At 44.0% G+C, this 71,004-nt stretch overlaps 3 protein-coding genes across 4 annotated transcripts; 2 read left to right on the top strand and 1 right to left on the bottom strand.

Moving 5' to 3' along the window:
- The first annotated feature begins 18,529 nt into the window (after positions 1-18,529).
- Positions 18,530-21,291, top strand: SP9 (Sp9 transcription factor). The gene is made up of 2 exons (XM_033167878.1): positions 18,530-18,803; positions 19,735-21,291. The coding sequence occupies exons 1-2, from the start codon at positions 18,783-18,785 to the stop codon at positions 21,085-21,087; spliced, it is 1,374 nt and encodes a 457-aa protein (XP_033023769.1). The 5' UTR covers positions 18,530-18,782; the 3' UTR covers positions 21,088-21,291.
- An 11,879-nt stretch (positions 21,292-33,170) lies between these two features.
- CIR1 (corepressor interacting with RBPJ, CIR1) lies at positions 33,171-55,865 on the bottom strand. The gene is made up of 10 exons (XM_033167844.1): positions 55,709-55,865; positions 51,818-51,912; positions 50,485-50,558; positions 50,029-50,039; positions 49,881-49,936; positions 48,892-48,940; positions 48,616-48,733; positions 37,770-37,876; positions 35,639-35,724; positions 33,171-34,071 (listed from the first exon to the last, which is right to left on the bottom strand). Exons 1-10 carry the CDS (start codon positions 55,778-55,780, stop codon positions 33,399-33,401), a joined length of 1,341 nt encoding a protein of 446 aa, XP_033023735.1. The 5' UTR covers positions 55,781-55,865; the 3' UTR covers positions 33,171-33,398.
- Positions 55,866-56,028: 163 nt separating this feature from the next.
- On the top strand, positions 56,029-69,814 carry SCRN3 (secernin 3). 2 transcript variants are annotated; one of them, XM_033167856.1, is made up of 9 exons: positions 56,029-56,128; positions 57,774-57,945; positions 58,949-59,130; positions 59,972-60,171; positions 61,559-61,771; positions 65,770-65,932; positions 66,948-67,128; positions 69,050-69,201; positions 69,442-69,814. In XM_033167856.1, exons 2-9 carry the CDS (start codon positions 57,775-57,777, stop codon positions 69,470-69,472), a joined length of 1,293 nt encoding a protein of 430 aa, XP_033023747.1. In that variant the 5' UTR covers positions 56,029-56,128; position 57,774; the 3' UTR covers positions 69,473-69,814. The 2 variants fall into 2 exon arrangements, with proteins under 2 accessions (XP_033023747.1, XP_033023756.1); XM_033167865.1 differs by having other exon boundaries at positions 56,030-56,128; positions 69,050-69,215; positions 69,441-69,814.
- The last annotated feature ends 1,190 nt before the right edge of the window (positions 69,815-71,004 follow it).

The following is a 71,004-nucleotide window of genomic DNA, read 5'->3' as shown; positions in this document are numbered from 1 at the left end:
GAAAAGGAGAATTCCGTGATTGGTTCTTTTATAGTTATTTTTAAAAAGAGCATGAGTGAAACATATGGATTTAATCAAAGCAATATTGAGATGGTATTCTTACAAAAGGAATCATTCTGGGTATTTATGTACACTAAATTTGGTTCAACCCTATGGTCTGAATGAAAGACTGGCTTCAATTATTTTGTGGAACTTGTAATTAATACTTTCGGTGTTAGATCACCCTTAATCCTGCAAAGTTTTCCCTTGCAGTTTTTGGCCAGCATAACTTGGGACAATCCTGAGTTTTATCATTGCTTTATTTCATTATTACATTTTTAATCCACCTTTATTTCATGATGAAATTCAAAGGTGGCATGTATGGGGCATCTGAGAGGCAGGCGCAGTCAGAATCCTTCACATCTTAGCCTTGCCACCATACAATAATAGCTGTGATTAGGATTGTTTCCCCCTACAAATCAAGGACAACATTTTGATATAAAGATAGACAGTTAGGTTTGGTAAGCAGGTAGATCAATCTCTGCACACAGACACATAGAAGTTTGCCAACTATTTTTTAAACAAACTTGTCCCGGCCAAACTATTTCCATCCTCAGTTTTAAGGATGGGCTGTTCCCCGATTGGTTAGAAACCTGTGGCCCTCCCAATGTTGTCGGCTCCAGCTCCCATCCGCTGCAGCCAGCAAGGTCAAAGTTCAGGGATGACGGGACTTAGAATCCCAGAAAACAACATCTGGAAGTCTATTGGTTCCTCATCCCTGAGTCAGAGAGCCTTCAAAGTGAGACTAAAGCAGGTGGTTTTAGTATTATTTCGTTATCATGCATAAATGTATTGTTAGAAATGTTTATTCACTCAAAACCTTCATTTTACAGTCCCTGTAGCCCTGTGAAGTAGGTTATGTTGAGAATGGTGGTGGTGATTTATTTATACCCTGCCCATCTGGCTGGGTTTCCCCAGCCACTCTGGGCGGCTCCCAACAAAATATTAATAATAAAAGCGATGAAAGATCAAACATTAAAAACTTCCCTAAACAGGGCTGCTTTCAGATGTCTTATAAAAGTCAGATAGTTGTTTATCTCCTTGACATCTGGTGGGAGGGAGTTCCACAGGGTTCCCTGTAACCTCACTCCTTGCAATGAGGGAAACGTCAGAAGGCCCTTGGAGCTGGACCTCAGTGTCCGGGCTGAATGATGGGGGTGGAGACGCTCCTTCAGGTATACAGGGCCAAGGCTGTTTACCTTGATTGGCCCAAGGTAAAGTTTGTGAGGGAGTGGGGTTCTATACCAGGGCCTCTCTGTTTCCAAACTGTGATACTTAAAACTTAAAGGTAAAGGGACCCCTGACCATTAGGTCCAGTCGTGTCCGACTCTGGGGTTGCGGTGCTCATCTCGTGTTACTGGCCGAGGGAGCTGGCGTACAGCTTCCAGGTCATGTGGCCAGCATGACTAAGCCGCTTCTGGTGAACCAGAGCAGCGCACGGAAACACTGTTTACCTTCCCGCCAGAGGGGTACCTATTTATCTACTTGCACTTTGATGTGCTTTCGAACTGCTAGGTGGGCAGGAGCTGGGACCGAGCAACGGGAGCTCACCTCATCACGGGGATTCAAACCGCCGACCTTCTGATCAGCAAGCCCTAGGCTCTGTGGTTTAACCCACAGCGCCACCCATGTCCCTTAAAACTTAGATGACCTTAAAAGAGGGTTAGACACATACATGGAGGATAAAACTACCACAGATGGAGGTGGTTTGCTTCTGAATATCAGTTGGTGGGAATCACAAAGTGAAGAGCACTGTTGTACGCAGGTCTCACTTGAGAACAGGATGCTAGACTAGATGGGCCACCTGCCTGATCTAGCTGCAATAAAACATGTCTCTCCTGTATTGGTCTCTACAGCCACAGCAGGCACTCCCCAGCAGTTTGGCTTCACCTTCAAAGGAGCACTCTTCCATCATCTCCCAAGGCAGATGGATGCCAACAATTATTCACTGTTCAAAAGGAATTTCCATTGGGTGCTGCAGGGCATGCTCCCAGATAGATGTGTCTCAGACTGCAATCCTATGCTCGCCTTGGAGTAAGTCCCATTGAACTCAGTGGCCCTTAAGGAATAATCTCCTAATGATGTATATACTATTTTCTAAGCTAAAAGTCTGCCTTCTGGGATCCGATTGTGAACAGATGATATCTTGTAAGTAAACTCTTTATATGCTTTTATAGAAGACTGTGTCATGTCTTATTTTAAGAGGGATTAAAGGGGAAAATACCAGGACATTTATTATAGAGACTCTAGTGAGTCTGAGCAAGCTATCCGCTGTGTGTGATTAAAAAGGGGAATGTAAAACTCTGCTAAGTTCCGGGACTTGTTAACACAAGTTGGAATAGGATATAATAAACAATATATCCTCTCTTGCATCCCTAAACATTCCCAAACCGATCTCCTTGGAGAAAGTGCATTTGGAATGGGTCAGCAGATCAGTGTCCTGTTGGAGTTAAGAATAACTTTGAAGTAGTTTGAAATTAACAGCTGCCGTCTTCAGAGAGATCTGGCGCTTTGTTTTAATAACAAATACTGAGTCTTGGAGAAGAGTTTCCTCTTAAAAAATCATTTCCAAGAAGAAAGAAAGAAAGAAATAGTATTGCATATTGTAATTACTAACAGAAGATAATGTGTTTTGCATATTTTTCTTTTTGGAAAAATATATGTAGATAAAAATATATGTAAGATCTATTGGCAACTTGGGAGTTTTTTCTATATACATCCATCATAATATTACCGTTTCTGCTTAGTCTATTTTCCATAAGCTGAGGAAAGGCTTTGATAAATGTTGCTACATTTGTTCTGATTTGCATATGAAATAAAATCATACCACACTATGTAAAAATCAAATATTTTAACTTTGCCTTTAGCTAATTTACGTTGGTATGTCAATTTTACTGCTTGAGCTTGCTTACTTACTTTGCCGAACCTTTATTAGGCCATCATAAAACATCCATATATAACATTTTTAAATATATACAAATAAACAGCCATGTAAAAATACGTAATAACGAGGATTTTCATTGGGGCTTCTTCCTGCTAAATAGTGCCCTTGACCACTCTAAGAGATACTATTGATAAAAACTCAGCCACCCTTGCAGTTACTTCCAGATTAATGTCAGAATCTGATAGCTGGTTGTACAATGGACAGCAGAAAAGAGTATGTTCTACTGTGCCCAGCACATTCAAAGAACATCTGCAATGTCTATCACTTCTGGGGATGTATTAAATAACTGCCCTTGACAAAAGCTGAGGTGAAAACATAAAAGCATTGGACTGGAATTATTAATTTTGAAATATAAGAGACCCTGTTATCTGTTATATTTAAGCCATAGAACTTGAGGGAGTCAATGTCCAAAGTTCTGCAGTTTCAAAAAAAAAAAAAATTCAGTTATTACTCTACGAGCTGAGATATCACTTTCTCATTTTATTCCTCCCAATTTGTTAAAAGAGCTAATGCTGATGTACCGGGTATATTGACAGTTTTATATGTAATGTCTTCCAATTCTGCAAACATCATATTCCAGAACTGTGATAAAATAGGACGTAGCCACCACATGTGAACATACACACCTTTCTGATTACAATTTCTCCAACATTTCGTATTATTTGTATCTGTTATACTTACCAGACATGCTGGTGTAACATAGTAATGATGTAATAGTTGTAAAGAGTTGCTGCAACTTTTGACCACTGCATAACGTTCCTATGAAATTGTGAAGGTGGAGACTTAAAATCTCATCCATTGCATGAACTGTACAAAAATCACAGTATATTGGAGACATTGTATAATATTTTCTATTATTTTATTTATATAAGCCATGATTTCAGGGGGAGGGAATAGGAAGAAGAAAATGAGTCACTATTTCTATCACTGCTACAGTTGCAAAAGTACCTTTGGTTAGCATCGTTTTGATTTAACGAGGTTATCCTTTTCTCTCTCTGTGGAATGTAAATAAGTCCACCTCACTCCATCCCACCTGTTTTCTTTGCCCATTTCTGTACCCCACAAAAGTCTGTGTCAAGTCAGTAATGCCAGTTGCAGGTTTCTCTTTCAGCAACACTGAACAACATCTGCTGTGTATCCTCCTGTCCTCTAGGGGGCACAAGCCATGGAGAACTAGCATAAAAGAGAGAAGCAATGTGTATCTGAAATGCACAGAGACACACTGCCTGCAGCCAAAGGCAGAGAACTAGCCACACTCTTAAACCTTGCCCCCAAAGAACCTTCCTGTTACCGCTTGCTCAGCCCCACTTCCTGTTACAGTTCTCCAGAAATACCACATTCCTCTTCCCCTAATAGCTTCCAAAAACCCCACACCCCTCTTTCAATTACAGCTAACCAAACCACCACCACTGCAGTATTGGCTGGTGGGGTGAGGTGGGTAGGGCTCTGTTGCTCTCCTGGCTTGCCAACATTGCAGGTCATTGCCACTTACCAAGAAGGGCAAGTGTGAGGCATGAGGAGTGTAGCATGTAGCAGTAGAGCCAGTCTGATACTCCTGCTGCCATGCACTGCACCGAGCTCCTCGCCCCTCACCCCTCTCCCTCTCAATTAGCAGCACTGACCTGCGGTGTTGGGAAGCCAGAAGAACAGCTGAGTTCCACCCGTGCCTCCTTACTGGGCATTATTGCACAGCTTGCCCCCCAAAATCCCTCAGCTTACCTGAGCCACCACTTTTCTCCTCCTCACCCTCCGCCACTGAGGGGTTTGGAGATGGGGAGACAATTACATCATGCTGTATTTCATAGAGCCACCTGTTGGCAGCTGCGTGAACTGCAGCGTGACGACATTCTTAGATGTTTATTATATGCGTAAGATACACACATATATATTAAAACTTCAAAGGGAAATGGCAAACCAAATAAACACTTGGAAGTTAGCCATAGTTTCTCAGCCTAACCAACCTTTCACAGAGTTGATTTGATGCTAAGATATGGAGAGGGGAGCCATCGATCATGTTTTGAACTCCGTGGAAGTAGGGCAAAATAATGAATTATTATCATCGTCTGCTTAAAACCAGAGGCCTAGATTTTAAGATTATTCAACTTGCAGAAGTTCATGGAAAGAACATTATCTGTCCTCCCACCGCCACCTCAAACCACCTGACACTTCTCTGGTGTGTTGGGGAGACAGCCCTCTTAAATGATGTGCTGTGAACAGCTGCTGGGAGAAAGGGAACACATGTACTCTGCTTGCACCAAGACCTTTTTCCCCGACGCTGCTAATTTAATTGGAAAGGTGCAAGGTCTGATGCACCAGCAATTGGTGGGTTAGCCGAGAGCGTTACTGCCTGCCTCTGAAAATAGTTCACTAACAGATGTAACAGATTCCAAAGGATCAGCCCTGTTGGTCTGTTAGGGCAAATACCAGAAAGAGATATCCTTATGGCAGCTCAGAAATGAGCATATTTATTGTAGTATATGGGGTGTGCTGGTGGGCCATGTGGGGGATCCCCCCCAAATGCACACGCCTTGTGTTTGACGCCCCTGATTTAAGAGTATCAAGCAAAAAGCGGAGTTCTGGGGGTGGGGAGAAACAAAAACCCCAAGGTTGTCTCTTAAGGTGTGCCTCTCAGGTCCAGCCACAGAAACTGTGCAAAGATGCCTGCCAGCAAATCCTACCCGTGACTAATATCTTTGTGTAGCTGTCAAATCTGCCTTTTCTAGGTCAGAAGGGGCCAAAATCATTTCCAGGTCTATTTTTCTCAAAAAGCCATTTCCCTTTAATCTGTCTTTTTCCAAATGGCAAGTTTAATGAGAACTTCAGGCATATATATATCTCAAGCGAAAATGTGTCGGCGGCTTCACCCACCCCCACCCCACCAACTTTCCTCCCTCCCCCTTTTTCCGTTTTTCTTCCTTTCTATTCCACTTCCCTCCCCCCCCCCCGCCACCACGCTTTAAGCCTCAGTGTCTATGTATTCAATTCAAATGTATTTCAAATAAGCAACAAACCTGGACACTATTGAAACACTCTTGGAGTGCCGCTGAAATAATAGGTGTATTCGCCAAGGAAACCTGTTTTTCTTTTCAAGTGACTGTATGCATTATTGCAGCTTCTCCTGATAATGGCTCATTTAACGGCAGGGCCAAGATGCAATCAATCTTCTCTCTCTCTCTCTCTCTCTCTCCCTCCTTGGTGGATTGCTGTGCTTGGTTGCAAGTACCTAGCAGGCTTGGAGCTGCTAAAGTTCACCAGAGGTGGAGTGGCTGCTACTTCTTGACCTCTGTTCGTTCTCTCTCTCTCTCTCTCTCTCTCTCTCTCTCTCTCTGTGTGTGTGTGTGTGTGTGTGTGTTTTCTAAAAGAAAAAGAGGGGAGTTTGCAACAGAGAGAGATCCTGGGTGATGCTAAAGTGAGCAGTTTTGCCTTCCTCTGTAATTAGACCCTCCCTGAACTTTTTACAGTTGACTTAAGTTACGGTACTCAGAGCTTCTCCGCTGTGGCTGCCTGATTGGCTCCCCAATCCATTGATGAAATACTGCATCTATTCCACCACCACTACCACCCCCCCAAAAAAAAATAAAGGGAGGGGGGGCAGAGATTAGTAAAAGTTAACTTGATCACAATGAGACGGTTGATCATTAAAGTGCAATGCAAGCCAGATGTAACAGAAATGTCTGAGAGGAAGCCGGCAAGCACACGAAAGCTCATACCAAGAACAAACTTAGTTGGTCTCTAAGGTGCTACTGGAAGGAATTTATTATTATTTATTATTTTGTTTTAGCTGCAGTAGGGGACATCTTCCAGTCTTAAGGAGGCTGGGCATAGGGTTTCCACCTATCATGTATAATACAGGATTGCCCTGTGTTTCAATGTAAAATGCTATGTCCTGTATTGACACAGTTTGCCCTGTATTTCAGATCTTCTCTTTCTCCCTAGCTCTCTGTCAAATGCATGTGTTTAAATACATGAAAGGTCATGTATTTAAGCTCTAGGTAGCCAAGCACAGACAGATTTACAAGCGTGTGTGTGTGTGTGTGAGAGAGAGAGAGAGAGAGAGAGAGAGAGAGAGAGAGAGAGAGAAATTCCAGAAGGACCACCCTGTTGGGCTTAAATTGATTGTAATGGATTGCTTTGAAGTCACTTCAGCCCTGTCCTGTATTTTGAAGCTGAACAATATAACACAACACAATGGTCAATAACAATGGCACTAAACACTATTTATAGACTAATACAAATGATCAGAAATTACAACCAAAGTCTCTAAATTTTCTTCACCAGTCACGGTAGAATAATTCAAAAGCTTGATATATACATAATCTGTCACCAAATATCGCCGGAACAGAGTTTCTGGATAACCAATCTGTTTCGTTCAATGCTTCATCAGCCAATCTTGATCAATTCTTCATCGGCCAGACTTGTAAGAATGAATATGAGAAGGATGCAGTTCAATTCCTTAACAAGCCAATCTTACATGTAAGCAAATATAAACGCTATAGAAAATGTGCTCTGGATGAGTGCTCATATGATACTGTAGTTTGCCAGAAAAAGGTGGCAACCCTAGCTGGGCAACATTTTGCCCGATGAAATATGAAGTGGAGGAAACACAGGAAATACACTAGCAAGACTTTAAAGGAGCTTTTCTTCTGACCTGGGGGAGGATCTGTGGCTTCAATGGCACCTGGCCCTGTAACTCAAGAATGGAGAGCTTGTGCAGTCCTCCAGATGTAACTGAACTACAACTCCCATGGTCCCTGGTTCTTGGGCCATACTGGCACGGACTAGTGGGAGTTGAAGTCCAATCACACCTGAAGCCAGTGCTATTTTTCTAGGTGGGAGGAGGCACTGGAACTCACCATGAATGGCAATGGTGGCCACCTGAGAAGTGCCAGAACTATATTCCAGCTGGGGGAAAAAAAGCTCAGCCTGAACTGTTACAGGGAAAAGCTTAAAATGCTTAAAATGTTGACCAAAAGAGGGGAAAGGAAGACAGGGTCACCTCAACCTGGGTTTACACAGAAGGGAAGATAAGGGTTTCCCCACCCCTCCCATGAGCATAGAAGCTGGCTGAGAATTACAGGCTGGATGGATCTAAAATTGGCTGAAATCAACCACAAGATAGTGATCAGTTTGCAATCAGTGTAGAGTGCATAGCCTTACCTAACAGTAATGGACCAGTCTCTCTCTCTCTCTCCTAACCTGGAAGAAAAGGTGGATTATAACTATAATAAACACATTCTCGAGGTATGAACTGAGGGCACCTGAGGCTGCTATCGTAACTGAAACAACATGTCACGGGTTCCATCACGGAAGAACGGTGAGAGATAAGTTCCTGTATGTAATTCTTTCTCTCGTGATTTTACATGTAAATGCCTAATAAAGGTTTGATAAGTAAGTTTCCGAAATAAATAAGCAAAACATGCAAGCCATACCACTACAGCATCTATACTAAAAGGGAACTGGAGGCAGATCTGTAAATTGGCTGAACATAAAGTGTCTAAAAGGAGATTGGGCAAGCCATCACAGTCAGTGTGCAGAGGCTGTTTTACACACGATGCACAGCAGCAAAGCCCTGTTTGCCACTGGATGTACTACACTCAGCAAGGAGGGTAGTTGAAGTCAACCCTGTCCAAGACAAGCCTCTGCAAACGCAGGCTTCTCACATTCACCTGACAACCTTCAGGAAAGTGCAGTTCTCACAAAAGGCAGGTGAAGGGATAAAACCTGCATAGGGGCTTCAGATTGCAAGGAGCAGGAGTCCTCGCAAAAAAAGAGAAAGAAATACAGTTAAACACACACACACACACACACACCCCTTGCACACTGAAAAATAGCTGGGGGGAGGCTTGTAGCTTAGCTGTCTCCCTAACATGCTCCTTTTCTGTGTGGAAGGATTAACACACACACACACACACACACACACACACACATATGTGGGTGCTGAGTTCCAATTTGAAACAACACAATCCAGAACCAAATTGACCATTTCACCCCCTGTTTGTGATTCCTGAATTCCAAGGCAGTGGAAGCGAAATGTAAGCAACAACAACAACAACAACAACAAAAATGCGTGGAGAGGTTGAGAGATGGTGAAGGTAAAGGGACCCCTGACCGTTAGGTCCAGTCGCGGAGGTCTCTGAGGTTGCGGTGCTCATCTCACTTTACTGGCCGAGGGAGCTGGCATACAGCTTCAGGGTCATGTGGCCAGCATGACTAAGCCGCTTCTGGCGAAACCAGAGCAGGACATGGAAATGCAGTTTACCTTCCCACCAGAGCGGTACCTATTTATCTACTTGCACTTTGATGTGCTTTCGAACTGCTAGGTTGGCAGGAGCAGGGACCGAGCAACGGGAGCTCACTCCTTTGAGGGGATTTGAACCACCGACCTTCTGATCTCCAATCCCTAGGCTCAGTGGTTTAGACCACAGTGCCACCAGCGTTCCTGGTGATGGTAGTGCCCTGTAAAAAGGTCCATGCACCACCTTCCTCCCCAAGAGGTCCAGTCTGGATGGAAAAGCAAACTGGTTTACTTCCACATAGATGGTGCTGTTATAAGCTTTGCTGCTTCTGGTATCATATGTAGGCTACACACAGAGAGCTCTGTTTGGACTTTGTGTTGAAATCTCGACCCAAAATAAAAATGAATATTGGCACACGAATTAGGGCATATTCCTGTATAGGTATAGTGAAAATGCTTAACCCCTTGTATTCAAGGGTGCTTACTTCCAGGTAAGGAAGGACTGCAGGAAGGACAGTATACATTTTCCCCCCATTTATGGCTTTCCATTCCACAGAACTCCCCACCGCTCGAAGGAACGGCTGTTGCCAACTCGGAGCGCGCTGTTGTGGCGTCCCCATCCGTTTCCACTTTAGAGAGTTGAAAGCGCGGTTACTTGCGTGTTTGCTTGTTTGTTTGTTTCTCTCCCGCTCCCCCTGCTGAGAGCGTCTTCGGAAACTTGGCTGCCAGTCCAGGGGATTCGCTTTGAAACTCGTCGGCCGGTCTCCCTGCTCCCTCGTTAGCTTTCGGAGAGCGCCCACGAGCCTGCGCCTTCAGGGCAGAAGAAGTCCAGGGATACACACCCCATCCTACTGAGCAGAAGGGCCCCCAAACGCCGCAAGAGGGAGGGAGTTTGGAAGCGAAAACAAGGGCCTTGCCAAAAGAAAGAGGGCAAACGTCGCAAGGCCAGTCTCCAAGGCGCTAAGTGCGCGCCCGCCAAGCGTGCGCTTTTACGCAAAATGCCCTGTATTTGGAATCTCAGGGCAGAACTTTAGGCACAACAGAGGTATAGCTCAGTTGGTTAGAGTGTGGCTCTAATAACCCCAAGGTTGCAGGTTTGATCCCCAAATGAGACAGCTGCATATCCCTGCATCTCAGGGAGTTGACGAGATGATCCTCAGCGTCCCTTCCCTTCCAACTCTACAGTTCTATGATGAATTTCTACTACTCCTTCGTGAGTTTTTGGATTGCAGTCTAAAGGGAAGTTTGGTCTCAATACCACACTGAAATGTTCGCGCCACACATTTAAAGCACCCCCCTAAAGAATTCTGTGAACTGTAGTTTCTTAAGAGTGCTGGGAATTGTAGCTCTGTGAGGAGGTTCTCCGGATTCTTGGGGGTGGTGATGTGCTTTCAATGTCTGGTGTGTGTAAGCAGCGTCAGAGGAAAGAAACCCAGTCCATCTCTTGCCCTCAAACGTCCTTGGTTCCCCTTCCTCTATAGAGAGGAATCCGTTTTATCTGCGAGCATATGGGGGTTGCAGACACAAAGCGAACTGCACCGGCAGCCGTAGCAGATTCTGCAAAGGACTGGAACGTTTCTTTTGTCGGGAGGAGAGGTTCGACGTTTCCTTTCAACAGCTCCAAAATAGGCTACGCGGGGCCGCCTCCGAAGCATCTGCGATGCCTTTGAGCGTGTGAACACAAGTACACGTGGGCTCTGTATCCCTCTAAAATGTACTTTCTACGTGTCTACTGCAAAGTAGTTTCTATTGAGCTCTATGGAATTCACTCCCTGGTGACTGGTTCTAGGAGAATTAGGGTGTTAGCCAACGTGAGTCCTACTCAGAGTAGTCCCACTGAAAACAGCGGGTACAATTAAGTTAGGCCCATCAGTTTCAAGCAGTCTATTTAGTTGAATACGACCCCTAGTCATGTGTAGAAGAACTTTATCTCTCTCTATCTCCCCATATATATATATATTCCTTGGCTAATAGACCACGCCCATACACCCCAGAAGAGTTAACGTTGAAGCCGCCTCCTGATTGGTTGTAAGTGAGAAGGCAGCCTGTGGTTGGTTGGGAACTGCACCATTCGCCCTGATAGGTCAGCTTCCCTCCTTTTATCAGATGGGAAACCTAGTTTCCTTCGTTCCCAAGCCCACCATTCCGTCTAAAGGGAGCTGGTACAGAAAGATCCCGGAGTTGCAGCGGTTAACACGAGATTACCCTCGTATTCCTTCCATAGGAGGTTTTTAAGCAGAGGTTGGATGGCCCTCTGCCGTGGCTGCTTGAGATTCCTGCATTGCGGGGGGTTGGACTAGATGACTCTGGAGGTCCCTTCCAACTCCAAAATTCAGTGATTCCAAAGCTCTGGTATCTTGCAAGATGAACAATCTGGAGAGGCAGATGATTCCCCCGCCCCTCATCATCTCTTCCCCCGGTTCCTTCCTTGCAAGTTTTCTAAACAGCCTTCTGTTGTGCAAAGCTTGATGGATGGTGTCTCTCTCTCGCTCCCCCCCCCCCCTGCTCTGGGGTGGTTTCGGGAATATTACAAAGGGTGTAAGGCGGGGGAATTGGGCAGGGAGAGAGAGGGAGGGAGAGAGAAAGAAAGGGACTCCTGGCCGTATAAATCATGCACATTGTTTAAGGTACATTGATCAATCTAATGGCTTGTAATAGACTCCTAATTATCAAGAGGAAAACGCTTCTGCAAACGTCCCCACCGACGGCGCAACGCTTCGTGATCGGAGGTGAAATTCACCTTAAGAAGACGGCCAAGCCTAGGCAACACGGAGATGGGAGCAAAAAATGGGCGAGGAAGGAAGATCTGGTGTCAAGAGACAAGGTCTTCCTCATTGCTGCAGCTCATCCCACTGAGTCCTGGGGCAAATGCCGCGGTGGTCCCCTGGGGTGAGCTGCGATGCTCAGCAGGTAACCATTGCTGTCAACTTTTCTCTTTTCTTGCGAGGAATCCTATTCGGAATAAGGGAATTTCCCTTTAAAAAAGGGAAAAGTTGACAGCTATGGGCAACCCCAAGCGACTACCCCCCACCCAGCATGAAGGGTGCGGGAAGAGAGTTTCCTAACTCTCATCTCAACCTTCTGGGCAGTTTAATTTAAGTAAAGACCAGGACAAAAACCTGAAATAGCGCAGCAAAACCGAGGGTAATCACAGCCCCCTCCCCCCCTATCTTGGGGTCTCTATCTCGGGTTTTGAGTCCTCCGTGAAGAGAAATCTGAGAGCAAGCGGAAGGGCCAATATAACTCCTGGAACCGGTGGGAAGCAGAAGGCTCTAACCATTGTGCCACACGGCATCGCCTCGCCGCCGAGGCGGGAGCAGGAGCCCCAAAGCTCCGCCTCTGTTCCTCTGCCAGGGAAGGCCCAGAGGATTGGGCCCTTTGCATGCTTACTTGGGAGTAAGCCTCATTGAAACCGCCGGAGCTCCCTTCGAAGAAACCATGCCCAGGGTTCAAATTCCTAACAGCGCAATCCTAGCTACGTCTACTTGGAAGTAAGTCCTAAGGACATTCGGCGAGGTCGGTGGGGTTCAGGTTGCAGCCTGGATCAGCCTTAGGCATGCCCTAAACTCAGGTTTGTTTGGGTGGATTATCGATTTGAATACTGGGGCTTGTTCATTTCTCCTGTGGGGTGCAGATTGGCTTTCCCACGCTTCAGGGTTGGAAAAGACTGCTTCTTCTCCACCCCTTCAGAGAAGGCGAATAATTGCAGGCCCTTTTGTGACCATTCCCCCTGCGCTTGGGCCGAGGCTCCACATCTGCCTTCTTCAGAGTGCTCCACCTATAAAATGTGGCCCGGATTTATTAAATTATACACATGCGCGCACTGTTCCTCCAAGGAGCTCTTGGCAGCGTTTTTCTCCCCTCTTAAAAAAATGCCCCCCCCCAAGAACCTTGCGAGGTAGGCTAGGCTGGGAGGGAAGGATGGAGGAAGTGCAAGCGTGTGTGGCCTTGGTCCCAAGATCAGTTAGTGAGCAGCCGGATTCGAACCCGTGGCCTTCTCGCTCCTCTGGACGACACCATAAAGTCCCGGCGCGCAGTTCTGGAGACTGCATAGGTGGGCGGACGTCCGTCGCAGGTGGTGCTGGGTCTCGATCCGCTTCCGGCCTGTGCTACTGAAAATGGATTAAACCTCGCCGTCGGCGTCCTGAAGCCAGCAAGTCGGTTAGACTCCCCAAGGAGCTACTAATATAGTCTTAATTCTCTGCTTCTGTTACTTGGCCGCGAGTGTGGAAACAGAAGCAGCCACGACGGGCTGCTTCTTACCGGTATACTGTTCGGAGGCGATCCGGAGTGACTCCGGAGCAAGCGACTCCGAGACCCGAGGTCCTCCTCCAGCGTTTGCCGCTCTCCTTGGCGCAGAGGTAGCAGTCGGTCAAGTGCCTGGAGATCGGGGCCCTTCCGCCTTTGCTCCCGGGGCCCACGCCGGCCAGGTGGCGCTGCAGCCTCGACGGCGAATCTTTATTTTTCTTCTTTTCCTTCGCCAACGGGGTTTAAACAACCCCTTTCAGGCGATGGTCCCTTCGACGTCCTTCTCCTGGCGCTGTAAACAAGCCTAAAGACGTTTTGTTGAATAATCCCCCGTAATTGTAGTAATTAAAATCATCATCCAGTCACCTTCCTTTGACACAACAGTGTCTTCCCTTTTAATTGTTCACGTGCCTTCTGCGAAAGAGGGGAGAGGAGGAGGAGGAGGAGAGACAGACAGACAGTAAGAAAGAGGGGGGCGTCGGGGGCCACCCCATCCTCCACACAAGTTGAGAGGGGGGAAACGAGGAGCTCGTGGGTGGGTGGGTGGGTAGGGCGGCTTTCGAGGGGGCGCACATTTGGAGAGGCACTTCAGAGAGAGAGCGGATCCGTCTGCTTTCCCCTCCGGAGTCGTCCGAGCGGCGCCTCCTGACTGCTGCTGCCGCTTCCCTCACCAGGCAGAGATGAAAGCCCCGTCCATCAAATGCTCCTGCATTAGAGGAGCTTTATTTGCAGGGGTGGCAGGGGAAATGAGGGAGGGGGGGGGCTGCGTTAACAAATAGAAAATGAAAGCTCAGGCCGGTGGGGGGGGGGTGTGTTGGAGGAGAGTCCCATGATTTCCTCTTTAATTTCCAGGATCCGTTTGATCCCCGGATTGCTGCTTCTTCCTGCCACCCCCCCCCCGCCCCGTCTGGTCCTTGTTCTTTTGAGTAAGCAAAAAAGAAAAAAAAAGCCACGCGTCCTTCGCCTCTTCCAAACAACAAACCCAACGAAAGGGATTAGGCTGCCAAAGACTCTGTGCTAGGTGAACCTGCTCCTCCTGCCCTCTTTCTCCCCCCCCCCGCCCAACCCCACTCATGCAGGCTCCCTCCCCACTTTTTTTTTGTATCAAGATTAGGAGAAGCCTTTTCTTAATCGAAGTTCCTAATTCGTGCCCCCTCGGAGCGTCTCTGGTAAAATTTGGTTCTGTATCATGTAAATGAAAGGGGTAATTGAGGCAGGCAGAGGAGGAGGGAGCGTTGTTGCTTTGGGGGGGGGGAGAGAGAGGGAGGAGGATGCAATTATTTGAACAAATGTTTTGGGGGCAGGCTGTGTTTTCCCCTTCTGAAAAAGAAGTCCCCCTGCAGTCCTTTTTGCGCCCAGACCAGGACGAACCCAGCAGTCGGGCAAACCCGGTCTCTGGTTCGCAGGCAATTGCTCTTCAGTCGATGGATTTAGAATTGCTTAAAAATAAATAAATAAAAGGGCCGTCGGTGCAAAAGCGCCATTTCATCGGAAGGCTCTTGACTGTGAACCCGCGAAGCCCCCCCCCCCTCTTTCCAAATCATCTCTAATGAACCAATTGTTTGGCGCTTCTACCTCCCGAAGACTTGCAACTTTCGGAGTTGGTGCGGATCAAAGGGGCCCTTGGAAACGCGGGGAACCTCTGGGAAACTGAATTTGCTGGAAGGAAGGAGGGCTGTCGCCTTTAATTAGCCCATTCTTCTTTATTAGTATTCATATTGAGATTTAAGGGGGGGAAGGAGGGAAGAGAGGAGAGGGAGAGATGCATGTTGATTTAAGCCCCCCGTGTATTTACCATGTAAATATATTCCGAGACAAAAAAAACGTCACGGATCAATTGTAAAGGACCCGGATACATAATTTTAAAAAATCAGTTTCAGTTTATATGAGGTTCTCACCCCACTTTCGCTTCTTAGTCGGATTTGTTTATGCAGAATCGACATTTAATAGTGCTAATTGCACTCCAGTTAAATTGCCCTGATTGCAGAAAGGGAAGCAATTTTCGTGCTCTCTGTCTGGGTTTGGAAGAAATTGTTTTATATTCACCTCTTTATAAAGAAGTAGAGATAAGGCACCGAGCCTCTGCACAAATTGCACTTATGGGCTGACTGGCAGCATTCAGGCGCTATAATAGAGCATTATTTGGCCGTTTTGAATAATGTAAAGCGGTTGCTGAAAGCCATTCTCCTGAAAATTGCTTTAACTTTTAAAAGGGTGATGATTCACTCCAAACCAGGGCCCTTTGTTACATTGTCATTATCCACCCCAAATGTTTTAACAGTCAGCTCAACACTTCGGCATAACACGCTGATCTTTGTTTAAAAACTAGGGTTTTTGGAGTATGAAGAAATCTGACAGAAAACGCTTGACCCCCTCTCAAGATTTGGGAGCAGGGATTTCTCCTGCTCCTCCAAGCGCTGGGTTGATTCCCTTCCTTTCAGGCGCGCACCGTCGTCGTCCTTCCCAGTCAAAATCCCACTTTACTTTTATTTATTTACTTGCAAAGACGCGGTGGATTAAGACGGGCAGCAGGAGTAGACGACGCCCCTGCGCGTTTCAAAACAAGACCCGGGGAGCAATCAGCTGGGGGGGGGATATGTGCGTGTTGCGTGTTTTGCTTGTTTAGGAGGCACTGGGGAAAGCGGACTGGGTGGGGGAATCTGTTGTGGGTGTCCACAGACGTCATCTAAGATGAGTGATTAAAACAAAAGAAAACACACGCGCGCACCCCTGCTCTGTCAGTTGGCATCAATTGGGGGGGGGGTTTGAGGGAAGAGAGAGGGAGAATTATTATATTTATCCTTTCGTCATCCTTCCTTAAAGAGAGGGTGGGAGAAAGACTCTCCCTTTCTCCTCCCCGAACTGCCCCCTGGCTGGCCAGAAACGCCTCGGCGCCACTTAGCAATCACCTCTATTAGTTAATGCAACGGCGGCTTTTTTCCCTATAAATAAACAGGAGAGCTCTCCTCCCTCCCTCCAGATACGGGTGCAGGAGGCTGTGTCACCTGTTGGGTGAAGGATTCTGGCGGCGTGGCCCTCTGGGGCTTCCCCCCACCAACACCAACCCCCGCTCCAGCTTTGCTGGGAAGCTGGAATTTCCATCCCATGTGCACACACGCAAGATAGTTTTTCAATAGCTGCCCACCTCTAGCACTTAACACACGCACGCCTCTTTGGCAGTCTTGGGATGAGCTTCACTGGCGCACCTTTTTGCTGTGCGGGCACTTCGTCCTCCCTCCCAGTTCCTCTGCGCCCCAAAAATCTGGGGGCAGCAGTCGTGGGCACAGATTCCCCCCCCCCTTTCCACAATTATAGACTTTTGTGGACTCCGTTGCCCCACTCCAGCCAAAGCAAAACAGCACTGGCTGTAAAGCATAGTAGTAGCAGTAGTAGTAGTAGTAGTAGTAGTAATAATAATAATAATAATAATAATAATAATAATAATAATATATTGGAGCTCCACTGAAGCCAGCTTGTTGATTGCTTTGAAAGTGTATCATGACACAAAACGGGGTGGTTCTTTTAATGCAGGGGTGTGTGTGTGTGTGTGTGTGTGTGTGTGTGTGTTGTTTCTCCTTTCTTCTTTAAATGGTGATAGAAGGAAAGCTGTGTGTGTGTGTGTGTGTGTGGCGAGAGTGGGGGGAGAAGGAAATCGTGATTCCCCCCCCCTCCTTGCCTTTGAACCACGTGTATTCTGCATCTGCGAACTGACGAGGTTCGGAGGTAGCAGATGTTGGCAGAAAGGAAGATTTAAGCAGGAGGAAGAAACCTAAGTTTTTTACCTCTCTGCGTCTCCCCCCTCCCCATCTCCGTCTCTCCAAACCGCAGCGAGGATTAGACGGGCAGACCAAAAAAAAAAACCACGATGGGATAATCACAGCGTTGCAGAGAGAACATCTGGAGGGTTTGGAGACGTGTGCGCGCGTGTGCTTTCTTTTTCAAAAAGTTGATCTTTCGCCCAGCCACGGGGGAAAAGGGTGAGTTTGACGCAATTTCTTGAAGGTCCTCCGTCATCCTTCACAATGACCGTCCAAGAGCTGCTGGTTGACGAAGTTCCCCGTGTTTGTCACATTCAGGGAGGGGATAGAAAAGTCTCTGTAACTCCTAGGTACGTGTGGAAGGGGTGGGGGGGGGGAGAGAGAATCTGTCCAAGAATGCTTCTTACTTACAGACGCACGCGCGCAGGAATTCCTGGGGACTAGAAAAAGGTCCAGCGCAGACTCTGCAAACTTGGTCTCGTCTTTCTTTATCCACACCTTTAGGGTGTGCTTGCACTTCTCTGGCAGAGGAGCACTAGGAAACCACCCAGATGTCTGGGAACTAGGATAATAAAATACTTTCCCCCCTCCCCTCCCCTCTCCAATGTTATATAATCCAAATATTGCATTTTAAAAAAAATATTTAAATGTTTTATTCCAAACGAATCTAGCAAATGTATAAAAAGCATTGGCAATGACTGAGGGGTGTGCGGTGGGTTGGTGGTTTTTTTTTATGTGAACAGGCTTTTTATCGTTTAGTGTTCTCTGCAAACGCTTTTCTTGGAACCCGTACGATGCTAGACTTCCCTGCGCCCTGCAGAGACCAGGGTGACAGTGGAGGCCTGTAGGGGTGAAAAGTCTGCCTCTTTATGTGGCACAGCGTGACACACCTATTTCGGTTTAATGAACGAGGGGAATTAATGAGCTGTGTAATGTTCGGGATAGAAAGGGGGGATCGAAAAGCGACGGGGGGGGAGTCCTGAATTGAAAAAAAAAAAAGCAGTTTGCATTCTCCCATTCTTCGCTGCCCTTTACGCCCCTACCCCCGAAATGGGAGAGGAAGTGTCATGTTACAACCTTGACAACGTTTAAACCTAGGCTTTTTTATTTTTTTATTTTTTTTAAGTTAATTGCAATATAATGTTTTTAAAAGACCCCCAAAGCACGCTGGTGCGATTTCTTAAACGCGCGCTGTCGGCGCCCCCCCCCCCACCCCACCCCATCCCATCCATGCCATAAGCCCGCCCGCACCTTATGCCTTTGACTGGCACGCGCCCAGAGCCCTGGCTCTTACATCTCCAAGTTTCCTGATTGGCTGCGGAGCAACTCCTGCTCGCTCTTTCTCCACCCTCATTGGGCGAGAGTCTCAGCCAGCGGTACTTCAAAGCAGGCGCTCCCCACACTTAGGCTGAGTTTAGCCGTCCAGAGACAGGAGTGTACTTAGCGCCAAGTGGGGAAATACAGCGGGGAGCGCCGAGGACGCTCGCGCACCCTCGCCAGCCTGCGCGCAAGGCAGAGCCCCCCTTCGGATCCCGCCGCCCAGCCGGGAGACTTGGCTATGGCTACGTCTATACTTGGGGTAAGTCGGGAGGCGCTTGCGTGCTTGAGGACCTCGGCTTTCGTTGTCTTTTTTTTTTTAATGGGCGAATGGACGACCTTAAAACTGTTGCTGTCGCCGCAGCGAGCAGTTTGCGGTTGCACGTCGGGAGAAAGAGGGGTAGAAGCACAAAGGTAAAATAAAGCTTGTCTTCTGGAGCCGGCTATTTAGATTCCAGTTGCTGTAAAGAAACAGCTCGTTTTTTTTGTTCGCCGATTTGATTTGCAGCCCCTGCCATGTTTTCCTAAAATTTCTGCGCGTTTCCCCCACGTAGGCTGCTCAGGTTTTCCCGGTTCGTAACCCACATCCCGCTCGACGTTTCTCTGCAGCGTAGTTTTAGACCTCGCCCTGCGTGGCTTTGGAGAGCGCATAGTTTTTGCTGTCGGGATTTTTACCATTAAGGCCGATTTGTTTGACCCACCACAAAGGGGAGGGGACAGGAGGAGATGAGAAAAAACGCATCGACTTAATCTTTTTTTAAAAGAAAAAAAAAAAGCAGACGCGCGATTTATTTCCGTTCCTTTTTTTTTTTTAAAGCATGGTTTTCTTTCTGCTTCTGTCGTGACTGCTCCCTGGACCCTTGTCATTAAAATAAAAATAAAAAATCGGCTCCCATCGTTTCCTGCTGGATCGCGGTGAAAAGCATGCCCAAATAATAAGAACGACAACAATAATGAACCCAGCTAGGCGGGATGCAATGACACGGGAGTCTTATTGGTTTCGTTTTGTTTTAAAGGTCGAGTAAATTGCGCGGAACTTTTCGCCAGGACGCCGTCGTCGTGGCTTTTGGGGCCTCCTCGGAGAGGAAGCCGGGCCGCGCCTGTTGAGCGCGCGTTTTTCCCGTGGCGGCGGATCCGGGGCTTGGGCGCGAGAGGCTGACCGGCTCGTTTTTGTGTCTCCCTCCCCTCCACAGGAAGAGCCACGCTTCGGGACCACGCCTTTGGCCATGCTGGCCGCCACCTGCAACAAGATCGGCAACACCAGCCCGCTGACCACCTTGCCGGAGTCGAGCGCCTTCGCCAAGGGCAGCTTCCACCCGTGGAAGCGCTCCACTTCCAGCTGCAACCTGGGCTCCAGCCTGTCCGGCTTCACGGTGGCCACGAGCCGCGGCTCGAGCGGGTTGGCCAGCGGCAGCGGCACGGCCAACAGCGCCTTCTGCCTGGCCTCCACGTCGCCCACGTCGTCGGCCTTCAGCAGCGACTACAGCGGCCTCTTCTCCAACTCGGCGGCGGCGGCGGCAGCGGCGGCCGGCGTTTCCCCCCAGGAGGCCGGCGGGCAGTCGGCGTTCATCTCCAAAGTGCACAGCTCGGCGGCCGACAGCCTGTATCCTCGCGTGGGCATGGCGCACCCCTACGAGTCGTGGTACAAGTCCGGCTTCCACTCGACGCTGGCGGCGGGCGAGGTGGCCAACGGCGCGGCGTCGTCGTGGTGGGACGTGCACACCAACCCGGGCTCGTGGCTCGAGGTGCAGAACCCGGCCGGCGGCCTGCAGAGCCCGCTGCACTCGGGCGCCCCCCAGGCCTCCCTGCACTCGCAGCTGGGCACCTACAACCCGGCCGACTTCAGCTCCCTCACGCACTCGGCGTTCAGCTCCACGGGCCTGGGCTCGACGGCGGCGTCGCACCTGCTCTCCACTAGCCAGCACCTGCTCACGCAGGAGGGCTTCAAGCCCGTGCTCCCCTCGTACACGGACTCCAGCGCCGCGGTGGCGGCCGCCAGCGCCATGATTTCCGGCGCCGCGGCGGCCGCGGCAGCTGGGGGAGGCTCGGCGCGCTCCGCCCGGCGCTACTCGGGCAGGGCCACCTGCGACTGCCCCAACTGCCAGGAGGCCGAGCGTCTGGGGCCGGCGGGGGCGAGCCTGAGGCGCAAGGGCCTGCACAGCTGCCACATCCCCGGCTGCGGGAAGGTGTACGGCAAGACGTCGCACCTCAAGGCGCACCTGCGCTGGCACACGGGCGAGCGGCCGTTCGTGTGCAACTGGCTCTTCTGCGGCAAGCGCTTCACGCGCTCCGACGAGCTGCAGAGGCACCTGCGGACTCACACGGGCGAGAAGCGCTTCGCGTGCCCGGTCTGCAACAAGCGCTTCATGCGCAGCGACCACCTCAGCAAACACATTAAGACGCACAACGGCGGAGGAGGGGGCAAAAAGGGCAGCGACAGCGACACGGACGCCAGCAACCTGGAGACGCCGCGCTCCGAGTCGCCCGACCTCATCCTGCACGAGGCGCGGGGCAAGGACTCCACAGCGGGGCCCAACGACTCGTAGTAGGGGCTGAGGGAGGGCGGCGGCGGCGGCGGCGGGAGAAGTTTTGGCGGGACAGGTTTTGGCGGGAGAAGTTTTGGCGGGACACGGACGCGCCAAGGAAGAGGCCGGAGGAGAGGAGAGAGAAAGCGCGAGGAGAGGAAGCGGCGCGCGCGGAAAGGGAGGGGAGGGGGACGCCAAAGGCAACCCCAGAAGCAGCAGCAGCAGCAGCAGCACCGCCACTTTGGCTCCACTCTTCCAGGAGCTTTCGAAAGGCGGTGGGAGGGGTGGGAGTGGGCGATAAAGGTGAAGCAGAGGGCGCGCTTTTTAGACTTTTTAAAAATAAATATATAAAAAGACTTGTTGGAGAGACTTGAACCCGGCCGGAAAGGGCAGAGACGCAGACAAAACAACCATTCAGAAATCAATAAACCACGACCTTATCTTCCTGGCGAACAGCAATAGAAGCGGCTGGAAATCACGCGCAGGCTCCCCTCTCCGAAAAGAAAAGGGAAAATCAGACTAAACCAAGCAAAATTTAAAGAGGGGCAAAAAACAAACAAACAAAAACCAACAAACAAACCATGAAGCAAACAAAACGACAACCCGCCACCCAGGACCCCATCAAGCAGCCCTTTGGAGTGGATTATTATAATATAGCTATACGTATATTACTACTGCAGACTAAAGCAAGTCGTAATCGACAAAGCAATCTACCACGACGCTTTTTCTATTTAAATATTGGAAAAGGAGAAATCGTCCTTTACACACACACACACACACTCAGACAGACACACAAACACACACAAAGGCTTAAGGTGAGAAATTAAACTGGAAAACGGTTGAGACAGTTTATCTCTGTATCATCAAACAAATGTATAAATAGGGTTTCAAAACACACACACACACACACAAAGGATTGCGTTCTCTCTTTTCCCCTTGTAAATGTCAATTCTAATAGGGATTTTTTTTTGGGAGGGGGTAATTCCTGAAATTCAGGGGAATTGTGTTTTTTTAAAAAGAAATTATTATGATTATTATTATTTCTGATGCACTTTGTGGAGGTCAGTATATATGTAAGAGATATTTAACATGTTGAGTTAACATTTCACTCACACCAGTAAGTTAAGGTTGTTTAAAGGAATTAAATGCGTTTATCTGTATTGAGGGGGGAGGGGACGACGACACTTGGCATAATATTTTCATTTTGGTATTATTAAAGAACTCTGAACAATGCGCTCTGGGGTTTCATTTCCACCCCACCCCCTGCCTCAGTCAAAGGACTTTCTCTTACTTAGATCGTTTTATCTCCAGGTACATGGGCTCGGATTAGGCTTTCAATTCTATACACACTAACTAAGGCACCAGGGGCCCATTGAATTCCATAGGATTTCCTTCTGAGTAAACACTCTTCCGGGTTGTGAGTTCCATGTGTTCAGGTCGAATGAAAATGTTGAATGCTATGAATGCTAAGGATCTGGTGTCAGCCAGGACCCCCTCAAGGACAATAGATAATCTGAATAAACCAAGTCCCCTTATTTAGGATTGCAGTTCGTATCCTTGTTGAAATCTCAGCAACAAAAATCGCCCGTTGATTTGGATGGGCTGCGATCCTAGAGCTCCTGGCGCAGCCGAGAGTGAAAATCCAACTTGTTAAGGCGACTTGACAGACATCGCTTCCCCAGAAAGGAATAAGAGACCCATCTTCAAACCCCATATCCGATCTTGAGGGGAGATTTTCATACGTGAATTGCCTCTTATAAGGAGTTTATAAAGATTAAACCCTGGGCCGACCAAGTATTTATTAAAAAACGAAGCCTGCAATGCCTCCGACAAGGTTGCTCAGGTTAGAGAGGAAGGCAGCCTCGGGGGAATAAATAGCTAGAGTCAATACTCCGGAAAAGACATTTCATGCCTAAATGAAAATCTTGTTAAATGTTATTAATTTTGACTTGGAGCACAGAGCAGCCCCTTGTGCCTTGTATTCCCTTATTAGAGATTCATGTCTTATCAAATATCTAATTAATCTCCTAGACATCATTTGTTCTGGCCAACTTTATCTCAGCTGGTCCGCGGGGAAAACCCTCAGAATATTCTCGGTGACAAAGCTTCCCTTGAAGATCCTTTTAATTGTCTAAATTAACTGCGCCGAATTTGCATGTCAAACGTGCTAAGGGCAACCTGAGATAAAATGTAAACGTTTTAAAAAGCCTCCCCCCAAACCAAGCACTTGATTTGATAACTGGTCCTTTTTTAATGTTAGGGAAGACAACTGGCTCCTTTCCCTTTTCAAAAGACAGTTGATCTATGCAAATAGTGAATTGGAAATGCTTGTGTGTCCCCCCCCCCCATGCAGTCAAATGGTCCTCGCCTGTTATTTGAATATCAGTGGCTCTGCTATTGAAAAGGTTCAAGGATGCTCTCTGACTTCTTTGTGATTACGCAGTGCAGCGTCTTATTCTAAAGGGGGGGAAAAAAACCTCAGGAATAATTAAAGCCTGGGATAAGGCCTGGGAACACATTTGGGACAGGAATCTCATTTAGACGGGCTCTTTCAAAATAAGGCACAGTTAAATTGACCAGAAGGCAATTATTGAAATGAAAATTATTTTCACTCCTTTTGTCTTCTGACCACCAACTTAACAGTCGCAGGATATCTTTTTTTTTTTTTAAGGGAAAATCGTTCCAATGAGATAATTGAGCTACTTTAAGGGGAAAGAGAGAGAGAGACTGCGATGGAGCAGAGAGAAAGAGGTTACATTGGAGGAGGGGGGAGGGGAGAAAGTTAATTTAGATTGCACGTTTCCAGAAAGAAAGGCGAAAATATATGTGAAGCCCCCTTTTTTTATTTCACGAAATTGGGCATGCAAATTCATGCAACCCAGCCGATCCTATCCTATCCTATACACCGGGTTTGCTGGCAAAAGAATCCCTGAATAAAAACATCTGTTGTGTCTAGCAGGGCTCGTATTTAGCTTCCCTCGGTAATTGTGCTGAAATGCACAGCCGCTGAAACCGGGGCTAGATTATAATGTCTCGAGCAGTATTGTGAACCGGAGTCTTTCAATGCAAAGCCGAGAAAGGGCTGCCAGAAGCTTATCTGCAGGAAAGGGGCAATTTTTAGTTTGAGCTGTTTATCTGTCTACCGGTGTTGGTGGTAATAATATGATTCTTATTTATTTTGTTTATTTGTTTCGCCCGACACCGGGCGGTGTCGATAATGGCTCCAGTCTCTCCCCACTCTGGCAGCAAGCTTAATTTGGGGAGCGTGGGGAGAAAGCGCATGCTAAGTGTGTGAATCTCTCCATACCCAAAGTCTCCACAATACATTTGTGTTGTTTATATTGGGGTTTTGGAAGGAGGAGAGGGAAGACAACGGCAGCTGGGGGGGACGGGGGACAGGGGACACGCTTGAGGAGGGGCAAAGTAAACAGAAAGCTTTATGAGCTACACAGGATGCAGCTTCCATCCCTCCCCAGTCAGTTGTGCGGTTGTTGTGTGGGGCTTGCCTAAGGAATGCGTCCTCGCTGGCTTGTTGGGCAGCAGGCAGCTTTGTTTGCGGTCTGTAATAAAATAAATAAAGGCAGATCAAAGGGCTCCCCGTCCAGGTCCACTTTTTGCCAGGCCGGGGTTACAATTCTCAGCTCAATGATCAAGGACCTCTTTGCATTCCTTTTGCTCCTTCGAGGTCAGGAAACGTCCATCATTTACAGACTCCCCAGAAACGGAGAAGGGGGAAACTTCAGAAGAGAGCTGCAGAGCCTGGCCGAGAGGGGCATAAGAAGGAATGCTAACTTTTTTTTCCCCTCTCCCCCTCCGGAGGGGGATATTTATCCAATAAGTGGAAACAAAATCTGATCATTGGACACATTGTTAGAACTCTCAGATTTTCGCAGTCCCGTGCGTGCGCTTATATGCACACATGAGAAAGGACCGAGAGCAGAGGAAGACTCTCTCCTTCTTTTCCATTTGGCGCTTGTCTTAGTGGAGAGACACCCCCGCCCTCTTAAAAGGGGATTTGGAGAGCCTAGACAAGGCACCGGGAAGGGGAAAAAGAGGCTGGGGCGGTGTGTGTGTGTTTATGGCTGAGCGGGATTGTGGGGGAAGAGAAAACTGCTTTAACTGGATGGCACGTGAGGTTCACCCAAAATACTATTTTTACTTTCTCTCACCCCCCCTCACCCCGGTATTGAAACACACAAGTCAAAAGAGGGCTGGTTTCACCACGCGGTTTAGAGCGGGGGGCATATGAACGCGCACCCTCCGGGGCTGGAGCCCAAAATCTTGCTTCCCTAGGCGGAGGACTTGCTGCTAAACAAAAACAGCAGAGGATGGCTGCTTTAGGAAGCAGAGACTGAAGTGGGGAAGGATCGCGCACTGCTTACCAGGGAGGGAGGGAGGGTATCTGAAGCCGATCTGTTGTCCTATTCAACCGGATTTCGCCCCTTATTTCATGCATGCTCCTTGGGGTTTTCTGCTGAAATGCCTCTGTGTTTAATTTTGTTCTATGAAGTTTTTGTGTGTGTGTGTGTGTGTGTGTGTGCTCATCCTCGTATAACCGCGACAGCTGATTATTTTTCATATCCACCCACCCACCCACCCATACACGCAGCAAGTTTATCTTCTAATTGATTTGCAGCCGTTATCTGTATTCACCCAAGAATCTTTTTTTCCGCGCTTAAAAAAAAAAGCAGATGAGGAAAATGCTGCAGAAAAATCCGGCCTATTTGGGTAATTGGTATACTAAGTGTTTATTTTAAGTGAGAATAATTTAGCTACAAATTTCCTTAAGGAATAACATTCTTAACGTATTAAAAAAAAAACCTTAAAACTCTGATTTGCTTTTATGTTTGACAGTCACTTTTGAGTCCTTGGAGAAGAGGAGAGGAGGGGAAGGAACCGGTGGGAGGGAAGGATTCTGATAATTTCTGACTCTTTGGCGCCATCTAGAGCTCGTTGGGGGAAGAGATTCCTTTCCGATTCATTCCGAAAACCGTCTTGTGTTATATTCTCTGTAAGAGAATTGTGGTACAAACCTCCACTTTTTCCTCCTCCTTTTTTTTGGGGGGGGGGCAAGCTGGCATCTCTTAAATCTATCTGCAACGAAGCAGCTAGGACCGAATGTTCAACCGATGCTGCTTATTGAATTCGTGCATTTGTGAACACTAATAAAAGCACATAAACCGAAAGGAGAAAAAAAAAAACCCCATTCTGACTCTGGGAGTCAGGTCATTGTTCCGTTTTTCTTCTCCTCTCTTTATGCATTCCATATATTAGGGGCATCGATAGGAATATTTCCATGTTTCTTAAGACCCCGGCGCGCGATGGCTGCACTTAAGGCCATTTCCCAACAGGGACTAGGGTTGGACAAGCGCGGCGTGGCCAAAGGCTCTTTCGCCTCTGTGCGCCACGTGCCGAGCGGTGCATTTTATTTGCAGAACAGAGAGAGGTTGAAATTAAAGCTCCTTCCTTCTTCCTTTCGCTAAGGACGTGAGAGCGCGGCGTTGCAGATCGATTTAAGACCTCGCGCGCAAAAGCTACGGATTAAGGGAAAGAAAGTGACCGTATTTTGCTGCCGCTGCCGCCGCCGCCGCCTAGGTATGGTGACTCCAGCTCCGCCGCCTGCTGCCGCTCCTTAAGACCAATTCAGAGCCTGGCGGCGTTGGTGCTTAAAGCCATTTCTATCCGCTTCCGCTCTCACAGAAATAATGGGGTGCTAATTCCACCAGAGTAAGACAGCTGGAAACACAAGAGTTTTTTTGGAGAAACGCCGCCGTGGTGGAAAAGGGTTGCTTGGCTCGAGATCAGACCTTCTGCTTCCCCCCCAACTTTCCCACTGCGCCAAAAAATATAAATGTTTAAATTTCCCCGTTAAAATACTTCCAGTTCCTCGCTTTTAAGCTTGCATTAGACGTCGCAGGAGGCGCAAGAACCGCTTGCAGGCAGCTCTTTGCGGCGCACTGCAAATATAAGGCTCAAGGAAGGAGAGAGCAGCTTGGGAAGATCAGAGGAGGAGGCTGACTTTTCTTTCTTTCTTTCTTCCCCTCGCTCTGTCTCTCTCTTACCCCCCCCCCCTCACCCCGCTTCGCCCATTTGGAAAAAGCCAAGCGGACGGAAACCTTTGATTCCCCCGCCGCCTAGCCAAGAAGAAGGGGAGGCCCAGGCGTTTTGGTGCGGTCAGCTATGTAAACGTGGCTGCTCGGCTGCACAGCAGGCTCCGCCTCCCCGCCGCCATCCTCTCCCTCGGCGCAGCCCAATGAGTTTGGGCTTTTGCCTCGCTTGCTGCCGGCTTAATATCCGTCTCCCCGCGCTGCCTGTTTCCAAGATGTGCTAATTACTACTTGGATAGCAGGGGCCCAAAGTCCTTGTCCATTACCCTACTACAAAGTAGGGCCTTTTTGCTAGGGGAGGGGAAGTGGGGGGGGGGCGAGATTTATTTTTTTAATTATTAAAAAAAAATGCCTTTCAGCCTAAAGCTGCCTTACCTGAATGTCATAATTACAGTAATTATGTACATCCAAATTACATGCTAATTAAATTAGAATCAAATCGTTCTAAATCGAAATCAAATGAGGTAGCGGGAATTAATCAATGACAACATAAATAGAGAGCTTCCTTAGGGGATATTTATTGTAACGATCCAAGAGGGAATCTGAGCCGAAAAGTCACCTGTTTATTTACTTTTCAATTAGTAATAATTTATGCTTCTTCGCCGTCTAAATTTCGAAGCTGTCGGCTGATTCCGCGTGCCCCTCCCCCCCAGCTTCCATAAATCAAATAGAGCATCAGACTGGGATGGAACCGTCTAAGACTCCATCAGAACCTCTCTGAAATCTGGGGACACCCAGGCCAATAAAAGGGAGCCCTTCTCTCTCGTTGTCCCATTGAGCGTATGTAGGAGCTATAGAGGGCACCCTAGGTTTTTCTTTACCGTCCTATTAAGACTGAGCTGGAGAGTTGCGGAATGGAAACGCGCACTATTACGCGCCAAGCACACAGACACCTTTCCCCCTCTCCCTCCCACGTTCGCCAACGCATTCACACCTACTCCGTGCTGCAGAGACGAATCAAGCGGATTTCCATCCAAGAGCCCAATTCCACTGGGAACTGGTCAAACACACACACACATCCCGATTTTCTCGGCCAAGTACATGACTGAACGCCGCTAGTGTTTGCGCGCCTTGGGGCACGCTGCGATCGATCCACAAACCGTTTTTCAAGTCGTTAGCCGCCATCCACAGAAGTTGGACGGGGCGCAAGTGCACAGGACCCCGATCGTTCTCCAGCAGCTCTTCAGTGTAGGATGGTGTGTGTAAAATTGTTATGGGAATAGCGTACCCAAACTTGGGGTGCCTGGCTCGCACCCCCTTCCAGGTCCAGGCTTTTCACGTGGGGACACTTTTCCCTACCCCACGTTCTTTTTACCAGTCACCTCGGATCATCAATGACATAGACTCGATGGTGCAAACCTGGAATGGCGGGGTTTGCGAGAGATCCCAGTCCGTCCCCCACCGCCCCAATAATGTTTCCTCCTTGGGCCTTGGCATGCCCTAGGAGACGGCAGCATTGCAGTGCAATCCTATGCATGTCTACTCAGAAGTAAGCCCCCGTGAGGCACCAGTTGACTCGGAGACAGTCGTCGTTAGCTCAGGCTGCAGCCCCATACGTGCTTTCTTGAGCCTAAGTCCCCCTGAACTCAGTGGGAATGACCTACCTACGATTGCCCCTTCATGGATCACTGCCTTGTCGTGGCGAAGGGGCTTGTCGTGGAGGGCACAAGGAGAAGGGGAGGACAGAGGATGAGATGGTTGGACAGTGTTCTCGAAGCTACTAACATGAGTTTGGCCAAACTGCGAGAGGCAGTGAAGGATAGGCGTGCCTGGCGTGCTCTGGTCCATGGGGTCACGAAGAGTCGGACACGACTGAACGACTGAACAACAATAACAAACCTACGATTGCGCATAGGCTCTAAAACACCGGCCCTGTCCTTTTCTCGCTAAGCGCAGCAGCCAGCCAACTCTTCTTGCTTTCTGCTGCCCAGACGAGCTCAAATTGCCGCCGGGTCGTGTTTGACTGTGTGCAGCAAATGGAAGGACGGGTTGCTCTCCAGTCTCCTTGTCTTTTCTGCCGCCTTTCTCCACCTCGTTCTTCCTCTCCACTTGCTTAAGTATCTGACCCGCCTCCCCGGAGAGCAGCAGTGGGCAACTCGGCCCTCCTCTCGGGGGAAATGCCAAGTAGTGGTGGTAACGAACCATTGCTTGTTTATTTTATTTTTATTATTCCACTCCCTCCCCCCAAAAAATTATCCCTTCGAAGGCTGAGGCACAAGGCGCCTTTTATTTTACAAGGCAACAACAAAACAGCCGGGTGTGTGTGTTTCTTTTGGTGAAAACACACCACGCCGGGCTTTCACCGGCTGAAGCGAGTCTCCTCAGAGCAAGCGGTTCTGTCAGTGGCCTCCTGATAGTCCGCGGGCGCACACCTGTGGGAACAGGAATCTCCTGCGCGCGAAACCTATCGCTTCAGGCGAAATTTACGCCGGCCGAGGCGAGGGGATTCGCCACTCGGCCTGGCTACAGGGCTTTGGATGCTGCTGGCTTGAGGAGGAGAGTGCGAGGGCCCAGTTTCTCCCACCACGGGGGTAGCCTGTCAGGGGAACGGCGGGTCGAGTTTTTGCAGCAGCAGCAGCAGGCAGGCAGGCCTCCTCCCTCAGATCCTTGATTCTCCCGCAGAAAAGAGCGGGAAGTTCCTCACAGGAGGAGGTTTTTAATGGCGCAGTAGTTTGCAGCTGCCCCTTCTCTGCGCAACTCCGGAGCCCAGCTGCTGAGGATAAGGGAGGGATGCGCGCGCAAACGACGCTCAGAGTTCGAGAGGCGTCGCGGGGGTTTCGTTTGCTTTCAGCAAACGCTAGCGGCGGCGTCCGGGGCCATTTGCAAACCAACAGCACCTCCTGCAGGGTTCGCTTTGCCATCGCCCAAGGGAGGCAGCAAGACTCAGAAACCATTTGTAGAAGCAAGCCCTAAGGTTCATTTTTTTTACAACTTTCCAGACTTCCTTCTCCAAATTCACCACTAGACAAAACAGACTCGGTTAGGCACAACACTTTCTACAAGGGTGTTGTTTTTTTGTGTGGAGGGTAGGAGCTGCAGTCACAATTTTCTATATATATGGGTACATTCTTGCCATATCTGGTGCAGTTCCAGTGCTTTTTTAATGTTTAGGGGTACTCTCATTTTCCTACTCATATTGAAATACCGCCCCTCAATGAGGTCAAACATAGCTCACAAAATGTTTAGGGGTATGCATACCCCTGCATCCTCCCCCAGGGAAAAAAAGCACTGTGCAGTTCTAAAAAGGTAAATGTGTGAAAAGGCAGAGTGTTTGGTATAGTTACAGTAATGTGCTTTTCCAAACTCTCTTGCTATATGCTGTGGCTTTCAGGATTATTGGAGCTTCCCCTTCAGCAAAATTAAGCTGATCTTTATATATTGTGGAGCTCCCACGGGATGAGCAATGGCAGCAAGAAAGGTTTTCATCCTTAGCAGTTGCTTATATTACACTATTTCACAAGGGCAAAATTTTAGCCATGATTGCAAATCTTCTGCCTTAAGCCACCCAATTCTAGTAGCTTTTCAATTTTTTTTTGTAAAAAAACCTTTCTGTGAATAAGCCGAAAGCTTTCTGCTCATACTTCAAAATGGTATTCAAAAGTGTTTTAAGGGCAAAACAGCAAGATGCGCTTTAAACTTGCTCTCGACCGTTGCTCTGTCAGAACTAAGTTCCACAGGCTGATCTGGAGATACAGGTGCTTGCTCAATATGATCTCAAAATATACAATCACAGAAAGATTCACCATAAGCTTCCCAGCTGAATATTCTTCATGATTGCATTCGTCTGAGATACATTGCAAAGAGGCAATGAGCAGTATTACGGTCTGCTCTGCATTGCACGGGTCAGGTTTAGACAAATGAACAGAGACAGTTAAAGGCATTTCCATTCAACCAGAAACACAGGAGAAAATAAATAAATCAAGTCACATGTTTGTGGTTTACCTTGATGAACTGCCCTAACAGCAACCAAACTGGAGCACATAGAAATGCTTACTAAAAATAGAGGAGACAACACATTTCTCTCACACAGGAGGATTAAGTGTAGCAACAGCAGCAGCTGGGTGGCAAGCTGCCAGCACAGACAGGCTTGAACCAATGCCCCTTTTCTATGTGCGACAAAATAGGCCAGTTTTTTTTTTGTGGGGAGAGACTGCTCTTTTTAGAGAAAAAAAAGATGTCTTGTACTGCTTATGTTATTCTGAAGGTCCTTTCCAAGTGGGGTCACAAATTTGACTGGGCTGAAAGGCATTTTCAAATGCAGACTTTGTGCCAAAATTATGTCCTCTTTGCTTTGGTGTTCTCAAGCATAAACTCTGAAATTGTAAGCCCTGGGCACTTCATATTAAGTTCTTGCCCCGTGTCGGCTTAGAAACAGAACACAATGATGTTGGGATTTTGTGTCCAGGTACAGTATAAGAATATTGCTTCTCAGAGCATCTATTGCTTATGGCAGTGAAGACAGCGACATCTTATCGGGCAAACCAGCATAAGAGACTGCCTTTTCCTTTATGCTCCAATGTAATTTTTAAAATGAGTATCCTTGAAACAGTACCATCTATGGATCAAATATAAACAGAAAGCGTAAATACAGAAGCATTATTGATGAGCACTTTATCACTGTAGAAGGCACTTTCAGTACTCTCTCTAAAGCTTAAGTCAGAAGTGCTGTAAAACCTGTGTGTTTTAGCTTCTGACATATGGGGTTAAAGTGCTTCGTAGGGTAGCAAGATGGTAAAACTATTGTGCTAAACTGAAATAGCCATTTTGTTTACATCATTTCCCCGTTAGCCATATGGAACTTTTAACCTAGAGCCAGCTGGAAATGTAAGCACAATTTTGGAATGACAAAGCTGCTAGGTGTGCTAGATTTACCATTATTCAGGGGTTATCCTGCAATCATTCCTTTTTTTAACCACTCAATCCTATGTGCATTTTTTAGGAAGGGCCATTGAATTTAATGGGTCTTATCTCAAAGTAAGAATTCATGGGATTTCAGCCCTGGTGCCATTTAGTTTATTTCTTCTAGTGACAGCATTAACAAGCTAATGCAGTGTACAGTCATGCCTACATTTAGCATTTGATACTTCCATTATCTTTTAATCTCTTACGATAACACTCATACAAAGGTGTGAGTTACATCAAAGGCCAAGCTTTGAAAGGCAAGGTACCTCTACTGAACATTGATTTCTGTGATATGCAAAAGCTTCTGCATGGTGGTAGAAAAACACACCAGAACTACAGCAGAAATGAAGAAGCAGAAACACTTGTCTGTACCTTGAATTCAATTGTACTTCTTAGTTTTCCAATTGCCTCATTATCTGTGCCTTTAAAATAGCAGAAATATCCCAGAGAATAAAGTGAACAGTTTTTGGGTTTTTTGGAATCAAAGTTTATTTAATGTAGTTCATCCCTTAACATCTATTTAAAAAACAACAACCCAAACCCTAAAGAGGAATCTACTGTCTGACAAGGTTAAGACAAGAGCTGACACAACATTCCTACAGCACACAATATCTACAAACTGTTAAGGCAGTAAATATTCTTCCCATGTCTTGAGAAATAACTTGACACTGTGGTGACATGTAGCAACTAGGGCTCAAGATGCTTAGATAGCCTTGAACAAGTTATACTCCACAGGAGGTCAAAATGTTGGCCACACACTTATGTGGAACTATGTTGCTGTGCTGTTTTAACTTAAGAAATTGACCTCTTAGGGGGGACTTGGGGTGGGGTAAATGCCTTGCTTCAAATATAATCAAACATTCTGTTGTCTGTAAAAGTGATTTTACCCAGATACTATTGGGATAATTTAATATAACCTGGAACCCTTGCTCTGTTCCTCACAAGAGTATTTACATCTATCACCAAGCAAGGATAAATTTTATTTATTAGTGAAGCTCCCACTTCTACAGAGGATTGCAAAGTACTTTTGCACATGAATGTCTTAAAAAAGGGAAAATGACCTCCACTTACCCCCCCCAAAATAAAATCACATGGTTTCCTACACAAACTGAAGACACATTTATTTTGTTAATAATTCCTTCATGTTTTGAAGCCTGTACATGTTTGCAACATATATAAAAAATGCAAAGGGTTATTTGAAGTGAGAGAGACAGACAATTTACTGGGAACAGTCAATCTGAAAGAACGAGAGGTGTATGTTAGGAGCCCTTACTAAAGGAGTTCAAAAAAAGATGCAAACAGTACATCTGCCACCCACATTATCTATTTTTGCCTCTCTCTGCTCCTGCTTCTCTCTCTGCGCTCCATTTTACTGTATTTGTCTCTGTAGCTCTCTCTGTGTTGCTCTCTGCGCACGTCTGAGCTGCAGCTTTTCGCTTCACTTTTCCTGTGCCGCTCCTCATTCGGGCTATAAGTCCTGTACCTCCTGTCAACGTCTCTCCCGCTCCTTTCCTCCTTGCTCTGGCTCCTGCTTCCGCTCCCATACCTTTCAGATTCTCTCCTCTTCTCTGTGTTATCATTTCTGCTTGTTGTGGGCTTTCTTCTGCTCTCAGAGGAGCTCCATTTGTTGTTCCCTCCAGAACTATCTTGCTTTAAAAGTCCACACTTCTCTCTATCTTTGTCCTTGTTACCATGACTGCTGGAGGGATCTTCATAAAGTTTTCCCTTAGTCTTCGCCTTCTCTTCAGAATCACTGCTGCTAGCCTCTGAAAACTTGGCTTTTCTTCTTTCCTTAGAATCCATCTTCTTTTGTGCTGCTTTATCTCGGCTGTCAGTCTCACTATCACTGTTGCTTTCTGAAGAGTCACTGGAGGATGGGGAAGAGGACCTGCTCTTATGTTTCTTGTGTTTACTTTTGCTTTTTCTCTTCTGCTGCTTTTTCTTCTTTCTATCTCTCTTCTTCTTCTTCTTCTTTTTCTCCAGGCGATCCAGTTTCCTTTTATTTTGAGCATGGAAAAGTAGAGCAATTAAACAGAGAAGTATGGCAGGGGAATAATGTTATATTTTAGAGGCCAGACCCTACGCAATATCAGACTGTGACGAGTTTACTATTTAAAAAATAAGAACACACTCTACTCCCAAACTTGCCACCTGCTGATGAAATGTAAGGGGCAAAGGGAGCAATTTGCGCCTGAGCCATAAAGGTAGTTTTGCTTTGGGTTTTTTTTTTTTTTTTAAAATAGACATGTTCTAAATATTTTTAAATAAAACATTTCTTCCAGTGTTCTAGGATCTAGATACCTTATTTACCTGTGAGTAATATTATTTTTTATTAAAAGTTTGAGAGGCACAGTATCATGGCTCCAATCCTGTCAAAAGGGCTTGCTTCTGCACTGCTTCAGACAGTGGCCAGGTATGGCAGAAACGGATAGGGTAGGATGCTTTTTGCCCCCCCCCCCAAACAGGCTGCCTGGGGCACATGCTTCTTCCCCTCTACCCCCCCCCCCCAAGCCTGAAACCAGCAAGGGGCCAGGCAGGAACAGGATCCTACTTGCGTGGATGGGGAATTGTATGTGCATGCCTAATTCTCAGCCCATCCAGCAGCAATGGTTGCACATGCATAGCCTCACCTGATGATCAGTGACAGTGGAAATACACTGCTTGGAAGAGGCAGCATGGCTGGGTTGGATTTAGAATAAGCTGCTTAGTGTCTGAAGGTGCTACATGTGCCCTCTCCAAGATGCTGTGCATGCAGATGAGTGTGTTATATTTAAATTTATAGTCTGACTTTAGACACTAGCTGCCCAGGGCAGCTAACAATAGTAATAAACAATTTTTTAAAAGACTTCATCCACAATGAAATGCAACACTGTTGGAAGAAGTAAAGTTGTTAATAATAATAATAATAATAATAATAATAATAATAATAATAATGGAATTCTGCTGTTTTAAGAGGCTCTGTTATGTGTAAGTCCTAGTTTCCCAAAATTGTTGTGGCTAATTTCATTAATTATTCTGGAATAAGGAGTTTGGTTAACATTTCATCCAATAAGAACAAGTATCTTTTTTCCATATTGTATATATTTTTCAACTGAACATATTTACAGCTATAGAAGGTTGCTGCCATATATAATTCATTCGTTTTATGTTATTGAGAGAGCCCTTCTGTCTGCCCTTGATGAAATCTATAAAAAGACAGCATTCGGACTTAGAAAGAACCAGCTGAAACATCACCTCCATAAATAGGCCTAAGAGCACACTATAGACAAAGTAAATAGAGGGAAAGGTATTTCAGAATTTCAGCTTTAACTTCCCAACCTTGAGAGGTTCTACTGAAAACATGGGAAGTGCTCCAAAGTGGTGTATTTAATATTGTAGCAAAATTTATTAAAGCTGCAGTACATTACCACCAATATTGCTTAGGATTCATCCACCCCCAATATATGACAGAACCGGATCCTCACAGCTCCTAATGGATAAGGAAACTCCAACACTTTTGTGATTAGAGGTGTCTTGTTGGTAATTTTTACAGAAGTACTACTATCTGTTAGCATTATAGTTACCTCAGAAGTTTTTGTTTTTGCTTAGTTGTCAAGGATTTCAAAAATTCCACTTCTGGATCATCTTCCCCTTCACTTGCAACAAATTCCTATACAATGAAAATGGGAATAGGTTGCTATGGAATACAAACAGAAATGGCAGTACTTATCTTAATGACCAGGATAAACAATATGACTATTATTATACAGTCGTACTTTGGATCTCGAACGCCTTGCAAGTCGAATGTTTTGGCTCCCGAATGCCGCAAACCCAGAAGTGAGTGTTCCAGTTTGCAAACGTTCTTTGGAACCTGAATGTCCAACACGGGTTCCGCAGCTTCCAATTGGCTGCAGGAGCTTCTTGCAGCCAACTGAAAGCTGCGCCTTGGTTTCCGAAAGTTTTGGAAGTCAAGCGGACTTCCGGAATGGATTCTGTTCAACCTCCAACGTACAACTCTATTATATTAGGAAAACAACATGTTATTTTATAGTTGACTGAGTAAACATATGGCTTTTTTGAGAAGAAAATGACTTAAGAATGCCACAACAAAGCGAGATTTTTAAAATTTACTTAATTGAAGTAGCTTTGTAAAGTCATGCTAAAAAAGAGACAGTGTGGGCATAAATATTCACAAAGTCCCAGTAATTCTGAACTGAAGAAGACCGCACTCTTTATGGAGGCATTGACTGGTTGAATAGTTTACTTGCCAATTTTAGGCTTTCCCCTTTTCAAACGTTATGTTTTCATTTTAACATTTAGGATCCTTTTATGTGCTTTGGTTTCTCATTTCTTGCACACTGGTTGGAGCTCAATTTTTATGAAGTACAACTCAAATTATACATAAAATGCACACACCACACTGAGGGCCCAGTTAGATGTGACAGCAGTTGGTCCATGTCTTTAAATGCAGGACTTGCATGTAGAAAGGAGAGGGTGGAGATGTCCAATTTTAAAAACAAAGGTTGCGTGTGAGTGAGAGGAGCAGAATCCTCATCCCTCCTAAGGCTTATCTCCATGCAGCACTTTTATCTCAGCCAGGCACACATCTAATTTTGGAGTCCCGATTGGGGGGAAAGTGTCTGAAGAGGAACTACACGGAGAAAAGCCACAGGGGTCATGTCCTTTCACCTGTGTGCTTTTTTTAACACTTAAAATCAGAACCACACTCCATTTTTTATACGTGACTAGAGCAGGCTTCCTCAAACTCGGCCCTCCAGATGTTTTGAGACTACAATTCCCATCATCCCTGACCACTGGTCCTGCTAGCTAGGGATCATGGGAGTTGTAGTTCAAAAACATTTGGAGGGACGAGTTTGAGGAAGCCTGGACTAGGGCAACTCTGTGTTTTAAACACACAGATCTGCAGTCATCATGTGTAACTTGTCCAAGAGTTTGAGAAGACAGGTGATGCATCTTAAGGTCTCAGTTGACAACTAAGTTGCATTCTGGAGCACATACTCTCTGGCCCTCTCAGCCCAGGTGAACCCCAGTGATACCAAGGATCCAGAAATCTCATGCGCTTGATGCTGCACTTCCACCCAAGAAGCAGCTTTGAAAGCTTTCTTACTGGTAAATGCAAGCCCACATGGCTCCAGTTGTCTCCTTTGGATGCCACCAGTGAACAGGGGAGAGCCAGTGGAAAGATCACAGTGGAAGACCCTTTGTCATCTCCCAACCCCTGGTATACCTTGATTTGCTATGTGTTTCCAAACTTGCCTGTACCCTCTTCCTGGAGCACCCAAGGGAAGTGTTCTGGATTGCACCTCACCTTCCAAACGTGGCATCCCCTGAAGGACATTTTCATTATTTCCCCCCTGGCTTCACCCACTGGTTGCTCTGGCTAAGGCAGTCTCTTATGATAAGGCAAGGTAGCAGAAGCTGAAACTTATTTCCTCTGGCAGGTATTAAATCACGACTAACCCACGGGAGGCATTTCATTTATTAAACTATGGGTTGGAAAAATTATTTTACACCTGTCACTCTGGCTAACAAAAAAAAGTGGAAAACACAGTAAGTTTTAGGACACACATCCCTTGCTCTATCTATTCAGCTTTCCCATGGATATGCATATTATAAAAACATTAAGTAACAATTCACAAGCAATCACATTTAGATTTACAGACATTTTCAGCTTACTGATAAAAAGATCATTACCTGTGATGGATCATTTGCGGTCAAGTTTCTCCCCAGTACATTTTGTTTCAGTGCAAACCCACTGTTTCTCATCTCCGCTATTAGCTCCGAGGGGTGCATTGATGGCCCTGTTCACCAAAATCACAGTTTGAATGTATCATTTATATCTCTCTACCTTTTTTGGACTCCACAGTGGGAATTCGGTTGAAGCTTTGTTAAGTAAAATCACAGCTAAATCAACTCAATAATCTTCTGCTGAGCAAATAATCAGATATGATTTTCTAAAACAGCAGTCTGGAGATTCAGATGGAAAATAATTGCATTTTTCTTTAAGTGCAAGGGGATTCTCTTCTTATGTAACTTTGTCATGTTGAAAACAATATATTTTAGGTATTGTCTGCCTGTAAGCTTTTGATAAAAGTACAAAAATAAAAAAGCAAGCTTTGAAAGCCATGCCAACTTTAAGATGCAAACGTTTTCTGACACCAACAATAAATACGAACATATACTTTTAAGAGGGATACTTTAAAGATGTTAGAAAAATCGTTTTCAGAAAATTAAATGTTGTTTAAAATGCTTCCAATATAAATCTCAAATGAGAGCATGTAAGTCACATGGCCCGTGATTTGTGGAAGGTCTACAGAATCACAAGAATTAATGTCTTAAATATTTTATTTTTATTCAAAAAATTTATATACTGCTTGATTGTAGAAAAACCTTAAGGTAACCTTAAGGTAAACACATGTAATGATTCCTTTCTCCTGACTGTGATTAGTGGCTCAAAAATTGGATTGCTCTCTTCCCCTCTCTGCTATGTTTGCCCAGCCCAGGAACCTTCCTTATTATTATATCTGTACCAACATGAACCACATTTAACCTTAGCCACAGCATACTTGGCATGTATAGGATTGGACTACAACCACCTTTTTGCTCTTCAGGTGGAATTGCATGTTAAAATTGTTCTTATTCTGTTTTTTTTCCAACCTGGCAAAACGCCAGTACGTTACACTCCATAAGTATTTTTTAAATTTGTACTTCCAAACGATATTCTGTCTCATCAGCATGATGGCACATTCATTATGGAAAAAAAGAGGTGGTTTGCTGCATTTGGTACTGGAAGCCTCTTATCATTACTATGAATTAACTAGTTATTACTTATCAACTGATAGTGGTCTTGTTGTCGCTAACATCAACTTAGGCGGAGCTACCTGCTTCATTCTCACCTTTTGCTGTTTCTATCTGCTGTCATTCATTTATTAGCCAAACTTTATGTTTAAAGAAGCTCTCAGAAATTATGTGAATGTGCCTGCAACCTGCTGTTCACAGTGCAACACCTCTGCATGCTCAGGTACATGTTTGTCTCTCACAAGGGCATGCTCCCAGCCCAATGGAAGTTGGGGTGCCAGAAGTTGTCAGGATAAAATATTGAAGATCGGTTTTGGAGGTTTCATTCAGAGAACTGAGATTTTTAAGACTCAACACATAAAGTGCTCTTGTGCTGCTAATACTGTCTCTTGCTAAATGTCAGTTGACGTTATTTCCAAATCAGTGCGCTTACGGTTTGCCTGCGTTAGAGGTTGGGTGTGCATATAGGATCATATAAGGATAAAAGTTGTCCGCAAGCAAGGCACAAAAGAAGATGAACTTTGGATTTTTAACATCCCGAGTCACCTTCATTGAGGTTATTGATTTGCCACCACAGGCCCTCTCTTCAGAAGTTGCTGTTGTTGGTATGTGATTTCCTCAGTAGGGTGGGTTTGAGGCTGAAGCAGTTACGGTTTCTAATTCAGCACACTAAACGCCAACCTTAACTGCTCTGTAAAGCTTGGCCCTGTAATCTAGCCTTATGTTCTGTGTTTTATTTATTTATTTTCTAGTTCATCGCCAAACAGCACGATATCTGAGAATCCTAGTAGTTGTTAAGAATGCCTTTTAAAGTTGAACACTTATACAGAGTATAACTGCTAGGCCAATGTGTGTGAATGATATAAACATCTCTCCTACCCCTGTCTAATATAAAATGAAAGCAGTGTCATAATAATAATAATTTTTTATTTATATCCTGCCCTCCCTGGCTAAAGCCGGGCTCAGAGCAGCTAACAACAAGTAATAATAGCACAGTGTACATAAAATCACACAGTCAGTTAATTAAAATACATTCTGAAATCAATTCAGAATCAAATTAATGGCAACCATTGGGCTAGAGGTCTATGAGGATTACAGAAGGAGAGAGGGGGTCAGACTGTGCCTTGGCCAAAGGCCTGGTGGAACAGCTCCGTCTTGCAGGCCCTGTGGAAAGATGTCATGCCCACAGGGCCCTAGTCTCTTATGAGAGAGCGTTCCACCAGATCGGGGCCATGGCCAAAAAAGCCCTGGCTCTGGTCGAGGCCAGCCTAACCTCCCTGTGGCCCGGGATCTCCAAGATGTTTTTATTTGAAGACCGTAAGGTCCTCTGTGGGACATACCAGGAGAGACGGTCCTGTAGGTATGAGGGTCCTAGGCCCTATAGGGCTTTAAAGGTTAAAACCAGCAATAGACTCTAAATCTTCAGTTATTATAAGAGGCATTATAAGAATACAGATTCAGCTGATGTCAAAGAAAAGAGTAATTTGCAAAAGGGTACAAAATGAGTGTTCAGTACTGCTATAAAGGGTGATCCTTTGACAGAAATATGTAGAGGTGCTCTTCAAGATGCTACTAACATGTATACATAGGCTGCAATCCTATACATGCTTACCTGGGAGTAAGTCTCACTGAACTTACATCTAAGCAGAAATGCATAGGATTGTGTTGCTTGAGTGGTGGTTGAAATAAATGCAGGGCATTAGTTAGGAAGCACACAGGTTGGCAGTTGCCTCCCCCACTGGTGTTTCAAACCATGCTATTATTCCTCAAAATTGTTCCTTTCTTTCTTGTAAGGTGGTATAAAAGTAACCACATCAAATGCTCTTAGATATACTACTTTTCTTTTAAATAATGCAACTCTTAATTATATCAAAGAACAGGCCTTTGAATCTTGCTTAATGCACTCTGTCCTCTTTACTGAAATCTGAACAGGGTAGCAGTGTGTGGCATTGCAGCTTAAGCAAATCAAAAAGTGCATGCTGATTCACAATTGAAGGAGATTTCTGTACTTCTTAGCTTCTTAAGTTTAGATTTGGATTTCAAGAGGTAGAAAAAAAGGAACAATAAGCATGACCAAGACATAGGACAAAATGAGGGCAGGGGCAAGTCTGGTTCTCCAGATCTGTCCCTTGTTCTAGTAGCTGTTCCCATAAGGGGTAGATAACGAAGTAACAGCAACTGTAATTTAGGCTGTTCCTATAATGCAGGGGTGGGAAACTCTCTTGGCCCAGTAGGCCAGATCTTTATCACACACACACCACATCCCCACAAGCCACCTTTGACAGGAGGGTGGGACTACTCACTAGTTAGTCATTTGATGTCAGGTGATTGAAACCTGTCAAAATGCAGCATTTTGTACAGCGCTTCGAAAATGCCTGACAATCAACGGGTTCTTGGGTGCTTGAGAAGTGCTGCAGGAGGGGCTTTGCAAGCCCTATGTTTGGTGCTTGGGATTTGCAAAGCACTTTGTGCAGCTTTCACCGAATGCTTGAAACCAGTTGATTGCTGGACTTTTGGGAAGTGCTGCCCAAGGGGCTTTGACAGAGTCCACAAATCCCATTTCGAAGCCCTGTCCTTACCTGCCCCACACCTGATGTCATATATGTCGTCATGTGTAAGGCAAGTGGATATGGATTTGCTGAAATTTGGACTGGGGGTTCCCCAACCTGCCAGAATGTCATGTTAGTGAAGGGCCTAGTTCTCCAAGCCCAATCCTGCTCCTCCTTTGTCAAACAGCTCCTCTGACAAGGGAAACCTGTAAAGATGCTTTGGGGGAATATATGTACAGCCAGACAACACAAATGTAATTACAAGCATTTCAGCAAGGACAACAAATGCTGATATATTAAAAGTGTGAGTGTGTTGTGTTAGAGTGGGAAGGTCAAGAATAAAGAGACAGACAAGGAGATTTCATTGAGTCCTGCATGCAGAGTTCCATCTTGAGGTGGCTAGCTAAAGGCAATCCTCAGAAGGAGACAATTTTTGCACAAGACTCAATTGCTATTAGGAAAATGCAAGGTTGCTATCGGTGACTAAAAGTGAACATGCTGCCCTCTAGTGGCTGGCTAGGATACATTCTGAAAAGTACAAGTAAATCAGAAACCTCTACTCAAAACAAAATCAAAAATTCTTTCCAGTAGCACCTTAGAGACCAACTGAGTTTGTTCTTGGTATGAGCTTTCGTGTGCATGCACACTTCTTCAGAAACCTCTACTGTATTTAAAAACTCTGCCCTCCCTCTCCTTCAAGCTCATGTAAGGTGGCAAAACTTCATTATGATTTTTTGAAATGTCTCTGGATTGTATCTTCATGTGGCAGCCCATTTTACTGGTTGCTTATGCTTACTATGTCATCATCAAAATGACCAATGCCATCTTTCTCTAAGTTTTCTAATTTAAGCTATAATTTGTGAACAAAGTGAACCAAACAAGAATAACATTTTAATCTGGACTCTGCTGAGAGGGCACACTGCACAACAGTACAGTGAACAATTCCATTTTCCCCTCTTTGCTAGGAGTGATTTTGTCACGGTGTGTTGAAACGCATCAGGTGGTAACCGATGTCAGTTTTTGGTATGCCACAAATCTGTCAAATTTAGAATATTTAAAATAGGAATTGGTTCCTCTGCCTTGCTGCAATAAAGTATGTGCCCACTTACCATTAAGTACGGATGGTTAGCTATTGTAGGAAACACAGGTTTAACCTGTACAGTGGTACCTTGGATTACAGACGCTTCAGGTTATAGACTCAGCTAACCTGGTAGTACCTTGGGTTAAGAACTTTGCCCCAGGATGAGAACAGAAATTGTGCTTTGGCGGCGTGGCAGCAGCGGGAGGCCCCATTAGCTAAAGTGGTACTTCAGGTTACGAACAGTTTCAGGTTAAGTACGGACCTCCAGAACAAATTAAGTTCTTAACCCGAGGTACCACTGTATTCATAGGGCCATTCTTCAAGCGAGTGTGTGCAAACTTTCTTTGCACACACCTCAGTTTACAGTCGATGCTGACAAATAACCATTCTATTTCCGTAGCTTCTAATTCTTGTTGGCTTCATTTTTAAAACATTTTCCAATGATCTGTATTGTTTATTATACAGTGGTACCTTGGTTGAAGAACAGCTTAGTTTATGAACAACTTGGATTAAGAATGCTGCAAACCCAGAAGTAGATGTTTTGGTTTGTGAACTTTGCCTTGGAATAAGAACATGTTTCGCTTCCTGTTGAGTGTGTTCCATTTGAAAATTGAGTCCCCCGCTGCTATGGGAAAGCACGTTGTGGTTTAAGAACGCTTTGGTTTAAGAACGGTTTCCGGAATGGATTAAGTTCGTAAACCAAGGTACCATTGTATTTTGTTTTTGTTTTGGAGTCAATATTTTGCTTTGCATCCATGATAGCACCACACAGAAACATACCTATGGATTGAATGAAAAAAACCTACCCTAAATTTTAATGCCCTGGCTGCATTTTGAAGTTGCTCTAGATAGCACTTCTAAACCTATCAACTTGGCAGCAAGTCGCACTGTAATTAAAAGGATTTATATTCCATCTGAAAAGAAGACATGATATTTAAAAGGTGTAAATCTTGAACAAACCCTGATAGCAGCAATTGACAGTGGCAATTGACAGTGGCAGGCAATTTTAAGATAGCAGCAATTGTCAGTGGCAGCCATGTTCTGTTGCTACCTGTTGTACAGAGAGTAACATACAAAATATAAAACTAAATCCCATGATAAAACTAAGCTGATCTCATGATACCACCAAGTTCTACAGTTCACTGCTCTTGTTCTGTGTCAGTAGAACCCATTGGCAATGGGCATGGTGGAAGAGCACAATGTGGAACATTGTTTTGTTTTAACATGAGGCAAGTTCTGCAGTAACAGAAGGAAGAGAGGGAACGAGTTGCTTGGCAGCCTTATTTAGCGATGGCCCTCAGAATAAGCAGTATTAATTGTGCCCCTCCAGCAGTTTTGTCATAGTTCATCAATGGTATAAATAATTAGCATTTGCTGGTAGTTAACTAGAAGACAAAAAAGTTGGATTAAAATTAGGGATCTTTTGGATGCAACTGACCACACCTTCACGAAAATACACAGTGCTAGTTCACCTCAACTGATGAGTTTTGCATTTAATGGCTACCTTATATTGATTATGAACCTGGAAAGTTACAATCAGTGGGAAAAATATTTTTTTAAAAATCTAAAACCAGCTTAGCCTAAAGAAGCATTTTGATTGCCTAATTTAACTTTGTAAAGGCTGTAGTAAAGCTTATAGCTGGTCTCTGTAAACCTCGCAGCTGGAATATTCTCACACTACCATGTAGCTTTCCAGTGATCAAAGTAAGTTACTTTATATATCAAACTAAGATTTCATAATGGAAATAAATGCAACACCAGGGGGGGTGCAGTTGTCATGAAATAATTACACTCCTGGGAGATTACAGACAAGGCTGTACCCCAGGGGTGTGATTATCCCATGATAACCACATCCAGTGAAATTGCCTTATTGCAAAAATAATCTCCATTCACCAGCAAGATATATTATTCAATAGGAGACTTGTGAAAGCGGAGAGATTATATTTTTTTTAAAGGTCTGAATCACCAACTGGATTAGTACTATGGTCTGTATACAAAGGGAAAAATGAAACCCACACAGACAGAATGCATGCTATTTCTTCTGTCTGCTACAGTATAGAGCTGTGCTGTTTTGTATTGTTAAAAACAGACACCCATTCTTAAGGAACAAGGCACTCATCAGCACCAAACAGGGGCTTTAAACTGTATGGGTGCAATCACCCTGATGCTATTCTGTACAAAGCAGGGGTGGCTGGTCCAGAAGGGCAAAAGAAGCGCAGCGACCCACCAAATGCAGCCACTTCCCCATAACAGCCCCAGTTTCCCTCCCCCCGCTTAATCACAGTGCTTAAACCCCCCCCCACTTGCACACTAAAATCACCCATGGCCTATCTTTCTGCTTGGAATCTGCATTGCTGTAGCCTGCCCCCCAACTCTCCAGAAAGGGGCAAGTGAGTGATAAAAACACCTATTTCTGCAAGCCACTTCCTATAGAAAAACAGTCCTCAGGCAGGGCAACGAGACCCACTACTCCTCTAAATAGCCTTCTTTCCTTGACTGGAAACACCCAGCCAATCAGGACACAGCTATTTACTGCAATTGCATAAAGTAGCTTGTTCAATCAATCAATACCCACAACCAATACATCAGAAGTACTTCAAAAATATTCTCTCCCACCCCACCCACAATTTTATTCTGATTCATTTAGGATACACATTGCTGCTGTTGCAGTTCTGTGCTGAGAGAGAGCAGCTTAGCAAACAAACCACTTCAGAGGTTTGGCAGGAAAAAAGCAGAAGGAGCAGACAGGCTGTGCTGCTTTGGTTTAAAGCAGGGACAAGAAACGCCAACTTTTTGTGTGGTTGGGACAAGAAACGCCGACAAGAATGTTTGGTTTATGTGCTGCACTGGGAGAAAAAGCTCTCATTTCTCAATGTAGCACACAAAAAAGCTCTCACCCAGCACTTAGCCTACTGTTTCTGCTCCTCCTACCCGCTAACCTTGCTTTCCCCCTACCTGTTCCTAGCCTATTTATTTCTGTCCCATCTCTTAATCACAAGGAGCTGCTGACTGTGAGACTCCAAGATTGGGTGGTAAGTTGTAATGGACAGGAAAAAGAGATAAATAAATCTGCCCTCCCCATCCTGACAGCTCCACCAGCCCTGGATGCCATCTGGTTGGGGCAGATCAGTGTAGGATGTGAGTGGAACCAGCTGCAGTTGATTCCTGCCATGCAGCCAGAGAGCTTTGAAACCAACACTGCTAGGTGCAGTGTGTTCTTGCTGGAAGACAATCCCTGGATGGCACCTTCAAGATTGTGACAAAGGTGAGGGTGTTCCACCTTTCCTCTAAAGGAGGCTCTGGTATGAAACTTCCCAACTGGAATTCATTAGCAAATCTGATACTGTGGACTCAATAGAGAATGGGGTGGCTATCTCACTAACTTAATTTAGGTGTTGATTTCCACTACCTTCCTATGTTAATTCATCACCAGTGGCTTTTAGGTAGAAACTGGTCATACTCACTGTGATGACATACTGCATTCATCTGTGCAAAGTAACATCTACTGTTATGTCTTGGACTGATCGACCTTTAAGCTTCACATTGTTAAACCCATACTGTACTGCAACGTACCTGTTAAGCCTAGTTTACACAGGACTCTTCACTATTTTTACTGAAGCAGATGATCAGTTAGTTACCCCTCTGGAAATTATTTTCATCATACTAACAATGCCCAAAATTTTACTCCAGAGTTTTAACAGAGGGTGCTCCAGAGATGTCAAAAACTATGAAAGTAGTCTGCAAACTGCTGAGGTTTAATAAGCAATTCACAAGGATAGGCAGAAGGTAGGCAATAGCTCATTAGCCAAAAGTGACAAGGGTAGCTTTTCCAGCCACTTCATGGCCTGCCTGTGCAGACTGTGTCTTTGTGAAGTGTCTTTGTATGAAAGAGAGAGTGATGCATCTGTGTCTGTGGTCTATAGGTGTGTGATGAGTGTCTGCATGTGCTATGTGTGGAGTGGTTGCATGGTAAGGGGGGGAAAACAGTACTTGTTATTAGACAACAACAGCATCACTGTGTGTGTGGGGGGGGGAGTGAATACTGTGTTATTTCCAAAATCAGGACCAGCAGGATATGGCTGGCAAGCATGAGGTTGTCTGGTGGAAGGGGTAGGGGAAAGCAGCAACGAGTGCACATTCTCTCATTCTGTGTTGTGCTATGTCCCCAATGGCAGCCACTTTGTGACGGGCACCCACAACACTTAGAACTGGAAATGTGCCCAATGGCCCCGCAAAATAGGTGACCACTATACTATAGTGTGAGGTTATTGCAGAAACCAAAGTTGTTGAGTGCAAAATACTGATGACAATTCTAAAATGGTAGGGCTGAATCATGAATGCTACAAAGCAAAGAAAATCACACTTTCTTTTCTGGTACACAGGGAAGCCTTCTTTCCCTTCCACTGTCAATTACTATCACTGCCAGTGGTTATTGGAAAGTTTCCCTTTTCATTCTAAAAGCCCTAAGAGGACCCCCTCAGCCCAAGAGAATCCAATCTGTGAAAGAAGGCCTCTCTCTGTCTCTCACTGATATGAATAGATCACCAGGGGAGGTTAGAGAAGAGCAGGGATCTTAACTTAAGTCTCCTAGGCCTAAGGATATATATTTGTTAAACAAATATAATGGATATACAGTGGTACCTTGGTTTAAGAACAGCTTAGTTCATGAACTTGGATTAAGAACGCTGCAAACCCAGAAGTAGGTGTTTTGGTTTGTGAACTTTGCCTTGGAAGCAGAACATGTTCCATTTCCTGTTGAGTGTGTTCCATTTGTAAATTGAGTCCCCCACTGCTATGGGAAAGCATGCCTTGGTTTAAGAATGCTTTGGTTTAAGAACGGTTTCCGGAACGGATTAAGTTCGTAAACCAAGATACTACTGTATTTAAGTTAAAGAATTGAGCACAAGAACATCTACCATTTGAACCATTAATAAAGGCAAGTCAAAAATCACAACTCATTTTGTAATATTAGAGAACTAAAGAACATATCCCTCTACAGTACTTGTTGGCAGAAGCAAAAAACTCTACCCGTTTCAAGAAAGAGATAGATAAATTTAGGGAGACTATTTGCACTTGTCCACAATACACCAAAACCTCAAATTATTTTCTCAGTTCCCTGAATGCTACCAATGTGGCATGTGGCAATGTGGTAGAATGTGCAGATACCAAGTGGAATGTGTTTGTGTCCCAATACAACTTCCTTTTGTGTAGGGGTAAGGAACCTTGTTGAGCGCGAGGGAACCTTCTGGGCGCCACATGCCAGTGGTGGACAGGGCCAGAGGCAAAAGTGTATGTTAGCTTTGTACAGTAGGCTAGTTTCTAAACACCCTCTCAAACCCTTCTCCATCTAGACAAGCAAGAGGCATTAGCAGAGTTAAAGCTCACATTAGCTGAACAAGAATATTCAGGGTGCAAAACAGGGCCAGAGACAGGTGTTTGGCCTGGGACTCCCCAGATAGAGAGGACTAGGGTGCCTCATTTGGTCCTCTGTTCCCTGCTCCTGATTACACATTTATTTCTCAAGCTCAGAATCCTATGCACACTTACTGGATAGTATGTCCCCTTGAATTCAGTGTGGCTTGCTTTTTAAGTATAGGATTGCACTGTTACATTTATTTTTTTAAATGTATATTCTTAATTAGCTATGAGAGCAATGGGCATGTATCCTTTCTGTGCAGTTCCAGAGAATACTCCTAGCATCTCGTCCTCCTTTTCCCCCTGGTACTTAAGGGATTCCCCTGTGCCTTGTAGCTGTAGTGTGAGTTGTGCCAGGAAATCCAACGGCTTTCCATCAGGATGTCACTGCCCACATATTGGCACTGACGGGAGGGGATCAATGTTGCATGGGGCCACAAATGAACCCAGCATATTGCATTAGTTTTTCAACTTAGTTTTTCAGTCCCTCTGGCAACATACTGTAGTGCTCCAGCATAGCTTGGGAATCACTGAATCAGATGGCTCACAATACACAGAAGGAACATTATTCCTTTCAGAGATGTGGCACAAAAATGCTTCTTCAAAATAAATTCCTATGCAAGCACAAGAATGGGTTTGCGAAAATATTTCAAAACGTATTTTGATAGAATGATAAAAATACATTTAAAGTGCTTACCTGAGCCATCATTGGAAACAGAGCTTGCGTTAATCCCAGAAAGGCCAAACAAAGGGCATTCTCTGTCTGTGTTCACGTGGCCCCACTTGTGACATTTAATGCACCTCACATTCCTCACCTGAAACAATGCCAATATTAACATAATTTTACTCTTCAATATCCCCATCTGTCCAATGAAACAACTGCATGTTAAAAACCTAGTAAAATATTATGTACATCACTGAACATTTGAAATTCACCATGAAAACAGGAGGGGAGGAAATGCACAAAACTTGCCTGGATGCCAAATGGCTGGTCTCTAATGTTCATGTCATCCTTAGCATATCTGTTAAAGTACAAGAAGTTATATAAGTATACATAAGCTCAACAGTTATACTATTATTGGGGATTCAAACGATGTAGAATTATGTGTAAAAGAGAGCAGTTTCAATCGTGAAACCTTGGGTTTGAATGTCATCAAATACTCTTACAAGTTTGTGAAATTACAGCATCATTATTTAGTCAAAACTGTCATGTTCAGCAAGTCAAGAGGTTTCAGTTATGGAAAAAAAACATGATGTTTTCACCCTTTCTACCATGTTTATTATTATTTTTTAATATTCTAATGATTTCCTGTAGTTTGAGTTTTCTTGACTGCTGTTTTGTTACTCCTGCTTCTGTTCTGTCATCAAGATGTATTCCCCCCCCATTTTTGTGAACTTCTTTTTAGAGTTTTAACTGGAAAAGTAGCTTTAGAACTAATTTAAATAAATACATGCATTGAGCTAATCCATGTCTTGCATGAGAAGAGAGGCATTTGAGTAAGATGTCCTGTTTGAATTCCACTGATTCCCCCATTCTGCTGCAACCCCCACCCCTTCTGATGCTGTTCTGGAGGCAGGGACCAGAACTCTTTTCATACTTCCCTGAATCTTCCCATTGTGTGATGAATGTCTGTAATATTGGAAGTTTACTCAGCTGAACTCACTCAGCATTTTTGTTATCCATTCACCTCTCCACAAGTTCATGGATTTTATATTTATTTAGATCTGATATAGGAGCTCTAGGACTCGGTTGATCCACTTTTGAAAAACAAGTCAAAGATAATACCACTTGAGAGGGCCTTTTTCTGTTGCTTTATTAAAAGAATATTTCAACCTTGAGGAACTAGGAAAACCTTTTCAGACTTAAGACTTCAGAGCACATACTTTCCAGACTTAAGAGCACATACTTGAAAATAAACTCTGCATATGGCATTATCCAAATAAGAAAGGAATAATTCTTACTTTTCACGTGGAGCTACCTTCTGCCATTCAAATTTGTACTCAGTCTCTCCTTCTTGCTAAAAGCAACAAATATAAAGTCCTGTTAAAAACACCTGGTTTGAAATTTATGCCCAGTATAATTGAAACAAAAGTTAAATTTCAAAATTACCTCTTTGCTCTCTTGTTTCATTATCAGCATGGAAGGAAAAGATAAGATAGAACATTAGAAAAGACAAGTAGATATCAATATTGCAGGCAACATCCAGATAATAGGATATCATGCATCTCTAAAAATCATAGAGCACTTACTAAATCCAAGTATTTTCCTTATTTAAAAAATGCACATTTATTTGCAGTCATGTAAACCCCAAGGTCTTGATTCTAGACTCATAGCTGAGGCTGCAATAATACATACTTCCTTATGAGTAAATCTTATTAAACTTAGTATTTACTTCTCAGTAAACCTACCCAAGACTCTGCTTTAAGAGTCTTTTAATAGTATTCAAACCTTGGATACAATGTAGGATCAAGAAATCCAATAATTTAGTTCTATGAGCTACTATGCAGGGTTCCAAGCTCAGCAGAAATGGATAATTTATATATTTGTGTTGATGTTAGAAATTACCTTTCTTTGCTCCTGGTGGGGCCTCATACATAAAGTTTAGACCATTCTTCACACGCTCATCACCCATAAGCAATCTATACAGAAAACAATGAGAATGATCACAAAGAAATAGGAGATAGGTGTCTTGGATACTAAAACATTTTAAAATGTTGACAACAAATAATGGTTCTGAAACAGATCATATACTTTTTAAATGTTTACTTTCTTTTACAGACATCTAATACAAGAAGAACCTTTTTTAATACTAGTAGTTATGCTTAAGAAATATCCCCAGACATTTTGGTTACATAAAAATATTTTAGCTCAACATTCTCATTTTCATTGTAAAAGCAGAGGTAAGCATATCCTTCATAAAGTAATTAATACATTTAAAGTGCCATATTCTGAATACAATGCACAAAGTACTGGAATTCTCCTGTTCAACTGAATTATGAAAATTCAAAATGCTATTATTAATTCCAATTGTATTATTTGGTTTTGACTGTACTTTGATAAGCTCTAGGAGTGGTGAAAGTGGTCTGACGCCAGATCTGTTGGAAGCAAGCTAAGGAGCTAGGTAGTGAACTGCAGACCTGTTTCAGTCATGCCAAGTTCTATCTACAGGCAACTCCCCATTTACGTGACGGTTACGTCCCAAGGCTTAAGGGTTTAAGGGAAATCACGTATATTGGGAACACCACTGAAAAAGCCTGCGAACAGCACAGTCACTCCCTCCAAACCTCCTTGCTCAAACTCCAACTCTCCTCAGGCCTCAGAGGTTGGTGCAAAGGCTCATGCGATTGCACTTGCAGAAGCTTGTGGGATCGCTAGACACTGTTTTCATGCTGTTTTTGCCCCTTTTCATGCCACATTTGGGTTCACTGCAAAGCACACATGTGCGTCTTGAACGCGTGTAAATGGGGAGTTGCCTGTATGTCACTGATGTTGTTACAAGCTGCAGCAGGCAGAGATATGTATGTGTAGATTTTCAACTGAAGCTATCAGGGTTAGGAAACTTAGGGTTGTATCCAACAAAGTTGCACTCACAGTACGACTTCCACTCATTAAACTGAACTCCCCCCCCCCTGCTCTGGGGGTTCCCCCAACCCTCTGGAGCAGATTTGGAATGGGCAAAAGGGAGAGGAAGTACAATATCGTTGTATAAGTGTTCTGGAATCGCAATGGTTTCAGTGAATACAATTTAACATTTTTCAGATATAAGTTTGAGACTCAAAAACAGATTAGTAGTATGAAAAGTCCCAAACTGAGAGGCTTATATCTGCTAGATTTTAGGAAAACCAAAAGTAGAGTTTCTTTTTATCTACTAAATGTAAGATTAAATGCCGTTTCTTACCTGTTATCATAACATTCCTGCTCTTTAAGGTATTGCTGCATTAACTCTTCTTGTTTCTTTTTGTCGTAAGTTATTTTCTGTTCTGCCATCCATACCTAAATGGAACAAATATGATTTAAGTATTTCTACTTTATATGCAATCCGTACTGAAATTCTGTAACCCAAATAAATTAGGAAACACTGCCAGCATATGTGTAAACACAGTTACATGGTTTAAGAGATTAGATAGTATTTTGACTATCTGGTGCGCTGGTGGTGGAATTTGGAATTTCCCACTTTATCCAGAAATTGCTTACCAATTGTTGTTGTTCAGTCGTTCAGTCGTGTCCGACTCTTCGTGACCCCATGGACCAGAGTACGCCAGGCACGCCTATCCTTCACTGCCTCTCGCAGTTTGGCCAAACTCATGTTAGTAGCTTCAAGAACACTGTCCAACCATCTCATCCTCTGTCGTCCCCTTCTCCTTGTGCCCTCCATCTTTCCCAACATCAGGGTCTTTTCTAGGGATTCTTCTCTTCTCATGAGGTGGCCAAAGTACTGGAGCCTCAACTTCAGGATCTGTCCTTCTAGTGAGTACTCAGGGCTGATTTCTTTGAGAATGGATAGGTTTGATCTTCTTGCAGTCCACGGGACTCTCAAGAGTCTCCTCCAGCACCATAATTCAAAAGCATCAATTCTACGGCGATCAGCCTTCTTTATGGTCCAGCTCTCACTTCCGTACATTACTACTGGGAAAACCATAGCTTTAACTATACGGACCTTTGTCGGCAAGGTGATGTCTTTGCTTTTTAAGATGCTGTCTAGGTTTGTCATTGCTTTTCTCCCAAGAAGCAGGCGTCTTCTGATTTCGTGACTGCTGTCACTATCTGCAGTGATCATGGAACCCAAGAAAGTGAAATCTCTCACTGCCTCCATTTCTTCCCCTTCTATTTGCCAGGAGGTGATGGGACCAGTGGCCATGATCTTAGTTTTTTTGATGTTGAGCTTCAGACCATATTTTGCGCTCTCTTCTTTCACCCTCATTAAAAGGTTCTTCAATTCTTCCTCACTTTCTGCCATCAAGGTAGTATCATCAGCATATCTGAGGTTGTTGATATTTTTTCCGGCAATCTTAATTCCGTTTGGGGATTCATCCAGTCCAGCCTTTCGCATGATGTATTCTGCATATAAGTTAAATAAGCAGGGAGACAATATACAGCCTTGTCGTACTCCTTTCCCAATTTTGAACCAATCAGTTGTTCCATATCCAGTTCTAACTGTAGCTTCTTGTCCCACATAGAGATTTCTCAGGAGGCAAATGAGGTGATCCGGCACTCCCATTTCTTTAAGAACTTGCCATAGTTTGCTGTGGTCGACACAGTCAAATGCTTTTGCATAATCAATGAAGCAGAAGTAGATGTTTTTCTGGAACTCTCTGGCTTTCTCCATAATCCAGCGCATGTTTGCAATTTGGTCTCTGGTTCCTCTGCCCCTTCAAAATCCAGCTTGCACTTCTGGGAGTTCTCGGTCCACATACTGCTTAAGCCTGCCTTGTAGAATTTTAAGCATAACCTTGCTAGCGTGTGAAATGAGTGCTATTGTGCGGTAGTTGGAGCATTCTTTGGCACTGCCCTTCTTTGGGATTGGGATGTAGACTGATCTTCTCCAATCCTCTGGCCACTGCTGAGTTTTCCAAACTTGCTGGCATATTGAGTGCAGCACCTTAACAGCATCCTCTTTTAAAATTTTAAATAGTTCAGCTGGAATATCATCACTTCCACTGGCCTTGTTGTTAGCAAGGCTTTCTAAGGCCCATTTGACTTCACTCTCCAGGATGTCTGGCTCAAGGTCAAGCTACAGTCTGCTTACCAATACTGTACACTAACTTTGCAGTTCAATTTATTTCAGTGGGATTAACTTCCAAGAAAATAAGGTGTTAATCACATATTTAGCATTTTGTCCCCATCTGTAAAATGCCCAGCTTTGGGGGGTTTCTGGTGGTAGCGGGGCATCTAAATAACTGTCAGATAAAGATGACAAAATGTTAACTTTTAAGCTTCACCATTTGTTTATTTATCTATCATATATTTATACCCTGCCTTTTCCTCTGACAGGGACAGTTTAAAATATAATCTGCTCTGCCCATGCTAGATGGCATTCACCCAAGGACTCAGATATGACATTATTGATCTTTTAAGTGAAATATATAACTTAATGTTAAAGTCAGTATCCATAGTGGAGTGGATGATAATAAGCAACGTAAAACCCATACATAAACAAATAATCCAAGTGGATCCATGTAATTACACACTTCACAGCCTCACAGGTACATCTTTCCCCAATATGACCCAGGTAGTTGGGTGACAATCAAGAGCAGATTGAGGGGGGCAGGCTTCAGGAGACAGAGAGGAAGGGGAAGTACATGCATGTAATACTGAACATCACCCATGGTTTTCACAATGACAGTTCTCAATGGCCTGTATCAAATTGGCGCTTACTTGCTTACCTTGAGAGTAAGACCTATTTAGCTCAGTTGGAGCTTACTTTCGAACAGGCATATATAGAATTGCCCTGCTGAACAACAAGGCACAGAATACGAAATATTTTAAGCACTCATCAAGGACATATAGAACTGTAGAGTTGGAAGGGACCCTGAGGATCATCTGGTCCAACCTAATGCAATGCAGGGATTGAACCTGCAACACTGGCATTATCAGCACCATGCTCTGTCCAGGGTGAGCTATCCAGGGTGGTTAAGTTTAAAAAAATAGTAAGAGGAAAGATGCTCCAACAGGGTCAGCCCAAGACATTTTGGCAACTGAGGCAAACCCCAAAATGGTAGTTTCATTTCTACCCTACCCCACCCCACCTGCCAGGGAAGAAGGGGTGAGACAAGATCTGCATCAGGAACAAGAAGGGAAAGAAAATATTTACAGATAAATTGCAAACAGATAAAAACAATGGCAGGATTATTGTAATAACCTGCAGTTACATAAGAGTATATATTTAAAGAAGATAAATAAATGAGTACGTTAAGTGAATTTGGATATGCAGAAGATATTAAAAATAAATTTAAGGAACTGCAGAAAGAGGGGGAAGGAAGTCAAGTTTTAAAATGTCAAAACGATTGTAAAATCAGTGATATATATATATATATATATATATATATATATATATATATATATATGGTACAAGAGGGGAAAGAAAGCTGGGCATTGTGATCTTCTGCCCCAGCGTATGGATCCAACTCCCTTCAGGCCCCCCAATAAAATATTTGAGGTGGCTGGGCCCCTCCAAAGTTGATGGGCATTGCTATTCAATTGATGTGTGTGCACCATAATCTTGTGATCGAGAGGGAGTGGCTTACCTGCCTCTTCCCCAGTATTTTATTCAAGTTGGCCTCCCTGCTATCGCCAGAGGCAGTCGCCTCACTTTGCCTCTTAGTTGCCCCCCCCCAACATCCCATGGCTCAAGTGGTCACAAAACCAGGGCTGCAGATGCTGGGGGACAGAAGGGAGGACCTGAAAATATTCCAGGCTGTGAGGTTCCAGAAAGCCTAGAACCGTAGAGTTGGAAGGGACGGCCAGGGGTCATCTAGCCCAACCCCCTCATCTCTAAAGCACCCATGGTAGAGGGCCATCTACTTAAAAAAACAAAACACCTCCGAGGAAGGAAAAGCCCCCCCCACCTCCAGAAGGAGGCATTTCCCCTGTCGAACTGGAGACAGAAAGCATCCCTCCCCCACTGGAAGTTAAAAGGGGGAGGCCTCCCAAAGCGAGGCATACACAACGCCTCTATAACGTCTGAACGGGCCATGGGTGCATTGGCGGTGTGTGAAGCATTCGCACGTAGCGTGCCGGCCGAATTGGGGGGAAAGGAGAAACCCGCTGGTTCATCTCTCCTCCTCCTCACCTTTTTGATATTGGACTTGGAGGCCGGGTGGAAGTCCTTCTTGCACATGAAATTGGCGAATGATTTCCCCATGATGGCGGCGGCGGCGGCTTTCGGCCACCGGGAATTCGGGCAGCGACGACGACGACGGACCCTTTTTTACCTCAGGAAAGGGACGCCTGCCTCCTTGACCGCGGTATGAACGAGGCTACGCGGGAGGCGAGCTCGTGTTTACGACCCGAGTCTTCCTGGGCAGGCGCCGGCATTTCCTGGAGGAGGAGTCGGCTGGGGGCCTAGGCCAGAGGACGGCTCCTCCTCCCGCTTCTGCCCGTTACTGCGCCTCAGAGCTGCGGCGGCGACGCGAAGCGGGCCTGAAGCCGGCGAGGCCGAACGAAGCCAGGCTCGTAAAGCAGAGGCGGCCGCCAAGGCCTTGCGCGACGGGTAGGCTCCGCTGTAGCTCCTCGTTTGCCGCTTCGCAGCAGCGTTAAATCCCCACTTGTCGGGCCCAGCACGTGTGAATGAATGCCGACCGGGTCCCCATAGCGGTGATACATATATCCTAACAGACAGTTGAAACCTCAAACGAGGTTTCCGGAGAGGTAGCCACTCGTGAACATGAAAAAGCAAAGAGCCGTGAGGCGTCTTTACCGGTCTCCTTCAGACGTAAACAATCCCTATGCTACGGTCACAGGTGAACGACGTGTGGAAGTCGCAACACGCGCGTTTGCCTTCACGGGGAATTGGGAGCTTGGTTAAGCACAAAATCCTTTCCGTGACTCTTTGCGCTTGTGTCTTACAAGCGGCTGTTTCTGGTAAACGTCAACCTAATTTTTGAATGTTGGAACGCTTTCCGAGTTTGTCTGGGGCTAGCTGAAGTCTGCACAGGATATTATTATCTGCCGCATTTTATTAACAAAAAGACTCTTGAAGTGCCACAACCACTTTTTCTTAACTCGTCTCATCTTTTTGCATAACATCCGGCCTGCAGGATAATAATCCTGTGGCATTTTAGCCTGTTTTATTCTGTATTTTGCGCTTTCTATATTGTAATTTTATGTTGTGGACTGTCCTGAGATCTACGGGTATAGAGTGGTATACAAATTTAACAACAACGTTTTTGTGGACTTATATTGGTTTACAAAAACGTATGTCATGTTTTTTGTTGCAACAAACTTAACAACAGGTTTATTGGGGCGGTGGCATATCTTTTCTGGGAAACCCAGTCAGATGGGTGGGGTATAAATAAAATTAATAATAATAATAATAATAATAATAATAATAATAATAATAATAATATTTCATGGACTAGAAGCTACTTTGTCAGTTGCATCAAATGTTAATCTTCAACAGGCAGGTTAGATGGAGGAAAACATGTACCTGTATTTTGTGCAGCCAAAAGGCCACATTAGGTACAGTCTGACCTGAAAGCCACCATTTCCCAACAACAGCAAGAACAGCAAACAACTTGAAAGGGAGCCTCTAGCCTGAATTGTTGATAAGAGTTTATCAGTAAATTTGATGGTGGTGTTTAGGACTCAAATCAGTTCCAAGGTTTTTTATCCCACTACAGATTTAGTTTTACTAAACTAATTTAGGAGGGTTATGTTATCACCAATTACTGCTGTTATGCATGGTCACTGGTCTTTTTATATGTGCGTAGAAATGTCACAGACTGTACCTATTGAATTTTATAACTTATCAGACCCACATTTTACAATCCCATATCCTATTCCCATATGCACATGGATTTGATTCACTTTTTACAGAGCCACAAGACTTTTCGTTGGTTTCGCTGCAACAGACTATGCTTCCGAAAGCCTTATGTGCACACATGATTATTTGTCTCCGGTTCCAAATATTCTGCACACAGTTATCTCTAGAACGTTGATACCTCTCCATAATCTCTAGAACGTTGATACCTCTCCATAATAGTGGGAATTGTGGGGTTAATATAAATGGCACCATCACTTGGGGAAAAGGAACATAAAATTCTATACAGCCTTGTGCTTTCATTCAAGTATTAGTGTTTCCCAGAGTTTTCCTCCTTCACTGGTCATTTATCATACCGTATTACATAATTTTCCAGGATGGCTTCCGTGATCACTGAACCTTCCTCCTGTGATACTTTTGTGGCTCTGCCTCCAGCCACAACTGGCAGCAGGATCATCTTTGGAAAAAATTCAGATAGGCCCTCAGATGAAGTCCAGGAGATTGTGTACTTCCCTGCTGCAAGTCATGGCCCAGGAGAAAAAGTTGAGGTAAGATCAAAGCATTTAGAAAAACAACACAACCATATTCGGATGCTTTTTCTATACTTTAAAGCAGGGGTCAGCAAACTTACCGCACCTTGGGCCAGTGTCTCCAGTGCTGATTGCATGGAGGGCAAGGGAGCACGCCCCCATACATGTGTGCGCACGCTCTTTCCGGTGCACTTCCGGGTCGGAGGAGCATTGGAAATAGCTTGTGCGCATGTGCATGGGCCTCCTCCGACCCAGATGTGCACCGGAAATAACGCTTGCGCATGCACGTAAGCTATTTCTGGTGCTCCTCCGACCCGGAAGTGGGCAGCCTCGTAGCGCAGTGCCAGTAAGAGTGGGCGGCGGCAGCAGGGATTGCCGCGGGCCGTATAAGCAAGTCCCTTGGGCCTTATCTGGCCCTCAGGTCTTAGTTTGGGGACCCCTGCTTTAAAGGGTAAAGTAGTGGAACAAATATTTAGTTCCACCAAAGAGAAATCACATGCTGATGCATCAAGTGACTGGAATTGGTAGCCATTCACAAATGTCAGTTATGAAGTTTAGAGGGAGTGTACATAGTATCTCTTAAGAAGACAGGACATTGCTGTATAAGTCAAACCCAGGCCAGTCTTGCTCTGTACTGCCTACATTTAACTCAGTGGCTCTGCCAGATTTTAGATGGGAATTTCCCAGCCCTATCTGGAGAGGCAAGGCATTAAAAATGGAACTTTTTGCATGCAAGGCATTTGCTCTACCCCTAAGCTGTGGCTTAGCTTTCAAAATAATACTAGGCTCAGTAAAAATATTGGGTTGGAATTTGAAGGATCTGATTTTTACTTATCCCCTCCTGACATTGCAGGCTCCCATCTCACACTCAATGATGTTTGATCGTCTCCCAACAATTGGAGAGCCTTTTTGGGAGGCAAAAAGTTGGGAAGTCCACTCACACCAGTTTAAATCCAGTCCATTGTGTAGAATTCAAGAAGTGTTTTTTCTTATGTGTTTTCTGGAATTCTTTTTATTGCAGTGTACTTATATAGAAATTGAACAAGCACCAGAAACTTATGCAGTTGTTCTGAGTCGCCCCTCCTGGCTCTGGGGTGCTGAAATGGGGGCCAATGAGCATGGAGTCTGCATTGGGAATGAAGCGGTGTGGGGAAAGGAGGAAGTCTGTGATGATGAAGCCCTCCTAGGCATGGATCTTGTCAGGTTTGCAGACAATATGATTTAAATTAGCTGTATAAAATGGAATTTTGAAATGTAGAAAGCGAGAATTTATGGACTGATTCACACATAAACTGATCCCTCGTCATTGTCTTTAATCAACACTTTCTAGCAGTTTTGACCACTTTAAAAACAGAGTACACTGGTGTCTCGCTAGACGAAAATAATTCGTTCTGCGAGTATTTTCGTCTAGCGATTTTTTCGTCTAGCAAAGCACCAATGCAAATCGCGGTTTTCGCTAGATGAAAAAAAAAATTCGTCTTGCGAGGCAGCCCCATAGACTTTTTCGTCTTGCGGGGCAGCCTTCCGCTAGACGAATGCCTTCGTCTAGCGAGTTTTTCGTCTAGCGAGGCATTCGTCTAGCGGGGCACCACTGTAGTACACAATTTAAAATAATACAGCAGTATATAAGTTCACATTTTGTGAAGTTACTCAGACCATGACAAGCTAGCAAATATTAAAACCCTTAGCCTTCACCCATGACTCGCCAAAAACAAGCCTGTTGCAATGGCAGATTAATAATAATAATAATAATAATAATAATAATAATAATAATAAATTATTTATATTTATATAAATTATTACAACAGAATGTTAAAATACAATAATCTATTAAACATGACAGTTCTGTGGGTGCTAGCAGGCTCTTTGTGGGAATAAGTCTTTTCATCATAAAAAATTACATGTTGGCACCCACTGTAATAAGCCTTATCCAGGACATGAGTACATGTGCAACTTTCTAACTCATTGAGTAAATGTCCAATAATATGCAAATTCAACATTCATAAGAATTTTCCCAAAAGGTGACACTTCCGTATGGTTTTAGGCTTGGACTGGAAAGAGCTAATACCGCAGAAAAAGCTGTTGGTGTCATTGTTGATTTGCTGGACAAGTATGGTCAAGGTGGAAACTGTATGGAGAGTCATATGGCATTTACATACCATAATAGTTTTCTGATAGCAGACAGAAAGGAAGCTTGGATACTGGAAACCTCTGGAAAGTATTGGGCTGCAGAGAAAGTAGAAGGTATGGACAATCATCTTCACTTAATTAAATTCTTCTCAGATTATAAGTGTATATAGCCTGTTTGTGCTGCTAGAACATAGAACATTTTGGTGAATATAAGTGGTATAACTGGTGCTAGTGTGTTTTCATAGAAAGGCAGCTTAGTTCCTCATTCAAATGAAGTTATTTTGCTCACTAATCTCTTATCTGCCAGCAGTGATATAACAAAACAAGATGAAACTGGTGGATGATGGTGGCAAGAGTAATAAGAATAAGAATAAATACATGAAGGTCAGCTTCAGACGTTGTGGCAAACATTGTTGACTGCCGGTCCCAAGGTTTGGGCTTCCTCTTCCCATCATGTACTCCAGATCCCTCCTTTAATTATTTCAAACCAGGAAGTATGTATGCTTTGATGTTGGAATTCAGCAAGCCATGGTTACTGCAATTCTGCGTTTGAGACAAAGTATGCTTTGTAGTAACGATCGTTTGCCCAATTTGCCACAGCAAACTATAGTTATCATGAACCAGAAAGTGAAGGAGGGTATTGGAACATGTAAAGGGAAGAGGGAGAGCACAAGCATAAGGTTAAACCATAGTTCAGCTGCAATGTCTGAAACATGCTAAAGAGAAGAGGTGAAGAAATTCATTTTTATTTAGCTGATTGATAATCTGCTTTTCAAGAAAAAAAAGTCTTCTCCATGCAGCTTACAGAATACACATCAAAATCATAATCAATAAAATACAAGCTAAAACAATTGAATACATCTATGGCAAACTATTGCTACAGAGCCATCACAAAACAATACTACAGCACCATTTGACAACTTCTTATAACACTAACCACTAAAGGCCACAGTAAAAAAGATGGGTCTTTAGGCCTGTTTTGAAACTAACTAGGGATGAGACTAGCCTGATCCCACATGAAACTGAATCCCATTTTTGCAGGGCCAACACTAGGGAAGGGGGAGAAAATCAATTCAGTTCGCATTCAAAGCGGAATCTTCTCAAATTTGCACTTTCTTAAACTATACGAGAACTGAAACATGGCCATCCTTTGAAATTTGTATTTATTCAAATTTTGCAATTCAGTTCTCCAACCAAACATTGGAGACAAAAATATACATATTAAGAGAATCTGTGCTGTATGGGACAATAAATACCACAAGAGCTGGGGGATGAGGGGCAGGGACAACTGTTTCCTATGAGCATGTTATTGACCCTAAACCCAAATGTCTACCAGTTTGGGGAGGCCTTTTGGGTCATGCTATGGGGTCTCTTGGGTAGTAAGGTTAACAGTACAATCTTATGCATGAAAAAAGTCCCACTATACTTCAGCAGGCTTCACTCCCTAGTATGTAGGTTTATTATTGCAGTCTAAGATACTGTTTTTCACACTTTTCAACAGAAGGAGTGCGGAATATTTCCAATCAGCTATCAATAACAACCAAGATTGAGCGTGAGCATCTGGAAATAAGGAATTATGCTATAAGCAAAGGCTGGTGGGATGGAAAAAAAGAATTTGATTTTGCTGCTACCTATTCATACGTGAATACTGCCAGGATGACTACTACCAGAGGCAGATACTGTGAAGGCTATAAACTACTGAAGAAACATGAAGGTACCTTTGTTGAGTCATGAGTGACTTTAAATGCTTAGAGAATAGATTAAAACATCTCCTTGTAATAAAGCACATAATTTGATGATTGAGATGCTTAATTTTATGAGATTTCAGATGAACAGGTCTTCAAAATACTAGTTCTGTTAACTTCTTTTTATTTGGAAGTGAAAGGAGAAAAAGCACATTTCAAGGCTTTTATTTTACGAGGAATATTTTTTTCTGTTTTTCTGCGCTAAAGGCACTTAAGATGTTAACTTTTTGTTTAGATTGAGGTTGCAGTTTTCAGTTCAGTTTGTAATAGCAGGTCCATTGCCCACAATATCTGTCTAGATCAGTTCTTCTTTTTCTCCTTAGTATTATTACTATTACTATTATTTGATTTTATATACTGCTTATGTGCCAAAATGGCTTATAAGCAGTTTACAACTGTAAAATCAATTATTAAATAAATAAATACATAATTAAAATTACAGAACAATTCCATCAGGCATTACAATATCCCTAATTAACATATACCTGTACAATAGAACAAGCCAGTTTTATTATATGATGATTAAAAACAATAAGATAGGAAATAATTTCAGGGGAATGCTTCCCTAAACAGCCAGAAGCATCTTGTCCTTATCCTGAGGCATCAATAGCTGGGACACATTGGATGTCTCACTAGAGACTATATTAACAGCAGCAGCAAAATCAGTATGAAAATGAATGATTTTGTCCTCAAAGTGCCTAGCAAGCAGCAGGCCTTTTGATAGCTCAAATGCACCATTGGCTGGAACAAGTAGTATCAACTTTATCACCACTCAAAAGAGCTCTGCTGGGTGGCTACTTGAGGACATGATGGAAGCAGTAATCTGGGCCTTTTCCACTGCCACAATCGGTATGTGATAGTTAGGGTTGTGCATTCTGACCAGTTTTCACACCAAGTCTTGTGTCAGCTTCATTGCTTAGAGCTCTGAAGAGAACCAAGGAACTCAAGGAGCCCTGGAGTATCAGACAGAGCACTCTGGGACAATCATGTCAATAGCCCTTCTCATCTTGATGTTCCACAGTGAGGCAATGGCCTCAACAGAATCACCAACGTTTTTCCTTTATGGTCTCCCTTTCTCTCACCAGAAGATGTTTGTAGCAGGCTTGTGATCCAAGAACCACATAGAATATTTACAGTGTTTCTACTAGGATAGCATTTGCACCATCTCATCACGTACCTACAAAGAACAGGGTAAAAAAGCTTGTCAGTTTGAACAGGATTCTTTCGTTGGCTTTTTGGTTCAGCCAAATCCTATACAATAGCTGAGCAATTTAGGCAATACTTCCCCCTAGCTCAGGGGCAGGGAACTCCTTTGTAGCCCAAGAGTGACATTACCCTCTGGACAACTTCCTGGGGCCACATTCTGGTGACAAGCTGGACAAGGTCAGTGGGCAGAGCAGCATAAGTGAATTCTACAGCAGGCTAGTTTCTGCACATAGACATCCCTCTCTGTTCTTCATTCAGGAAAGCAAGAAGCATTATCAGATTTCAAGGACACATTTCAGTCAGGCATAAGTGCTCAAGGTAGAATGTAGAGCAGGGCTTGTGCAGGGTGTGGTCTGCATAGAGTCCCGAAGGCCAGACAGGACTCAACTTTTCAAGGATGGCTCATCTCATGCTTTGAGGAATTTGGCTTTAGAAAAACATCCCCCAACTTTTGTGATCCTTATAACAGCCATCACTTGCTATTATTTGCTTATTACACGTGTATCAAAATTTCATGTATAGTCATGTGTTGAAAAAATAATAACGTAAGCCCAAATAAAATTGCACTCCTCTGTTTCAATATTCATTCTGCTGAGCCCTGCTGCCCCCAATTGCAGCAGTTATTCTGTGCTTCCTAGTGGGTTACTTGAAGCTATAATACCCCAGTGATCATGCAAATCCTACATTCATTTGGGGAATTGTAGGTTCTGAATACTGAACATGTTTAATACCTGTCTTAATGTGATGGCCTTGTTGAGGTTCTATCAATGCCTTCATTCTAAATCCCCATTTTTCAGATACTTACCTCAACCATTTTTAAGTCACACCAGGTGTTCAAGTTATCAGTCTGATGCAGTTTAAGCGGTTTCTTTTTTTACAAACCTTGAATGAATCATCATTGTAACACACTAGTCTCTTAAAATTTTCAGTACTTTCAGGATTTTTTTTTTTAAAAAAAGATTTTCCAAAATTGGTGCAGAGGATTTATTTTTAATACTGAGATTGTTATTGTAAAATGGCCACTGGGTATTCTGAACTACCAGGTGGGCAATGATGGAAATCTAAAGTGGAAAAGTATTTTTATGTAAATAGCATAAAACAGAGATAGATGCATTCATACAGATCAAAGAGGCCGGTAGCCAAGTATTTGGCTGCTTATTTCTAGTGAATAGATAAATTCCAGCCTTTCTCACCTTTTCAATGCTTGGCCATGTGTAGTTCTCCTCTAGCCCAATTTTCTCTCTTTCTTTCATTTTCTTTCATTTGCCTATTAGACTTGTCCTCCCTCTTTCCATCAAAACCTTTTATTCTTCTGGAGCACTCCTTTCCCCAGTCTTACTTTCTAATGCTCCTGCTTATTCTGCCTCATTTCTCCTAGGACAGCAGCCAGAAACGCTTCTGACATTTGACTTCTGGCAAGCAGCTAAGCCAAACATTGCTAGAGACCTCATTGAAACACAACCCTTGCAATACAGATAATAGAGACTTCATGGTTTTGAGAGTTAACAGTAAGCACCCTGAAAGAGAAGAGCATAGATGGATCTCTTCCCACACACTTCACTCCCCGCCAAAAGAGATGTGCAAGCTCCTTTTCTGCTCAGTACTTCTTCATGCTTTATTGCTATTATCTTTAAAATGCATTGTATCTAATTTTCTATTTTAAAAACACTGCTTCGCATCTGTGTGCTTAATTCTAACTAGAATTTGAGTTTGGTTATTTATTTTTTAAAAAATATTCAATGTAGCATTCCAGAGGTCTGTTCTTAACCTGAAGCACAAATTTAGTATGGTTCTCTTCATTTAGTATGGTTCTCTTCATTTAGTATGGTTCTCTTCATTTAGTATGGTTCTCTTCATTTTTATTTGCAAACCCCCTTTTATGCTGGCTGATTGGGATGGGAAACGGAGCACAGAAAGCCATACATAGTACGTTGACATGTAGTCACCCATTTCATTTTATTTCTGTTCCCTCCAATATTAAATTTAACATCTAAAGATGTCATAAAGCAGTATTTCATGAGAAATGCATATTTTAAAAGACTAGAGCCATCCATTGTTTTGTGAGACACATAGGTTGTTCTTCAGGGAATTCAAAAATGTTGCAGAGAAAAATAATTTCTCACTCTCTAGAAGGTACAGAAAATGACAACAAAAATGATTAAGAGGTTGGAACACCTTTTTGTGCTGCAACATTTGGTCAGTTTTCTTTTAGCCCAGCAAAAAAAGGTTAAGGAGTACCAGTATATAAAAACTTTTATATTACACTAGAACTTGAGTTATCCAGTATCATTAACTGACAATAAATTTAGGAGACAGCAAACCCCAGAGTGTGTAATTCATTTAAACTATTCACTGCCACAGATATGATAGCCATTCATGTCTTATTTTGTCAGCTTTAGAGAGGCTGATTTTCCACTAATGGAGATAGGATGCCAGACAGATTTCTTTGTCTTATACAGAAGGGCGCTTAAACGTAGAAAGAAGTGATTTCTCTGTGGAACATTTCTGGAAAATCTTGTGAGGCTTGAAACTGGATGACTATTTAATGTTTCAACACTAATTTTTAGTACCCATGGAAAAGATTTTTTTTTGGACAGTGTAATGGTGGAGCCTTCTTTGATTCTGCCATTCATGTTTCACATATCATTTTCCTAATTGTTGCTTAGTTTGAAACAGACATGCATGTGGTTTTCGAATTGGTGCTATTAAGTAAACTATGTCAAATATGCACATGAAACAAATAATGTTTTGTCTTGCATAGGCACAATAACAGCTGAGACAATGATGACAATCCTTCGGGATAAAGAGACTGGCATTAATATGGAAGGAGGCTTTATGACCACTGGAAGCATGGTTTCCATACTTCCTCAGGAACCCAGCCTCCCTTGCATTCATTTCTTCACTGGAACTCCAGACCCCGACAGGTGACTCTTAACAATTTATCATAAAGACTAAATTCCTAGCCCTATTAACTTTCCTTTCAGCAACTTACTCATGACCGACCTTTAACAATGTTAAACATAAAGCTCCAAATTTCATTGAAGTCCAAAATATAATCCATAATGGATGAAACTATTTCACACAGAGAGACAGGACCGAGAAGAGCCATAAAAAACTCAAGCACAAAAAAGGGCTGGAGATTAAGGCCTTGTTTTGTCATAACACGACTAAGCCAAATCATGGCTTAGTGAGAATGGGCAAGCGTACAGGTACCCAAGGAGAAAATTGTGACCATTTTTTCTTCTCTATCCAGAGCTGGTTTGGTTTAATATTGTATGCAAAAACAGCCCCCAGACAAACCACAAAGGGTAAACCAAGAACAAACTCTGGTTACAGCTAGTCATTTGTTGGGAGACAAACTATGACCCTGGGTTCATGTGTAACATGATACCATAGTTTAGCTCTGGGTAATGCAGCAGTCGCAGTAGGACCAGAGGAGGAGCGAAGCAGCCACAATTTTCTCCCTTGGTTACCCATATTCTTGCTCATTCTTACCAAGCCATACCTTGGGCTTAAGTGTTAATGTGAACTGTCATATTTATTATTTAGTCAAATTGCATCCCACCCTTCTTCCTGAAGAAGCTGAATGCATTTTGAAATATGTAAGACTTCAGCAAGTCTTATGAGGAAACTTGAGATTTCCTTTGAGAAAAGGTTGCCTTGAAACGTGCTAGAATCTCTCTTCTTTGTTCTAGGTACTGCAACCATTAGTAGACAGTGCATCTTGTCTGATTTTAATAGAAAATACTCCTGAGTACATCTGATTAAAACCAGTAGCTTGAGGAACTCCCACTTGTAGATTGTATGGAGTAAACAGATAAGATATTGTAATGGCTGTGTGCTAGGAAATAGTTTAACCTTAACATCCATGGTGGAAAGCAGCATTCATTGTGCATTTGCTAATTTTCTTTTCACTTGGTGTTTCAATTTATTCTCTAGGTCTGTCTTTAAACCTTTCATTTTTGTGCCAAATATTACGCAGTTGCTAAAAACCAGCTCTCCAGTGTTTGGTCCCGAGGATCCAGTTAAAAAACAACCACGATTTCAGACAAAGCCAGACAGAAGACACGAACTCTACAGAAAACATGAAAGTGCAGCTCTCATGATGGAGTCTTCTAAGGTGTGTTAATTTTAGTTAAATCTCTGGGAGTATGATGGGTATGGACTTTAAAATAAAAATCAGTGTAAGGATTTATGTAAGCTGTTCCATTGCAATAATGCTGATGTAATTTAATACTTCAGACTCCGGATGGATAGAGACTGCTCTGGCATCTAACCTTTCAGTCACAGGGCCAAAACAGTTCTTGAAAGGTCAAGAGGATGATCTTGTTTAGCTCAAGCAAAGCCAGCTAAACTCAAATAATCTGTGAAAGTGTGCTCCCAGTGTGGTGTAGTGGTTAAGAGCTGTAGACTCGTAATCTGGGGAACCGGGTTCGTGTCTCCATTCCTCCACATGCAGCTGCTGGGTGACCTTGGGCTAGTCACACTTCTCTGAAGTCTCTCAGCCCCACTCACCTCACAGAGTGTTTGTTGTGGGGGAGGAAGGGAAAGGAGAATGTTAGCCGCTTTGAGACTCCTTCGGGTAGTGAAAAGCGGAATATCAAATCCAAACTCTTCTTCTTCTTCTTCTCCCAGGGAGGGAAGAGTGTCTTGATGCTTGCCAGTTCAGCCCACTATCTTTATGTGGCAGGTTGTGGGTAATGATGCAACTGTGTGACTTACACCAGTCTTGCAACAAAATAACAGTCGTACCTCAGTTCTTGAACACCCTGGAACTCGTACGTTTCAGCTCCCAAACGATTGAAAACCGGAAGTGAGTGTTCTGGTTTTCTAATGTTCTTTTGGAAGCCGAATGTCTGGCGGGGCTTCCGCGGCTTTTGATTGGCTGCAGGAGCTTCCTGCAGCCAATCAGAAGCCATGCTTTGGAAGTCAAATGTTTCAGAATTCGAACAGACTTCTGGAACGGATTCCATTCAACTTCCAAAGTATAACTGTACACTACTTTATTACAGGTAGAAGTGGAGCTAAAAAATTTTTTTCCACCAGGGATGGGGAAGCTTTTCCACCTAGCAAGCCAAAATTATGTTTCTTCTGCTACAGGCCAACTTTGACAGGTAGGTGGGACAATCACCTGATGTCATTATGGGGTCAGATGACGGACAGGTGAGTTGTCCCTCCAACCTGCCAAAGTCCCTTGTGCAGTGCTTCCCTACAGCCAACTTGGGAAATGCTACTTTCAAGCAGGCTTTAACTCCCTGCTCACAAGCTAATAGGCAATGAGAGCACAACTTGCTTCACTGACGTGAAGTGCTTTGCACTGAAACCACCACTAACACAGGAGGAAAAGAGCTCCATTTTGGCAGCTGTTTCAATGCAAACCATTTCAAGGTTATCAGAGCAAGATGCACTGATGAGTGGTGGGAGATCACTTTCACCCCCCGATTATTCCTTTGTAGCTATGTTGGCACCCAACGCAACAGATGACGTTAGGTGTGGGTGAGCTTTGTGAGGAACTGCATTGTGGGCCAAATTGGGATCCCTGCCAGGCCAAATTTGGCCCATAGGTCAGAGCTGCCTATTTCGCAGCAACTGGAAGTCATGTAGACAGTCTGAGTCTAGCAGCTGTCTTATCACCAAGTGCAGTTTAGCCCCGTGATTTTGAACCTAACTCCTACAACAGCAGATTATATTCTAGGGACAGACGTTAGTTTAGGGGGTAGGGAGCAAGAAATGTGTGCTCAAAGGCTAATAAAATTCCCCTCCCTCCAAAGAAGTAGCAGTAAAGAACTTAGCTGCCCACCCTTAACTTAGTTCTTTAACTCATTCCCTATGATTTCCAGACAGCAATAGGCTGCTTCCTAGTCTGCTGGAAGCCTGTGAACAGAAGCAGCACTTCAGTTAGGGAATGCACTGCTACGTTTTGTGTAGGTCTTCACCAGCTATGGGTAGGCTGATATGAATCTCTTAATGGTGGATGAAATAACTTTTAGAAGAGTTCATATGTTCAAGCATTACATTGTTAGTTCAATATTTTTTAATAGGAAAAGGGGGACATGATATTGGAACAGATCCGAAAGTTGGAGAAAGAGAAGATTAAGGAAATGGAGCATATTCTACAGAACGGAAGCCTTGATGCTGATCAAGCAGTTAATCTTTTCTCAAACTGCACAGAAGATGAAATCCAGGCATATGCGTAAGATGATACTGAGATTTCTGGGTAATTTGTTTTACTTCTCAAAGTGGTTTGCACATCCCCAGCTCAGTAGCATATTATAATATGGGTATAATTAGACTAGAAAGCAAGGAAATTTCAAATTAGGTTTCAGGAGTGTAACTAACTGATCAACCTCCAAATACTGGCCTTTAATGATGGAGATAATTCCTCTTCATACATTCTGCACTCGAAACTGGTGTGCATTTCACCCCATCATAGCACTACCACCACCTTCTGCCCAGGCTGGTAGGGTTGTGGATATGGGACTTCTGCCAGAATTTTCTTCCATCCCCCATTGGATTGCTTTACTATAATAATATATGCACTGTGAAATTTCAAGGGGGCAGCAAGTGTGAAACTTCCCAGCTGAAGCAATACAGTTGTAATTTCTCAGTATTTAAATGTGGAAGGGCCTATTCTAGCATGGTTTTCTCTCTTAACTCAGAGAAAGTCGATAATGTGAAAAATACTGCTTTCACTTTATAGTTTGATATTTTATTAATATATTGACCCTCAATATGCTTTCTAGTGCAGTCTGCTTACTTGAAGTTAGAAGTCCTGCCACTTCAAGTTCCCTATGCAGTGGTACCTCAGGTTACATACGCTTCAGGTTACAGACTCCGCTAACCCAGAAATAACGCTTCAGGATAAGAACAGAAATCATGTTGTGGCGGCGCAGCAGCAGCAGCAGGAGGTCCCATTAGCTAAAGTGGTGCTTCAGGTTAAGAACAGACCTCCAGAATGAATTAAGTATGTAACCAGACGTATCACTGTAAAGGTATAAAGGAGACTTTAAAAAAACCCACCCAGAATGTAATTGTGAATGGTTAATTTTTAAAATTGACTTGCTAGGGAAGAACAAGTCCTACAAAAGTTCACTGCACTAAGTCCCATTGAAAACAACAGAGTAAGCTTTAATAATGGTGACTAAAGTTTCGTTGCTTTTGTTAGATCTTTGCTATGGCTGAAATTTGGCTGTGGTGGATACAGATTTTAAGTGCCCTTATATAGCCATGTGTTTAACTTAGGCTAAGAATAATGGTAGAATCCTAAATAAGAACCAACAGAAAATCATGGAATAAATTCTTAGCTTTTTCAGGTGAAAGCCACTAAGGTTCTGTAAATGAGGATTGTTTTAGATGCCCTCACTTGAATGAGGGGCCTGTTTACTGTTTCTTCAAACAAAGGTACGCTAAAATTATGCAACAGAAATTCAAAATAATGGAAACATGCTACTTTTTCAGTTTATATATGTAGGAAATGGCACTGCTGTGTTAACCAAGAACTTGTTAAAACACGAAACGCTTCTACTGCCAAAAAAATAAATTGCAAATTCTGTGTAGAGAACCAAGAGTGCTCTGTAATTGATTGCTATACTTGGGTTTTAATGTTTTGCTTTGGGTCACCTTTGTGAGAAAACTCCCCCTCCTCTGGAAATAACTACTGGGTGAGTGTGCAAAATAGCAAGTACATAATTATGTTGGACTTAATTCTGTAGGCAGCAACTTTATTCAACTCTGAAAAGGAATGTACAGAACACCAAGGTTAAACATCTGGATTTATTGAGAAACTGGAGCACAGAATGCAGAAATGCAAGCTACTTCCAAAACACATTTTCCATAAGTCCTCCCAAATTAGACAAAAGCATGATTGGCCACAGAAATGTAATTGTAGTGCATTCCTGTCGTTTCAGCTGCAGATCAGATTAAAACCACACTTTATACGAAAAACAGTTTTCTACATTGTGGAAGATAGTGTTTCTTCTGTAACATATACAAACAG

Source organism: Lacerta agilis, chromosome 1, assembly GCF_009819535.1.
Source record: "Lacerta agilis isolate rLacAgi1 chromosome 1, rLacAgi1.pri, whole genome shotgun sequence".
Lineage (NCBI taxonomy): Eukaryota > Metazoa > Chordata > Lepidosauria > Squamata > Lacertidae > Lacerta > Lacerta agilis.
The sequence above is the reverse complement of the archived record's forward strand: the minus strand, read 5'-3'. Positions and strand labels throughout refer to the sequence as shown.

Bases quoted from the DNA above. Each gene is read 5' to 3' on its own strand.
- SP9 (XM_033167878.1), top strand. From the start codon at position 18,783: ATGGCTACGTCTATACTTGGG. The intron at 18,804-19,734 runs GTAAGTCGGGAG...TCCCCTCCACAG, and splicing joins TGGCTACGTCTATACTTGGG to GAAGAGCCACGCTTCGGGAC.
- CIR1 (XM_033167844.1), bottom strand. From the start codon at position 55,780: ATGGGGAAATCATTCGCCAATTTCATGTGCAAGAAGGACTTCCACCCG. The intron at 35,725-37,769 runs GTAATGATCTTT...TTCATTGTATAG, and splicing joins CCGCAAATGATCCATCACAG to GAATTTGTTGCAAGTGAAGG. The intron at 34,072-35,638 runs GTAACTATAATG...TCAAAATAAAAG, and splicing joins CAAAAACAAAAACTTCTGAG to GAAACTGGATCGCCTGGAGA.
- SCRN3 (XM_033167856.1), top strand. From the start codon at position 57,775: ATGGCTTCCGTGATCACTGAACCTTCCTCCTGTGATACTTTTGTGGCT. The intron at 61,772-65,769 runs GTACCTTTGTTG...TGTCTTGCATAG, and splicing joins ACTACTGAAGAAACATGAAG to GCACAATAACAGCTGAGACA. The intron at 69,202-69,441 runs GTAAGATGATAC...ACCCCATCATAG, and splicing joins GATGAAATCCAGGCATATGC to CACTACCACCACCTTCTGCC.